This window comes from Petromyzon marinus, chromosome 47, assembly GCF_048934315.1.
Source record: "Petromyzon marinus isolate PM22_M1 ecotype Great Lakes invasive population chromosome 47, UKy_Petmar_22M1.pri1.0, whole genome shotgun sequence".
Lineage (NCBI taxonomy): Eukaryota > Metazoa > Chordata > Hyperoartia > Petromyzontiformes > Petromyzontidae > Petromyzon > Petromyzon marinus.
Genome location: NC_133713.1, coordinates 7,899,644 through 7,958,520, shown reverse-complemented (window position 1 = coordinate 7,958,520; position 58,877 = coordinate 7,899,644). Strand labels below are relative to the sequence as shown.

The window sequence follows — 58,877 nt, the reverse complement described above, 5'->3', positions numbered from 1 at the left end:
CTACCCACGGGCCCACTTCTCCACCGCCTGTCAAGTACTCCACACATTGTTACACCTCCCTATTCATTTTCCTACCTTTAACCACCTGCGTAGCCACCTGCCTCCCTCTCCACCCACCAGCTCGACCTCTCTCCCCACCTCGAACCCTCCCAGCTCTCCACCCACCTCTGTGACCACAACCTTGCCCCCTCCTCGCCGCTTCTCTGACCGCCTGGCCACTTCTCAAATTCACCCTCCTCCGTGGCCACAAAGACAAAGATCCGCCGTACAGCCTTAACATACTGTCGGGGCAAGTGCTGTTGGCGAGCATCTACGAAGGCCGGCACACCAGGAGGTGGTTGACCAACACCGCGCCCCGGCCGCCTTTGTCTCCCCAGTGGCGATGTTTACACACCGCACCGGGTACTAATCTGCGGCCGAGTCGACCTAGGGTTCAGATAATGGTCACTGGATTCGTGAGCGGGAATCGAACTCGGGTCGCCGGGGTACGTAGCGCAGCGCGGCTAACTGCTACACCACCGCTCCCTGTGGCCACACACACACAGAACAGAGCCCCGGAGAGCGTGTGGGCAGGTAGTGTAACGGGGCCGCAAGGTAGTGCCTGGTGGTGCGAAAGCCTGCTGCCCACGGGCCTGCCCGTGCGGCCCATTTCGGTTCTCATGACAGAGGCTTGGTTGTGCTGCGACGTGTCCTGGCAAGCCGTGCTACCCAGATAATCAAACGCGTGCTCTGGGGGGGGGGGGGGGGGGGGGCGGACAGCCCGTATGGCCCCTTGCAGTTCTCACGTCAATAATAGACCAACGCCATTTGGCTCCCAACTTCCCAACTTTGCGCCCGCGTCTGTAAAGAACAAACCCGTTGGTCTCAAACAACTGGCTAAGTTTGTAAAAAAAAGGTGCAGAAAAATCCGTAAACGTTTGTAACATTTTTGCGGAATATCTTTCACTCGAGGCATACGATGAGACAGGAGAGAAAATAAACATCGCCTTTCTCAACTACACGCGGCTTTGGGAATTTCTCGTGTTTTACATTTTTTTGTGACGTCGAAATCGAATGCTTTGTTAAAGGACTCGAGGCTGCTGCTTGCGATCAAAGAGTACCGGAGATCACAAAGCCAGGATCCTGCGTTTCAATCCGGTGTCTGAGCCGCCCGTGATTAAAGTGGCTTCCCAGGTGCAGCGTGTTGATAGTCTCAGCCCAGTCACCAGCAAACGAACCACACATCTTTGCTTCTGTTGCTTTAATTCGTCACATTGCAACCCTTACAATTATTTTAATTATCTGAATGGACAAGACGAACACTTTATACAGAGCATAGGCCCCAAGTGTGGATAGGAGATGCGATTTTGGTAACCCCAGATGTAGTTCTGTGACGGCTTCTTCCCAGGGCAGTTCTCTCGATAGCATGTGATGCACTACTACCTGCAGAGTTGAAAGTGCATCTCCGTCTGACGACACAACGCCGATAACTCAATTTCAATATAAATGGGCGATCCAAGGCAAATTATACTGCTGGCTTGCAATTGGCTGGAATGTGTCTCGCGTGTCATCATAAAGTATATTTTAAGCTCAAATCAATGCCCGTGGCCCTCCTTTCAAATTGACAAAATAATAAACACGTGGAGGTGTGGCCCGGTGGGCTCGGGGTCTAGGGCATTAAGCCGCCCGTGATGAAACTGTGTCATCAAGTGTGGCGACATTTGATGGTTTCAGCTGATCGTTATTGACTGCAACAATCCCATCACATCCAACTTCATTTTTTCATTGAATTAGGCAAAAAGTAAAAAAAACAGCTCTGGACAATATATATTTTATTTGGTTAGATTGCCATGCAACGCACACACGCCTCAATAGCAGAGTGCGTCGGAAAGTTGCAGTGGCCTTCGCATGGAACGAGAAGCCACTTGAAGGGGGATCTCAGAAACGGTTCGGAGACGTCTCCTTCTGTGGACCGTTCTCAACAGTAAGGTGATGCGTCGCGCTGTGTACAGAGTTTAATAAAAAAAAAAATCCCCCCCACGCCCCCTCGCCCCCTTCCACCGTGCTAAATGTAAAAAAAAGCGAGCGCGTGTTCGAGCGCGGCGTGATGTACCGATCGTCTCGGGTTTGGCACATCACGCGCGACTTGATCTACTCGAATACGCTCGGCAGTAACGGGAAGACTCCGTTGTTCACCGGGGACTCCGTGTGACCGTCGCAAGTTGTCTGCGCTTACAGAATTATGAGCGTTCCGCGAGACGGACGCCCCAGCAGCTGACTGCAGCTCGCGCTCCCCCGCACACTGACGGAGCCAGTGGAGGGGGTGGGGTGGCACGTGCCCCCCCCCCCCCCCCCCCAATGATCCGATTGAAATCCCAAATGTCGATCGGATCATTGGGGTTTATTAGTAATAAATCGGCATTTTGCGACCCCCACTGTGTAGCATGTAATAACGTGCCAGGGACTCTATGAGATGATAGGACAATAGTCTGAGTCCATAATTAGCAATAAGTAACGGCAAAGCAGTTATAAGTGACTCACAGAATAGTTCGCAGTTGCATATACAGTACACGACTTCCCTGAAGGCATCAACACCTTCAGCGAACGCGATGCCTATCACACAACGCGGTTCGCAATTCGACCCGAGATCGATGGCTGTGCCATTGCCGCACACGCGTCGAATAGAAAGCAAGGCACAAGTCCTTACTGACTACTCCTTACTTACTAACAACTCCTTACTTACTAACAACTACTTACTAACAACTCCTTACTTACTAACAAGTCCTTACTTACTAACAACTCCTTACTTACTAACAAGTCCTTACCTACTAACAACTCCTCTATCATTTTTCATTGCAAAGGCCGAAAATCGCGGTGCCACGCGGCCCAGAGACACGTCGCACTGACGAGGTTCCGAAAATGTTAAGAGATAAAAAAAACAACACACCGGCTAATCTCCTGTGCATGCGTTTTTTTTTCCTCTCTCTCTCTCTCTCTTTTCGCCGAGTTTGTGCATGGGGAAGCGGAACATCTTAAGTGGGCACCTCCACCAAGGGCGGAGTTTCCCAGATCTCCTCGCTGGCCCTGGCGTCGTGGTCGACCGCCGTTTCTTTTGAGATCGTTGCAACATCGACGGGGCGCTCCTCGGAGTCGCGGTGACCTGTCACCTCCGACCTCTCGGCCACGCCCGTCGGCTCGGCGTCGTTCGATGGGGCCGAATCGGCGCGACTTCCCGCGCTGGGCCTCCGCTCGCCGGTCGCCGCGAAGAAGCCTCTCTGGACGACGTAGCGGACGCACTGCAGGATGGCGTTCCTCTCTTTCCTCATGTCTGGTGCCAGCAGCTGCAGAGATCACGGGCGATGGGGGCAACGGGGGGGGGGGTGGGAAGGGAGCACGAGATTAAAACATCACCCAGACAAGCCGGCTCCTGGAATGAATGCCACGGAAATTTACATTTAAATTGCTCCAAAGTTGTCTCGCGAAAAAGATCCCAGCGGCCCATTTCTTTTTGGCAGCAATAAAACACCGTCGTCGTAAATTCAGGTCCGAGCAAGTGCGCGCGCAATTGTTTAACCGTGCGGGGTCTATTTCAGGGGTACAGTACCCACCCCAAGACCACAACGCAAACTCCTCGGCAGGTTCCGCCTGACGCCCGGGCTGTCAACCATGGCACCCGTGTTATTAAACACGAGCGCGCTCCACAAACAAATCCCTTTTGGGCAGAAACTGACAAAGCGATAGGCGGCGGGCGGGCGGGGGGGGGGTAGTTGAGAGGTTTCACGAGCCGTAACAGATACCTGTCGAGACAGCCGAGCCACGTGACGTGTACGACGCAAGCTAAGGTTCGCCCATCTCGCGCTCGCACAAAGAGTCGGCGATTCACAATCGCCATTCGATTTGATTCGAAAGGTGATGTGATTTCTACTTTGACGAACGTAGTAGCAGCTGCAGGACCAGCGTGACCCAGCAGCACACGAGGCACGCAAGGAATCGACACAGCCAGCGATTGTCGCGCAAATCGCAGCATGTACCGCGAGCTGAACAATCTCATTTTTTGACCGACGAATCTACGAACCGTTAAACGGACACCGCCGACGTTGCTTCCGCGCAGGACGAGCCAAACGAGTGAGACGCGACGAGCGGACACACGCGACGCTCCCGTCGGTCAAGTGATCCGCTCGCGCCCATCTCTCCCAAACGTCGAACGGCGTCAGCGCGTGGTGTCGCGCGTGGCGTGGCCGATGCGTCGAACAATCACCGGCGAAGAACAGACGAGGACACCGAGAGCCGTTGCGTTGGGAGAGTCGCGGGATGCACGAGAGACACGTCGACTTCAAAGGAGGATCATATCCCTCGGTTGTATGGCTAGAAAAAAATGCGACTTATAACTTTCTGCCAATATTGGTTAAGCCGGGAAAGGGATTCGGTGTATGAACGGCAGATTGCTTCAATGCCTCTGTTCAACTTCTAGAGTTCACATGAGTCCACTGCCAAGGGGGCCCACGTAGAGCCCATAGACTGAAATGGAGATTCACAGACTCACAATAGAGACCCACAGATTCACGCAGAGGGTCATGGACTCGCATAGAGAACCATGGACTTGCATAAAGACCCATAGACTAGCATGGAGTTAACAATAATTCACTAAGTGGGCTCAAGTAGAGAGCCATAGACTCGCACGGCAATTCATACACTTGCAGAGTTCACAGTGGTTCAATCCAAATGTGACCATGAGCAGGCAAAAACAGAACCCATTCGTGAATGTAACCACGACAACAAACCGTGACATCAACTCATGGAATCACTGGGGGGGTGTGGGGGTGGGAGACCCGTTACACGGGGGGTTGAAACATACATTCCGCCGCGTGGCTAGGCTTCTCTTACCATTGCCAGCAGCGTGGGCCGAGGCTTGGCCATTTGTCCACGTCCGTAGGCGCCCCGGCCCCTCCCTCGGCCCTTCCCGCGGTCGCCTGCTCGCCAGCGGCCGCCCTGCCAGCGGCCGCCCTGCCAGCGGCCGCCCTGCTCATGGCCGCCCTGCCAGCCGCCGCCCTGCTCATGGCCGCTCTGCCAGCGGCCACCCTGCCCGTGACCGCCCTGCCCACGGCCGCCTCGCTCGTCGCCGCCCTGCCCGTCACCACCCTGCCCGCGGCCGCCCTGCAACTGTGGAACTCTTGGCTTCTCCGCTGCTAGATCCCCGCTGTCCTGCGCTTGGGTTCCGGGCGGCTCCGCGCCGCCGCCCAGCGACTTCTCGGCGGCCTTGCTGGGCGGGAAGCGTCGCTCCGGTTCTTTAGCCTCGGGCCGTTTGGACGACAGCTCTGCAAACGGACAAACAAAAACAAGTGAGGAAGATCCGCGCGCACATAGATTACGCAAACGCTTTCAAACTTGCGTTTGTCCTCGGGACGTTTTGTGAATTGCAGCGTCGCAGCTCCCCGACGAGTAGACGTCGGGGCAAAAATGTTCACGTGATTGCAAATTGTCCTCATGTTTGCTGCTCTGGCTTGTGCCACGTTTTGGACAAAAGCTTTCAAACACTCTGGGCGGCTTTCAACAGGGTAAGTCGCTAACAGCAACGCAACCCAATAGTCCACAGGGTCGGTTCACGTTCGCGAACAAAAGTGAAAACCGAGTTGCCGGTGAACTGCCAGCCCGATTTGTTCACCGGCCATTCGCCCTCCGCCAGCGCCCGGGGGGACGGTCGACACCGCGCCGAGCGGCCGTGTCCGATGCGAGGGTCGTAGGTCACACACCCCCTTGGTGTCTCGGGTCGCACCACTCCGCTGTCGGCGTCGCCTCGATTTGACCGCGGCGCACCCTGGGACTGGTGGCGCGATCGCTATCGCGCCAACGGCCTGGGGCAGGCGATTTACGCCTCAGGCTCAGCCCGAGCTCCAAGAAAAATGAAACAAAAATAAATTCCGCAACTGCTCGACATTTCTGAATCGAATGAACCGCGTTCCGTTTCGCGCATGGAATGCTTCGAAGTCCCGCAATAATAATAATAATGATAATTTTAAAGTGGACAGCATTTGCTCACATTCAACGAGAGAGAACGGAGAGGCGCGAGGAGGAACCACAGGTGAGCGGGAATGGCAGCAGCCACGCGGCGAGCCATCGTGTTGTGAGGCATATTCTTGGTTCTTTCGGTAAAGTCACGTAGGTAGAAAACAAAAAGTAACTTAAAATAAAAAAATTAAATATAAAAAATATTAATAGATTGAATGAAAATAATCAAAGCTAAAGTTTCGATGTATTTTTTTAATGATTTTAATTTAAATTTTTTACTTCTATTATTTTTTCTTTTATAATAAAAGTATCCATCTGCACGACTTTACCGAATGACCCAAGAATATGAATTCCTGCAGTCACCAAAGTTTTAGGTCAAATGTGTTTTGAGGCAATGAACGAGTGTTCGCATGTGAGAGGAAACCAGGGCGTCTTGACAAAACCCATCCCGTACAGAAAGAACACAGATGGAGATTGGTTCACACTTTGCCGTCTTCAGGGTATGGCACACATCGACTCCCACGGGAAGGGAGTTTCACAACATTTGTGGGATCCATCAAACCCTCACTGCTGCCTCCACACAGTGCTGGATTAGAGGCGTGGATTGACTCCTCCATTGCACACGTTCAAGTGCAGGCCACAAAGCAAAACTATTAAGAGGTGTTGGGTGTGCAACTGTGCATCTGTCCATTAACTAATGCCATTTCGTATTCTCAGGATACATACATAGATTGCGCATACAAATCTATCATTTTCAAGCGTATGCAATGCATATGCCAATCACATTTTCGTGCTATATTAATATGCGAATGGAGTGAAGGAAACGGCTCAAATGAGGGATTTTTGTCGAGAAATAACACAAGCGTGATGGCACACGGCCAAAGAGAATGCCCAGAGTCTGGGTGGGTACCTAACGCTCAGCCACGAGACGGCGTAACCACACCTGCCCCTTTCGCGATCAACCGAACCGTCACAATTTCATTAGCTTGATTCCGTTACAGAATCGATTTCCTCCGCAGGAGTCGCGCAAACCCCCCCCCCCGTCGCCGCACGACGCGCGCAACAAGCCCAAGAGAGCGTCGACACACGCGCGAATCCACGCGCGCCCCCGCCTTCCCCCCCCCCGCCGTCGGGCCCCCCCAAACGAATCGACGGCGACCTAACCGATCCTTCGTCACACATCCCCCCGCCGGGGGCGGCATTTCTGGAGGGTAGCGAGTGCCTCCCGCGGGGTGGCACCGGCTCGTGAAGTACACGAGGGGCGTCTGAGGACCCGCGGCCTCCACTAAAGGATCGGATTTAGCAACGTTAATTATGGCCATCTGCCAAGCACCGGGACGAAACCACCTCCCCCACCCCCCACCACGGGGGGCGAGGTGTACAGGGGGGTTGGGCAGGGGGGGGTCATCGCCATTACGTGCCATCCGGGGTCGTCGGTGTGATGCGCTTGGCCACTGTCGATCGCGTGGACGCACGCGGGCGAGGCGTGCCGCATCTTTTGCCCCCGCCCCCACCCACCCACCCGCCCAGTTTCATTCCAACTGCGCTATCGGCATCGTGATCACGAGATGAACTCCACCACGGTAAGGGCGCGCAGAGAACGGTGGGCGGAAGCGGATACCGCAGAGCTACATCCGAGATCCCTTGCAAGTGGCCTCTCATCTACGCGCCGATTGGTGCGCTGATCCCACATTGCCCTGCTGCAGGGCACGGCTAAGCAAGCCCAGTGGGCATCATTCTCAGAGCTGGAAATCGGTCGAAATAGCTCAACAAAAATCGCATCCATTGGTGACCATTAACTCGCTGTCATTTGAGAACTCGATTTAATCACCGGCGGCTGAAACCCAGATTCGAACCCAGGTTCTCGGCAGTGGGCGCGGCTCGGTCATGTGACTTGAGCCACCCGCTTTTTAAAAGGCATCACTTTTGGCACTTACAGCTGCTGCGAGTAACTCGTGCCAGGAAGGGCTTCTCTCCCGTCACGTTATACACTGCACTACACGCACGCACGCACGCGTATCATCGCTTTTTTGACTCGTCACCTAATCCGCTCCACTTCCGAGAAACGCGACCGGTATTTCAAGCGACACGGCACGTCTGAGCAGGTGGCCGCGATCATTAGGATTTTCCCTAATTCGCTGAGCTCGTATCCACTTTCCAAGCGTGGCGAGCGAACGCACAAGAACCGCCGTTGTTGGCTGGCACGATGCCATGGCGCAACGAATGAGAGAAGGGGTGGTGGTGCACCCCCCCCCGCTCCACCCACCTACCGCTGTCAGCAGGTCACGGTGGCTAGGAGATGTTAACTACCTCGCCTGGTACACAGGAGGACGTGGGTTCGATCTCGACCCCGACGCCTCTATATTTGGAGTTTGCATGTTAGCTCTCCCCGTGGCCGCGTGGATTTTTTTTATCCGGGTCCTCCGTTCTTTTTCCCCTCCAGCGTTTGGCTGATATAAATGTCCACGTGATAAGCCGCTTCCGCTAAACTTTCCACCCCTCCTCCACCCCCACCCCCCCTCGAGTCCGGGACTCGTAGCTGCCGTTGCACCGCCTGCACTCGTCAGCTACGCTCGCTGCACCGGCGCGCTGCACTCGTGCGCAGGCTCCGCAAGGGCCGACGCAAAAGGGCCACACCGTGCGGCCCCTGGCTGCTGCAATGGGTGGTCCAAGTGCCCGCCGCCCATTTAACTGTTTCAAACTTAATGGGGGGGGGGGGGGGGTCACAAGACAACTGGACCACCTTGTATATTGCGTAGATGCAGCCATAGAGCGACACGGCTCTTCTCTTGTGGCTACAAGCGATGCACGCCGCCTGAGACGAGTGTGAAAGGAGTTTAACACGTAGGCTTTCGCGACCAATAGTGTTCATAATGAAGGTTTTTGGGTTAGTTCGCGTAAGTATAAATGTGTCGTAACCCTCCACCACCCAACACAGCCCGGATGGTTTGTTACGTAAACAACGCGCCAATTCGTTACTACTTCAGCCCTCTGGTGCGTTGGAGAGTAAATCCACAACATTTACAACTTCAATACGACGTTTCGCTGGTAATTACATCCAGCATCATCGGGCGATTTGCCAGAATAGTGAAGCACTCCACCTGCTTCCGGTCTTAAATAGAAGCAAGATGACGTCATCACTAAACCCATATGTGAAAAGACTTGTAAGTTGCTATCAACGTGCTCAATTATGGCGTCCCCGTGACGCCACTCAGACATCCCTCCCGGTTCAAATACAGACGCGGCGGCGACGTCGGCAGGACGACACAACGGGGAAGCTGGACGCGTTTCTAACTTTGTTTGTGTGGGGAACTTATTAAAAGGAGACGCTCCTTCACAGCACTCCGGTGACATCACACACACCCCTCTCTCTCTCTCCGCTCTTTAGCCGTTCATCGTCATCATCAGCCCAAATCTATCCACTGCTGAATGAAGGCCTCCATCCCCCATGCTCCAATGTCACCACCACCCATTTAAACAAAAACTCAGAAGGGACCTGGCTATAATTGATAGCTCAACGAAGTGGCTTACCACTTGGAAATTTATAGCAACCAAATACTCGAAACGCATGTTGATTCTAAATGTGGAAGGAAGAACCGCGCAACTACGGGGAGAGGCAGAGACACGCAAACTCCAAATATACAGCACACGTTAGGGTCGGGATCAAACCCACAACCTCCTGCATACCAGGCAAAGTAGTTAACATCTCGTCATCTTTCACTCCCCAACCGCTCTCATCGCTCCACATCGAAGGCGAGCCATCGTCCTGGACACAATCCAATCCACTGCTGCCATCCCGTCACCCGCGTCGCTCGCTGTCCATTGTCTCGCGATGTCCTGCTCAAGGCCTCTTCACTCTCACGTCCCCCTTCGTGCCGTCAACAAACCTGCTGTAGGGCGGCAACCCAATTAATCTGGGCGGCCTACGTGTTCGGTCTACAGGAGGTTGTGAGTTGAGCCCGACCCTGACGCCTGCTGTATATTTAGAGTTTGTCTGTTCTTCCCGTGGTCGCGTGGATTTTTCTCCGGGTCCTTCGGCTTTCCACTCCACATTTAGAATCAACGTCACGCGCTTTGAGTATTTGGCTGTGATACATTTCCACCTGATAAGCCGCTTCGTTGAGCTATCACTCGTGGCCAGGTGGCTTCTGAAAAAGGGCTGTAGAGCTCAGTGGGCCTTACCTGGAAAAATAAAAAAATTATTAAAACAGTTTGAACCCTCCCCGCCGTGACCTCGCAACCCCCCACGACCCTCACCTTGGGGCGGCTCGTCGTCGCCCGCGCTGTCCGAGTCACTTCCGTAGTTTGCCATGAGCGCGCCGAGCCCAGCCGTCACGCGGCACGGAATCACGGCGCTGGTGCTGGCGCCGACAGTCGCCGCCGCCGCCGCCGCCGCAGCCTTCTCCTCCCTGTCCGAGTCTGTGGCCACAGCGCGACGGTGACGCACGTGCGTCAACAAGGGGGACATCAGCGACCACAACGACGGTGTTGTTAGGCTTGGTTTTTGTATCGCGTCGTCGTTCGTGCAGATTGCAATCGCACGGCAGTCAAAGCGATGTTATCCTGCTTCCATCTCGTACAGCTGGAACTCTGACCAATTACACGTGACGAGCTCGCGGCCGCTTCCGAACCCCGTGTCTCTGACCGCCGGGCGGCCCGGGGGTCCGCATCGAGGTCAACGCGTCCACAGGGCGCGTGCGGAGACACGCGTCACGGATCCCTCGCCGAGTTCGTTCCGAAGGCAGGTGCCGCACACGCCGCTGTCGCGCGCCCCATCCGCCTTTGTCCCCCGACAGCGCCGCGTACGAGAGAGAGAGAGAGGCGGAGAGGGTACGCTGACATTTAAGACAATGGCTCCGTTGAGCAAAGCGGAGCCGAAACGCAGCCACGCGGCACGACGCTCCCTTTGTAGCGGCACGGCGAATTGGGGCGCTCCGCCGCTAAAACGAACGCGCGGAACGGAACGTCGCGGCGACGGCGGTCGAACGTCGCCCGCGACCTAACCGTACCCCCCCCCCTCCCCCCCCCGGAAGCTTCGTCAGATGTCAGACGCTAAAGCAGAGTTGAGCCCTGGCTGGCGGTTAGTAGACGGGGACTGCCCGGGAGTAGCAGGCGTTATAGACTCGCGAGGTGGCCAGTGGCGGCAGCGCGGCTAGGGAAGTTGAAGCCACCTTCCGTGCAGCTTGGAGCGTTTACCCCTCCCCCCTCCCACCTTACACTTCATTGATTTTTTCTGGGTCCTCCGGTCTCCTCGTCAAACCGCTGGCCAAACATACAAGTACAGCGCCCTCCTTAAAAGAGCCTCGAGACTCAACAAAGGCTTCTCTGGATGAATAACAAATGCAATTGTAATTACGATAATTTTCATGAAAAAAAAAGTATTTTTTCTCTCTCTCTCTCTCTCTTTCTTTCTCGACCGACCAAAGAAAAGCAAAACGTTGGGGACGTGCGAGCCGAGGGCCAACCCCCGTTGGCCAATCCGGCTGCCATCACTTCCATTGCAACGTCGTGGAAAACACCGCCGCCCACGTCGGCGTGGGGGGCGTAGGGTGCGTGGGGTGCGTGGGGGGCGTGGGGGGCGTGTGGGGTCACGTCACAGGCACTTCATTTGGAGCCCGCGAAACGCCCAGAGGCTACGTCTCCCACACGTGGAGTTGGGCGCCGCCTGCTCAACGGACGAATGAGCAAACATCCCCGTGAACTTATTTCGCACCGCACGTGGCCAACCGCGCGAATGGGAGGTTGCGAGGGCAGGAAAACAGACTCAAAAAGAAAAGGCAGTTATAGCGAAATGAGTTTCAATCTTGCGAGCCCCTCGGAGGGCGCGCGGTCATCCTGCCGCGGAGGGGCCAAGTCGCCGGCTCCTTCACCGACACCGATTTAAATTGGCAGCCGAGGGGATTTTGTACTCAAGTTATTTTATGCAAATGAGCCGTGTCCTTTGTTCGTTCTTACTCAACTCCGCACGATAAAAATCGCTCAAATGCTTAAACCGACGAACAGATCACGTTCCTTACACACGAAGAACGGAACGAATTTCAACAGCTGTCAAGACGTACCTCCATCGCTGTCTGCCAGAATGCTCAGCGGGTCAACCTCTTTCCCATAGGCCTTTGCGGCTTTCCCCACGCGGTCCTCGTCGCTGGCTGCCGATTGGCTCGTCTCCGACGGGCCGGACCATTCTTGACTCGGCGTGGGGGTTGTACGTCGCTCTACGCCGTTGCGGTTGCAGTCGCCCCCCGGGCCACCCGGACGCTCCCTGTGCCTCCACGTTGCATGGCCCCGCCACCGCCCGCGACCGCGCATCCTCCTGGGAGAACGGGCAGAGCACCCCCCCGCCGCCCCCAGGTGTTACAAAACGGCTGTCGGAGTTCGCTCACAAGCCCGCACCAGTCATCGAGACCACATCGGCCAGGTCCTTCCGATCCCTCCACCAGAGAGACAAGATCGTTTCTCAACAACTTAAAGATCTACAGTCGACACGTACACCTCTCTAACATCCCCACTCGTTTCCCCACTCTACTCCCCCTTCACATTCTCCGAGCTCCAGCAGCCCAAGGGCCTTCTGTCCAAAGCCTCATTCGACCTTCCGACAACGGGGATGTCATTCTCTCTGCTGCTGCTCCCAATGTCTGGAACTCCCTTCTTATGCTTGTCCACACAGCCGAGATCCTTGTCCTGCTCCATTGCAGGCTCAAGATTTTCCTCTCCTCTTCCGCCACAATAATGAATCTCTCTCTGCAGTTGTCTTTCGAAGCACTTCTGCTTCAACATTGTCTCAATTCTCTCTATAATGTGTCAAATTATGTCATTCCCTTGCTCTAGTCAAACAAACAACCACTCCTCAGGTTCTCTAGATCAGAGTGTCCCCCCCCCCCCACTCACATTGTCCTGGGATGCAGTCGCCATGCAGAAATCCACCCTGAATTATGTCGTAAAACGCTGCATTGTATCGCCACAGGATCGCCGGGTTACGTCTCCTCCACCGCGGCAGGTGTTTCCCCGAGGCAGTCTCATACTGGGTTACTACCCTCCCGTCTCAAACACACACGCGGTGTCCTCGCCCCGGCAAAGCTATCGGTGTTAGTTGCCGAGGCGATCGTGCAACCGAGTAACAGGGAGGGTAACTTTACCAAATTTGGCCGCGACGCCGGCCCAACAACAGCCTGGGTCTGTGAACAATGGCGAGAGATCTTTTACACCGTGAGACTCCCGTGCGTGAAATTGCCACGACCGTACGCACGGTATTGTTATCTGCACTCGTGGTTTAATGATTTAGAAGTTTCAGTCCTACCCACCCCAACTGCCCCCCCCCCCTCTACCCTCCCCCCACCCTCCAATATTGCCCATAAATTCGATAAAATTATCACGATTCATGGTTGCAATCCATTTCAGGAGTTGCTTTTTTTTTTACATTGTTGTGAATTTAGCGGCCTCTGGTGGCTGCAGGGGATTCACACTAACTCATTATGTATGACGCGTACACACCGAAACACACAGATTCTCGCACGTGCGATTCGACGCGGAGTTTCGTGAGCTCAACCGATTTATCAGCGCGTCTTCAAACCTCCACTATCCCGTACCAAACGTTATCTTCGAGTGGCATCCAACGTAAACTAAATGTGCGTGTGAACATCACTCGAAAAATAAACCCGCTGTATAATCACACGCAGCCATCGGTACATGTACTGCCAAAAAGATGCTCATTGAAAAGCTTTTATTTAACCCCTGACTCGAACACGTGTGTGGGCTCACGAGTCTGGGTAGAGTATGCCAATTTCTGTTTAAGCTGCCATGCTGGGCCACTCCTGCCGAGGTTACATCGCAAAAAAGGGTGCCGCGGTGGCGAGATGTTAACTCCCTCGCCTGGTATGCAGGAGGTCGTGGGTTCGAACCCAACCCTGACACCTGTATATTTGAAGTTTGCGTGTTCTCCCCGTGGCGGAGTGGATTTTTCGCCAGACCCTCCGGTTTTTCCATCCACATTTAGAAACATACGTTTAGAGCAGTGGTTCTTAACCTGGGTTCGATCGAACCCCAGGGGTTCGGTGAGTCGATCTCAGGGGTTCGGCAGAGCCCCCGCCACGGAGGTCCGGACACACTTGAATTATTGTGTAAATTTGTGATGACACACACGGCCCGCTTGGCCATCACTGGCTGCAGATGATCATGCTACACTGCTTGGCCAATCAGCGCTGCGGGGAATTTAGTGCGTACTCAGTAGTCAACGTGTGACTGTTGTTGTCGTACGTCGTGTGATTTCTTTAATATTTTATCCATACTATGTCGGGCAAAAGAAGAAAGTGGTCGGACGAATATGTACAACATGGATTCTCATGTATCACGGAACGTGATGGGAGTGAGCGTCCTATCTGCATGATTTGCAACGCCAAGTTAAGCAACTCTAGTCTTGCACCGGCAAAACTAAAGGAACACTTCTTGAAGCTGCATGGAGACGGGGAATACAAGAACACAACACTTGCTGAATTCAGGGTGAAGAGAGCCAGATTCGATGAAAGGGCCACTCTGCCTGCTCTTGGATTTGTACCTGTTAACAAACCGATCCTGACAGCATCGTACGAAGTTGCTTACCTGATCGCAAAGCAGGGCAAGCCACACACCATTGGTGAAACACTTGTGAAACCAGCTGCATTAAAGATGGCGAATCTGATACTCGGAACAGCGGCCGAAGGTAAATTATCCCAAATTCCCCTTTCAAATGACACCGTCAGTGACAGAATAGAAGACATGAGTAAAGACATCTTGGCTCAAGTAGTCGCGGATCTGATTTCAAGCCCGGCAAAATTCAGCCTTCAACTCGACGAAACCACAGACGTTTCTGATCTAAGCCAGCTTGCTGTTTTTGTACGCTATGTGAAAGACGACATGATAAAAGAAGAGTTTTTATTTTGTAAGCCTCTTACAACAACAACGAAGGCAGCCGATGTGAAGAAGCTTGTGGATGACTTCTTCAGAGACAACAATCTTTCATGGGATATAGTTTCTGCAGTTTGTACGGACGGAGCTCCAGTCATGCTGGGAAGAAAGTCTGGTTTTGGTGCGCTAGTAAAGGCCGATGCACCACACATCATTGTGACGCATTGTATTCTGCACAGGCATGCGTTGGCAACAAAAACCTTACCTCCAAAAATGGCAGAAGTATTAAAAACTGTGGTGGAATGTGTGAACTATGTGTGAAAAAGTGCTCTGAGGCACCGCATCTTCAGTGAGCTGTGTAAAGAAATGGGCTCTGAATTTGAGGTACTTCTGCTCCATTCTAATATTCGGTGGTTATCCCGGGGACAGGTGCTGAATCGTGTTTTTGCCATGCGTGTGGAATTAGCCCTGTTTTTGCAAGAGCACCAACACTGCCATGCAGATTGCTTCAAAAATCCTGAGTTCATTCTCATTTTAGCGTACATGGCTGATATATTCGCAGCTCTCAATCAGCAGATGCAGGGTGGTGGAGTCAATATCATGGAAGCGGAAGAACACCTGAAGGCTTTTCAAAAAAAGCTACCGTTATGGAAACGACGAACAGAGAACAATAACTTCGCAAACTTCCCGCTTCTGGACGACTGTGCAAGTAAGATCGAAGATGTGTCTGGAATCGGAGATATTTCTGTATCCACGGAACTGAAGCAAACAATTGCCACGCACTTAGATGAGCTTGCAAAGTCTCTCGACGGATATTTCCCTACAAGAGAGTCATATGCAGCATGGGTGAGACAGCCGTTCACGTTTGCTGTTGAAACAGCAGATGTCAATGATGAATTCCTCGACGAAATCATTGAAATTCAGCAGAGCCAGGTTCAACAGCAACTCTTCAGAACAACAACGCTCTCAACGTTTTGGTGTCGACAAATGAACAAGTATCCAGTTATTGCTAAGAAAGCCCTGGATTTTTTTATACCATTTGTTACAACATATCTTTGTGAGCAATCCTTTTCGAGGATGCTGGACATAAAAACGAAGAAAAGGAACAGACTTTGCTGTGAAAATGACATGAGAGTGGCACTTGCCAAGGTGAAGCCACGCATATCTGAACTGATCTCTCAAAGGCAACAGCAGAAGTCACATTGATTTCCAGGTATGTAATTTGTTGTGAGTTTATGCATTGTGTTGGTTTTATTCTTTGAACAAGGTAATGTTCATGCACGGCTCATTTTGTGTACCAGTAAAAAACATATCTATGTCTTGAATTTGAAAAAAATCACATTTTATTTTTCACTAAAGAGGGGTTCGGTGAATGCAAAAAAATCACATTTTATTTTTCACTAAAGAGGGGTTCGGTGAATGCGCATATGAAACTGGTGGGGTTCGGTACCTCCAACAAGGTTAAGAACCACTGGTTTAGAGTATTAGGCTGCGATAAATTTCAACATGATAAGCCGCTTCGTTGAGCGATCATTTGTGACCAAGTTGCTTCTGAAAAAAGAGCTACATATCTCAATGCGCCTAACGCCTGGTAAAATAAAAAAAAAGTTTAGTTTTTTAGTTTAAATCAGAAGCCAGCTCGGCTCTCGCGGGGTTAATGGTTACGCGCGTTGCAACGAGAACACCCGTCAAACATGGGAGACCAGTTTTCAGCGGCGCTGCTCCTTTGTCTAGGGTGCCCGGGTGGCCCGTTTGACGGACACGTGGTAATTGTGGCGGGATTTGGACGTTGCCTTGACGACACACCTCCCAAAAAAACAGTGACTCACTCTCGCGGTCGCAAGCTCTGGGAACGCATCCATCCGCACGACTGGCAGTTCGATAATTATTAAAGATGAGAGAGAGAAGAAAAAAAATCAGGTCACAGTGCCCCCCCCCAGGGCAGAGCATAAAACATTTAATGAAATTTAAACTCCACTCACCCAAACTGCGCTGTTGTCAAAACGTCTCCTCTGACCTCCCTCTCTTCGTTCAGCACCCTCTTGCGAGCCACATTCACGGTGGTCGGAAAGTTCCTGGGAAAATCAATTAAATAAGCAAATACATAAAAGATAAAGGGGGTGGAGGGGGGGGGGGAAACATCGTCACGTCACAAAAATACGAGATGATCGCCGTGACTCTCAACCGATTGAGCGAAGGCTCACCTTTACAATCGCGCGTCATGCTACAACGGCGATGGCGTTCACGCGAGCGCGTGGTCGGTTTTGTTCAAGACAGTCACAAGGTGGACCAAAACGAGGCATATCTCTGGGCAGACCCGCGGATGCCTCCCCAGTGAGAGCCAGGGGTGCCTGCTGCTGCTGCTGCAATATCCAATGCCCGCAATGGGGGGGGGGGGGGGTTATTATTCGGAGTTGTTCTCGGCTGTAAACGCCACTCGGAATGCGCAAAAAACGGAGATGGGAAATTTCAGATATCGAGGGACACTCAGTCGGTGGCGAGAGTCAGAAAGGGGCGGCATTGATTTTACGCTGGGGAAAGACCCCCTCATGTGTTAATCCAGCAGCGCTCTTCCAGATAAGGCTTGTCCCCTCCCCCCCCCCGTTCAGTGACCGGAGTCTCTGATAAGGCAGAGAAAGTGCACTTTGGAGGCGATCTTGACAGCACGGTGGGGGTGGCAGTGAAAACAGCAACTGCCGTGGTGGCCCCGTGTTGTACAACGCAACAAGACGGTTTACTGACTTCCGTCGCTCCTCTCTCCACTTCGCGATGTCCTCCGCCGTCTCCAGCTTGAACCTTTTGGCACCCGGTGCGTGCCTCTGCAACACGCACGGGGGGGAAGGGGCAGGGCGGGGAGAGTCAGCGAGAGCAGCGGAGGTGATCAAGGTGGCACGCCTGGCCGCACCGAATTGAGTCATCGTCCCGCGTGGCCTCATAAAAACCACGTACACTTTTAGGAACATTTTAAAGAATGGAAACAGAAGACAAAAAGCAATGGTAAGTAGAGCGGTCAGCTTGGGTTTCATGAAAAGGCTCAAATCATTGTGTACTTTGCAGAAGAGCGTTTAAAAAAAAACACACGTGTTCCATTATGCTCTGCAAAAGATGCCTCATCACCTGTCGAGGGAAAGCTTCAATAAGCTTCGCAGAACATTTTCAGGAGGGTCTCGCGTTGGGATGTTTGGCTTAAATTTATGAAGGAGCGTTTGACATGGAGGGAAAAAGGAGAGCCCGGGGAAAACCCACACATACGACGAAAAAGCAGTCAACATTGCCAACTCTTACGCCATCTCGCATCGCACGCCTTAAACACCTGGTATTCACAGGTACTCAACACCTGATATTCCAAGGTACTCAACACCTGGTATCTCCAGGTACTCAACACCTGATATTCCAAGGTACTCAACACCTGGTATCCCCAGGTACTCAACACCTGGTATCCCCAGGTACTCAACACCTGGTATCCCCAGGTACTCAACACCTGGTATCCCCAGGTATTCAACACCTGGTATCCCCAGGTATTCAACACCTGCTATTCTCAGGTATTTAACACCTGGTATTCCCAGGTATTCAACACCTGATATTCTCAGGTATTCAACACCTGATATTCTCAGGTATTCAACACCTGCTATTCTCAGGTATTCAACACCTGGTATTCTCAGGTATTCAACACCTGCTATTCAACACCTGATTTTCCCAGGTATTCAACACCTGATATTCTCAGGTATTCAACACCTGATATTCTCAGGTATTCAACACCTGGTATTCTCAGGTATTCAACACCTGATATTCTCAGGTATTCAACACCTGGTATTCTCAGGTATTCAACACCTGATATTCTCAGGTATTCAACACCTGATATTCTCAGGTATTCAACACCTGATATTCTCAGGTATTCAACACCTGGTATTCTCAGGTATTCAACACCTGATATTCTCAGGTATTCAACACCTGATATTCTCAGGTATTCAACACCTGGTATTCTCAGGTATTCAACACCTGGTATTCTCAGGTATTCAACACCTGCTATTCTCAGGTATTCAACACCTGGTATTCTCAGGTATTCAACACCTGCTATTCAACACCTGATTTTCTCAGGTATTCAACACCTGATATTCTCAGGTATTCAACACCTGATATTCTCAGGTATTCAACACCTGGTATTCTCAGGTATTCAACACCTGATATTCAACACCTGATTTTCTCAGGTATTCAACACCTGATATTCTCAGGTATTCAACACCTGGTATTCTCAGGTATTCAACACCTGGTATTCTCAGGTATTCAACACCTGATATTCTCAGGTATTCAACACCTGATATTCTCAGGTATTCAACACCTGGTATTCTCAGGTATTCAACACCTGGTATTCTCAGGTATTCAACACCTGCTATTCAACACCTGATTTTCTCAGGTATTCAACACCTGATATGCTCAGGTATTCAACACCTGCTATTCTCAGGTATTCACCACCTGATTATTCCAGGTACTCAACACCTGGTATCCCCAGGTACTCAACACCTGGTATTCCAAGGTACTCAACACCTGGTATCCCCAGGTACTCAACACCTGGTATCCCCAGGTATTCAACACCTGCTATTCTCAGGTATTCAACACCTGCTATTCTCAGGTATTCAACACCTGGCATTCCTAGATACTCAACCCCTGATATTCCCAGGTATTCAACACCTGATATTCTCAGGTATTCAACACCTGGTATTCCTAGGTATTCAACACCTGGTATTCTCAGGTATTCAACACCTGATATTCTCAGCTATTCAACACCTGATATTCTCAGGTATTCAACACCTGATATTCTCAGGTATTCAACACCTGGTATTCTCAGGTATTCAACACCTGATATTCTCAGGTATTCAACACCTGATATTCTCAGGTATTCAACACCTGGTATTCTCAGGTATTCAACACCTGCTATTCAACACCTGATTTTCTCAGGTATTCAACACCTGATATTCTCAGGTATTCAACACCTGATATTCTCAGGTATTCAACACCTGGTATTCTCAGGTATTCAACACCTGCTATTCAACACCTGATTTTCTCAGGTATTCAACACCTGATATTCTCAGGTATTCACTACCTGCTATTCTCAGGTATTCACCACCTGATTATTCCAGGTACTCAACACCTGGTATCCCCAGGTACTCAACACCTGGTATTCCAAGGTACTCAACACCTGGTATCCCCAGGTACTCAACACCTGGTATCCCCAGGTATTCAACACCTGCTATTCTCAGGTATTCAACACCTGCTATTCTCAGGTATTCAACACCTGGCATTCCTAGATACTCAACCCCTGATATTCCCAGGTATTCAACACCTGATATTCTCAGGTATTCAACACCTGGTATTCCTAGGTATTCAACACCTGGTATTCTCAGGTATTCAACACCTGATATTCTCAGGTATTCAACACCTGATATTCTCAGGTATTCAACACCTGCTATTCCTAGGTACTCAAGACTTGGTATTCCCAAGTGCTCTCCAAGTCGAGTAGAAACCAAATTCAAACCCTGCTTAGCTTCTGTTCTGGTTGAGATCAGACATAATCCCGGAGTTAATTGGTCACAGTGATTTGTACATTTCCAATAATTAACCTGTTCTACATTAATAGCATTTACATTATGAGACCTCCTTTGCCAGTAACAAGATATAGTAATAGGTTTTTACCCTTTTAGCTGGCAAAAAACTGACACCTTTATACAAGGGATCATGTTTGCAATAACCACAACACAAGCAGTCAAAAATGCAAACAAAAAGAAACAACTCTGATAATGATATGCACTGTCCTTGAATTTGATTGGTCCACACCCGAGACGGATTTTCTTAGAGCCTAGTCTCCACTGGTGTTGGACCAGATGACGCCATAAGGCGTACAACTCAAAAACAGCGCACTATCAGAGTATTGAGAGCTCGGGGTAAGCCTTTACATTATGAGACCTCTTTTGCCAATAACAAGATATAGTAATAGGTTTTTACCCTTTTAGCTGGCACAAAAAACTGACACCTTTATACAAGGGATCATGTTTGGAGGTCTCATAATGTAAAGGCTTACCCCGAGCTCTCAATACTCTGATAGTGCGCTGTTTTTGAGTTGTACGCCTTATGGCGTCTTCTGGTCCAACACCAGTGGAGACTAGGCTCTAAGAAAAGCCGTCTCGGGTGAGGACCAATCAAATTCAAGAACAGTGCATACATTATCAGAGTTGTTTATTTTGTTTGCATTTTTGACTGCTTGTGTTGTGGTTATTGCAAACATGATGCCTTGTATAAAGGTGTCAGTTTTTTTGTGCCAGCTAAAAGGGTAAAAACCTATTACTATTAATAGTATTGTTTTAAAATACGTACATTCATCCAATGAATCTGCACCAGCTTCTCGTGAGCTTCAAAGGTACAGCCTTCCACCTTGCACTGCAAAACACACCCGCACCAGACACCGAAGCCAAACTGTTACAACATTTACAGCCATCGTTCGGCAGTGGTCTTGATCATGGCTGATCATAATGATGATGATGCCGACGATGAACCTTGGGACAATTTACTGCAGAGTTTCAATATCTGCGCGCATACCTTGGTGTGCTGCGACATGTGCTCGTCATACTTCTCCTTGTTCTTGAACCCACGGTCGCAGGTGTCGCAAAAGTGGGTGTACACTGGCTCCTTCTTCTTTTTCTGCACAGAGTGTGGGAATGTGAGAGGGAGGGTATTTAAGATGACTTATCTCATGTAGATGTATATAGCGCATCATTCCAAGGCACTTAACAACGATGATAAAACTGTGCTTAAGATGATAGTGGCTGAAATAAAGAGTGGGGGTGTTATAGAAAGCGGTGGTGTTGTTATGGTGACATGAGGAACTGGTGGTCAAGGAGGGTTGGGGTTGGCCTGGTCGCAGCTGGGGAGCGGGGGCAGAGAGAACGGGCAGTGAGTAGTAGCAGGGGTAGTTATAGGGGTTGGGGTAGGGATAGTGGTAGGGGTAGTGCAAGAGGTTAGGGAAGTGGTAGGGGTAGTTATAGGGGTAGTGATCGGGCTCGTGATCGGAGTTGGGGTAGACCTGGTTGTAGCTGGGGGGTGGGGGCAGGGAGTAGCAGCAGGATGGGCGAGGGGAGAAGAGATGGGATTTAAGGGAGGAATGGAAGCAGGTTATGGTGAAGACAATGAAGACTACTGTTTTACGTGCTGCAGTGGGAGTTTGTTCCATTGAAGCAAGCAGGGAAAAGGAACGAGAGCGAGACCGGGCGCTGGGTGAGGGAGACACAGTGAGGGGCAATAGAGACTGGGAGCGTAGAGGATGGGATGGCACATAGTGAGATTAAAGAGAAGCAAGATAAAGTGGGACTTCAGTTTGACTGCCGGCCACAGCTAGCATTGTGGCAGCGAGTGACATCTGAACAAGTTCTGGACCCCAAACTCTCCTTTGCCAAACAAAACACAATGTAGGGAGCACCTTCATCCAGCAGTGGACTGACAAGAAGCCCCACACATTATTAGTATCACATTTGCACGTGTTTAAATTCCAAAGTTCCCGTATCCATCCTTTACCGAGGATTTTTTTCTCAACATTTGTGCATACAAAACCGGTCTCATGTAAAGAAATAAAAAGTTAATTTTGGCAACTTCAAAGCTGTTATGACACTGGCGGTGTGAAGTCGAATCTTCTCTTCTTCTGCCGAGCGGTCGTCACACCAAGTGGGGCTCGCTTTCCGAGTCCTCTCTCTCCACAGCCTTCGGCCCCATCGCCATCTCCAAAGTAGCACCGCCACATGCTCTTACGTCCTTCGATGACAACTTCTCACTGCATTCCCTTCAGTCTCGGCCTCTTTCTCTCACACTCGGCTTCCACGGTCTTAAATTGCTTTCCAATACGGTCTTCTGACCTTCAGGGCACGTGTCAGAACCGTCTCGGCCTATTCCCGGTCAACTTCTCCTCTCTCGACGCGACCTTCGCCCGTCCTCTCAATTCTTCATTTCTCACGCCATCGTTTCTGACGACTTCCACGAATCCCTCTCGGCATCGCCACCTCCGCAACGCTCGTCACGGGCGCCAAAAGCTTCAAGAGGGCTCAGCGCTCCGATCCATACGCAAGTGCAATCTTCGCCAAACGGTCACTCTGGTTCTCGCTCTCAAGGGACATTTAACTGAGGCCTTGGACTAGGGCAGGGGTCAGCAACCAAAATAACGAGAAGATACTTTTTTTTCGAACTCGGTATATATGTTTAACAAAAACCCTCAATATTTCAAGAGCTGCAACGCTTGTGAATAACGTCACGATAGGCCGAGGCTATGTATTCGATATTTATTCAATTTTATATACTTCAGCCCCTTGGTGTTAGACTTTTAACCCTTATTATAGTAAGACTTGTTTAAAACTTATTTAAGATTTTAGATTCCTATATGTTGAATGTATGCACCATCCTGCCAAAGTAAATTCCGTGTCGGTGTGAACTTTCATGGCGAATAAAACCCTTTCTGATTTATGTTTTATGTACACGTACAAGTACGGTATTGATGCATTGTTAATGTTTTTGAAACATTAACGAAATTGCGCGTCTCAAAACCGATGAATTACGACTTCAAAAAAAGAACACGCCAATAATACGCGAATTTATCTTAACGTAAAACAAAATAACAGCACGCCGCATGAGGCCATGACAGCGATTCAAAGGGTAATGTATCCTTGAATCAAATCGTTCCCCTCTAATCGTGACAAGTTATACAATCGCCAAGGGAAGGGGTTTCAGTTTTCAGTTTCATTTATTTGGTATAGCCCTGTGAGCCATTCGGCTCTTGAATCGGGTGCAACCGCAACAAACACAAAAACATGAACAAGAAAAACATCTTAAAGTGACTATGTGACTTTGTGCAAACAGAAAATCCAGGAAAAAACAGCAAAATATTCCGGGTTGGGGTCGATACACGCCTATTTCTGAAAGCGTTCACGATGACCGGGCTTCATTTATTTGTGTTAAATCTGTACTTGACCACCAATGCCGCACAACCCGGTCTGAACGTCTCCATACCATTATAGGGCTCTCCACGTGTTGCATTGAGCATCTCCTCTGCGTGCGGCGGCGAGCGCCACCACGCGGACAAACTCTGCCAGTGCAGGCAGCAACCGCGTCCTGTTTGCCCGTGATGCTTTTAACGGAAGATGACAGAGAATAAGAGAGAGGAAATAATAGAGAGAGAGAGAGAATAATAGAGAGAGGGGAAAAATAGAGAAAAAAGGCTCTGGTGTGCTTCGGTCATTCGGAGAGACAACCTGAGAAATTACGTGGGTCAGAAGGTGGCAAGTGATGCAAGTGGAAGGAAAGAGATCAAGAGGAATGCAGAAGAAAAGGTGGTGGTGGCGATGTGGTGCGATCGGACCGTGGTGGCTGGAGGAGCGGAAAGAGAGATGGCGCAGGACAGGGCAGCGTGCAGAAGGTTGGCAAGGAGAGCGGACACCCCCACATTAGTGGGACAAACGCGCAGAAGAAGGAGCTTTACCAGCCAGCCCGCGAGGCGGCAGTGCAGAGAACCGCGGCTACCTTGCGTTTAGGGGGGCCCTGGTGGTTGTCGTCATCCCGGTCTGGCGCGGGATGTTGCGGCTGGCCATGTGGAGACGCGAAACGCTGTGGGTGGTTGCCACCACGACCCCTACGACCTCCACGAACCCCATGACCGCTGCCGCCTTTTGCCGGTCCCCCTGAAGGGAGATACCAAGAGTAAGACGTGACACAAATAATGGGGTGTTCAGAAGTAAGAGCACTCACTGCCATCGTAAACTGTCGTACGACAGGTGACCGATAGTTTCATCTCATTAGTGTGCGTGCTCAGAGCTTTGTTTCTGCAGTTGACGGAGGCTGCTTGAAATAAACTTCAGCCCTCGATTCCGCTGTATCGAGGGCTGCTGTTCCCGCTATACTATACACAGCGATGCAAATTATTATGCAACACGGCCGAAGTTAGTCATTCAACTTATAGGACGAGCAACCATACCCTATGAAGTAAACACCTACCAAATGGCAATTGTTAAACGTGACTTTACCGAAAGAGCCAAGAATATTAATTCCTGCAGTCACGAAAGCTTTAAATCAAAATGTAATGTGCCTCAGGCAGTTAAACTGTATTATAAATTCCACATTACCGTGTCTGGGAGGGGGAGATCCCCACTGGTTCCCCCAACCAAATCCGGGTGGAGGTCCGGGTGGAGGTCCGGATGGGAGGCCGCTGTGAGGCCCGGGTTGGGCACCACTGATCCAGGGGGGTCCGCTAGGAAAGTGCGGTCTCCACGCAGGCCAAGGCCCTGACCAGGGCGGCCCGCTGAAATGGGGAGGCGGTGGAGGCGGCGGACCGCGCCAGACCGTGGAGGCGTTCGGCGGGCGAATCATCATCCCGTACGAGTCCATAGCGTCTGGTCAGGGGCGCGTCACACACCGAGCTACCCACAAGAAGCGGCACACACACACGCGCGCGCGCACCGCTCCCACATGGCACGCACGTGCGCGTCCACTTCCGGCGCCGCGCGTCACTTCCGCGGTAGCGCGGCGGGAGTTTCGCGGGGCGGGGCGTGGGGCGGGGCGAACGGGTTGCCATGGCAACGCGAGGCCTCACTGACAACGCATCGAGGCGTTTGCCGCCTTGCCCCACGTGGACCGGTGCAGTGAAATTGTCGCTTTGTAACAAAAACGTCGTAGTCGGCTTTCGCGACAAATATCATCCGTAATATACAGCACAGCGGATGTGTTGGGAGAGCAAATACACATTTACAATCTGATTGTAAAACACCGGTGTGCTGTACTTGTAACGAATTGGCACGTTCTGTTTACGTGACAACAACCTTACTAATTGGCTGTGTCGGGTGGTTGGCGGGTTTAACGACACATTTATATAACCCCCCCCCCTCCGCCCTCTCTGTTATGGTTGGCACGTTGTGTTCGGGTGGCAGGGTTTTTATTCGTTCCGACATCGAGGGTGGGCAGCATCACGGTGTGTCTCGTGGCAATGCGCGGTTTGTTGTTGTTGTTGTTGTGAGACCTGGTGCCGACTGAAAAGCACGTCCCAATTTGGTGGTGGTGGTGGTGGCGGCACGGGGCTCCACAGTCGTCTGTGTTCATAGTTCATAGTTAGTTCATTTATTTTGGTATAGCCCTGTGAGCCATTCGGCTCTTGAATCGGATGCAACCGCAACAGACAAAAACACGAACAAGAAAACATCTTTGTGACTGTGCAAACAGAAAATCCAGGAAAAAAAACATCAAAATATTCCTGAAATAGCACCGTACACCAACGCTGTGTGCAAAAATCCCAGTGGGATGCAAGTCAAACAACAACAACCACAAGACAACTAAGATTTAGGCCATCAGTCTAACTCCGTACTACAATAAACAAAAACATGGGCCAAAACCCAAAAAACACGTTTTCGAAATCACCAAAATAAAAGCCGTGAATGCAATGTAACAGTGATCACAGGGACTGTGACCGAATTTTTAACAACAAACTACATAAATAAATTATAACACCAAAATCTAGAGCCTCAACAGCAAGCGCGTTGGTGTCAGCGCCTGCCGCAAAAAACCCCCACGCTGAGTCGCGTGCACCGATGCCCCACACGGCACTCTGCGATTGAAATGGTTCTCTCGGTAAAGTCACCAAAGGAGTACCGATTCATGCAGCCACGAAAGCTTCAAATAAGAATTGCAATGGTGGCAAATCGGGCTTCGACACGGCACCGAGAGATCGTTAATTATTCACGGAGCTCAATTTACACAATTCGGATCCTGCTAAAAGACCTTTACACACTCTCCCCCCCCCCCCTCTTACTGCCTTTGGGACCGTCCATAAATGACGTCACGGGATTTTGGACGATTTTTGATCCCCCGGCGTCACAAAAAGTCAGATCCCCCCCCCCTCAAATATGACGTCACAAAGCTCTGCCACCCCCCCCTCCCCCCAAAATATAAAATAGGTTTCAAATCGCTTTAAACTATTGTCATTGTAGTACGTATGTTACGTGGCGCCGCACTCTGATGTTGTAGGAGAAAACATTGATTAAAAAGTCTATTTAATTAAGTAGAACGCGTTGTCTATATTTATTTAAAGTTGCGCATTTTTATGTGACGTCACATTCCTCAAACCCACCCCCCTCGTCACACATCGTCACAAATGTCTGACCCTGCCCCCCCGCCCTCCCCCCAGGTGCGTGACGTCATTTATGCACGGCCACCTTTGACCGCCTGTCTCTTCCCACCAGAGACAGCCGGTGTCCACTGCTAGCGAGGCGACTGCGGGCAGCTGCGGTTCGTGGTCACAGCCCCCAAGAGGAATCCGGCACCAGGGCCAGATCCAACTTGGTGCTTGTTTTAAGGACCGCTGCCTCGTTACGGTTATTTATTAAGGAAGACCATCACCGTCTCGTGTCCCACCCCCTAGCATAAGCATTCTGTTTGGTGTTATAACATCTTGACACAACTGCTGTATTACTCTGTGGTCCTTTCGGTAAAGTTACGTAGGTAGAAACATTATAGATCACGACGTTTCGATCGCAACACAAGCGATCATCATCAGGTGGGACAACCACAGCAAGACAAAACTGCTGAAGTGGGGTTTGTTGTGAAGAAGGGTTTAGTGTGAAGAAGGGTTTAGTGTGAAGTAGGGTTTAGTGTGAAGAAGGGTTTGGTGTGAAGAAGGGTTTAGTGTGAAGGGTTTAGTGTGAAGAAGGGTTTAGTGTGAAGAAGGGTTTAGTGTGAAGAATGGTTTGGTGTGAAGAAGGGTTTAGTGTGAAGGGTTTAGTGTGAAGAAGGGTTTAGTGTGAAGAAGGGTTTAGTGTGAAGAATGGTTTGGTGTGAAGAAGGGTTTAGTGTGAAGGGTTTAGTGTGAAGAAGGGTTTAGTGTGAAGGGTTTGGTGTGAAGAAGGGTTTAGTGTGAAGAAGGGTTTAGTGTGAAGAAGGGTTTAGTGTGAAGAAGGGTTTAGTGTGAAGAAGGGTTTAGTGTGAAGGGTTTGGTGTGAAGGGTTTAGTGTGAAGAAGAGTTTGGTGTGAAGAAGGGTTTAGTGTGAAGAAGGGTTTAGTGTGAAGAAGGGTTTGGTGTGAAGAAGGGTTTGGTGTGAAGAAGGGTTTAGTGTGAAGAAGGGTTTGGTGTGAAGAAGGGTTTAGTGTGATGAAGGGTTTAGTGTGAAGAAGGGTGTATTGTGAAGAAGGGTTTATTGTGAAGAAGTGTTTAGTGTGAAGAAGGGTTTAGTATGAAGAAGGGTTTAGTGTGAAGAAGGGTTTGGTGTGAAGAAGGGTTTAGTGTGAAGAAGGGTTTAGTGTGAAGAAGGGTTTGGTGTGAAGAAGGGTTTAGTGTGAAGAAGGGTTTAGTGTGAAGAAGGGTTTAGTGTGAAGAAGGGTTTAGTGTGAAGTAGGGTTTAGTGTGAAGAAGAGTTTAGTGTGAAGAAGGGTTTAGTGTGAAGAAGGGTTTGGTGTGAAGAAGGGTTTGGTGTGAAGAAGGGTTTAGTGTGAAGAAGGGTTTAATGTGAAGAAGGGTTTAGTGTGAAGAAGGGTTTAGAGTGAAGTAGGGTTTAGTATGAAGGGTTTGGTGGGCAGTAGGTTGTTTCTTGTTGTGGTTGTTCCACCTCATGACGATTGCTTGTGTTGCGATCGAAACGTCGAGATTTATTATATTTTTCTACCTACGTGACTTTACCGAAAGAACCAAAGAGTATGGATTCCTGCAGTCACGAAAGCTTCAAATCAAAACCTGCTTTATTGCCAGAAAGGGTAAAACCGAATGTGATAAAAATATATCCTATTGTAGTTTCCGTTGCCAAGCCCCTGGGCCAGATCATTAACGAGAGTCCGTGGAATGCAATGTAGTCGTATTTTCATGGCTTTTAAAAATGTATACTTCACATCACTTTTGGGAGTGATATTAGTAGTATTTAAAAACACGCTTTAATGAAATGTACCGTACTAGTAATGTAAGAACTCCACGACTCCAGGAGGTGGCCCCGAAGCTTGCCACAACGTAAGGCGACCGTGGTGATTTACAGCCAACGTCAGTTGACCGTGGACAATTAGACCCAAGCCGAAACATAACATATATAAAAAGAATGTTTAAAAATATTCATTTTTAATGATAGAATCTAGTATTGTCATCAGTATGACATAAGCATACCAAGTTTACAGTCGATACCACATTGGGAAGTGGGTTAAACTTGAGTTACAAGATTTGAGGATACAACAACAACGACAACAACAACAGACAGAGTAAGTTAAATAAAAGCGTGGAATAATAAAAATGATGACTTTGGTACATGGTTGTCCGTTAAAAAAAATGTGAAACTAAATACTATTTTTTGTTTTACCAAGTAAGGCCCAACTAAGCTGTACATCTCTTCTTCAGAAGCGGCCTGGCCACAAATGATAGCTCAACGAAGTGGCTTATCACCACGTGGAAATATATAGCAGCCAAATACTCTTAAACGTGCGTTTCTAAATGTGGAGAGAAAAAACTGCAGGGCCCGGATAAACAAAAAAAAATTCACACGACCCAGGAGTAGAGACAGACATGCAAACTCTAAAAATCCAGACGTCAGGGTCGTGATCGAACCCACCGCCTCTGTATCACACGACGAATTTAACGTCTCCCCATCGTGGCGCCCAGACAGCTCTGGAATCACTGCTCTAGAACGTTTACCCGCTGCGTTTATTAACATCTGCATGACGCACACGCGCGCGCGCGCCACAGTCTTGAGATGCGTTTCTACGCTGACGCTACACGACGTCCAAATTGTATTCTACCGATTGTGGAAAATGCCTACAGGTGGAGTTCTGGTGCCGAGACTTTCCCGATGGACTGGCCGTGACCACGGCTTCCAATTTGCACATCAGGGCCTCACAGCTCCCACTTGTGGGAAACCAGAATGCAAAATGGGAACGTAAAGTTCAAGCAAACCAAACACATGCGCATGCCAACGCCTGTCATCAATTCACAAACATTTAATTATTTGCATTGCAAAATAAAAAAAATGAAATGTTGGGAATCCACGGGACTGGAAGAATACATCATTACCATACTACTTTGCACCTCCTATGTACGGTGCGAAAGAAGTTCAACATACAGTACATACATTCAACATAATGCATACATTGGTAAAATACAAATATATCGGATTCCCAGACATTGCTTTATAGTACTCATGTCAGGTAAGCCTTTTGTAAGATTAACTGATGATGAGATACATAAAATCCGTGATCTGGTTCCGTCTGTAAAAGATGTGATTCCGGACATACAGTACCTTGGCCTCTACAAACTAAGTTGCCTCTGTGGTAGTAGTTACATTGGAAAAACCAAACGACATGTCTCGGACCGCATTTATGAACACAAAGCAGACCTAAAACACGGTAGGACCAACACCTCGGCCGTGGCAGATCATTGTTATAATTCAGTAGGCTCACATGACATTGACTTCTCCGAGACAGAGGTTCTTTGCAAGCCATCTGGCTACCATGAGAGATTCGTTCATGAGGCTATCCACATGTACAAACACAGAGACAATTTCAACCGAGAAGATGGATTCTGGCTTAGCAATCATTGGAAGGATTTGATAAATAATTTCGGGTCTTAATTGATTGTTCACGCTTACGGTGGCTTTCAGACCGCATACATTATTTTCGTCTCCCCCCTCCTCTTTTCCGAACATAGATGGACTCGTCCACCTGAATAAACTGCCAAATCGCTTTCCGTGGTGCTAACGTTAAAAAAAAACCGCCACTTTTTTCAAATTTTCTTGCTGGGGTTTTCACACCTGATGATGATTGCTTGTGTTGCAGTCGAAACGTCGTGAGAATTTTATTGTTTTATATTTGTATTATTTTATTGTTTCCCTTCTACGTGACTTTACCGAAAGAACCAAGAATATGGATTCATATCCTTTAAATATAACCCATCTTGAGATGCTGTTCAGAGGGGATATTGATTTTCTCAAAGTGTGAGGGGCAGTCATAAGCATAGGAAAAAGAAAGGTCTTGAGCCCAGAGTCGAACAGAGGGTAGGGAGTTGACAGCACGGACAGCTGTGGAAAGAGAGCTCGAGACAAATGGGACATCAGAGGATGAATGAGCGACCTCCGACTGAGCGAACCTTGACTAAGGGCTTCAACATTATTTATTATTTACGATTTAATTTTGGGCTAGGACACTGAAATATTTGGCCAAATGTGCGTCGCAAGACAAATATTGTCTCAAGCCTAACCAAACATTGCTGTATAAAAAATTAACACATTTCGTCATTAAGATATGACACATTTAAATACTGATATGGTCATTATGGAACATGTTTATAGGGCACTTGAGTTACCCACAGTTGATTCTGAAAATTAATCAGCTATAAATCTTATAACTAATTACATGAAAAAGCAAATTATGTACCCTTTCGTGTCGTTACATCGTAAAATATGTATCTCTCAATTGCATTTGGTATACTTGGATGCAGGATGAAACTACAACCTTTCTGCATCAATTAAACTTAATAAAAATCACGCAAATGTGTTTTTTTAGAATGCTTCGTGACATGTAAATGAAGGCTTCAGCGAAACGTCGTGATTTGTTCTATTTTATTTTATTTCTACCTACGTGACTTTACCGAAAGAACCAAAGAGTATGGATTCAGCAAATGTCATTACCTCTCAAAGACTTGCCTCGGATCTAAATGGACGTGTGCACCATTTAGTCTCAGATGTCCGGAGTTAAATACACACTCGCTAAATTAATATTAGTTTAGTTTGTGGCAGCTTTCAAGAAGGCACAGAAAGGAGATTAGGCTTTGTTTGCTCCTGAGAAACAAATCAGATTTGCTAAGACACTGGTATGTGCTTTCACAATGGGGGAAACGGTGCCAGGCATTAAGCAGGTGCTCTGGAAAAAAAAGATATATACCGGACGACTCATGATTCTTGAACTATTTTATTTTAACAGGTAAGGTCCCACTGAGCTATATAGTTCTTTTTTCAGAAGCGACCTGGCCACAAAAATGATAGCTCAACGAAGTGGCTTATCGTGCAGACATTTATAGCAGCCAATTACTCTAATCGCACGTTTCTAAATGTGGAGGGAAAAACCAGAAGGTCTGGAGAAAAATCCACGCCATCACGGGGAGAACATGCAAACTGCAAATATACAGGCGTCAGGGTCGGGTTTGAACCCACGAACCTTCTGCGGACCAGGCGAGGTAGTTAACATCTCGCCACCGTGGCGCCCTGTGTTTTGAACTATTGTGCATTACATTATCCCACACATCACCCGATTGTTAGTCACTCACTGCACACTCTTCCCAGCTACAGAGAAGTTTTAACCCGGGCTGCCCCATGGCCTCTCTGGCACCGTGGTTTTTAAAACTGGGGGTAAGTGTAGCAAAAAGAGAGCGTCTTATTGCTTTTCCAGCGAAGGGAAATTCCACATACTATGACAGGGGCGAGAATTTCCAACGGACAACCCACTCTTGAATTTCCCATAGAATTGTACTCATGTTATCGACCCCCAGAGGGATGACGGGCTGAGTCAACCCCCGGCCAGAATTTGAACTCGCAATCTGTAAGAGGAGGCGCTCCTGTCATTACGAATACAGTACCGTGTTCTCTGGAGAGTAAGTTGCATCTCAAACGTGTGCATCATGAGGGCAGTGCGGCACAATCCATCGTTGTACTGTGCTATGCCGTACACGTCTATGCTGACTGCCGTTAAACATCTCGCACTGACCAGCGTGGTGAAGCATGGTCAAATATAACCCCCACGACCAGCATGACGTGGGCAGGCCTTAATCCAGCAGCGTACTGACGAAAGGTCTGTACATGCACATCGAGGAATATCGTGGAGCGCTCGGACGGTATGGATTTTTGGCAGGAACTGGAATCCAGCCGGGTGGCTCAGCAGTCGAGTGAGCTGCTCACAGTCGGAGGGGTTGCGAGTTCATAACCCTGCTGCTCCCCGGCTCGAAAAATGAAACCAAACTTGTCCCACTCCGCGGGATTAGTCGACAGAGGCTGTCTAGCTGATGAACTCGCTCCCGCCGTGATGGCAATGTTGGAATTCCCACCGCTGGCTCGGTGCTGCGAAGTGGAGATGCTGACCAGTCGCTATTGACTTTGATGTTGCATCGTAATGGGGCTTGGCTCCTGGCCGGCGAGGGCCGGCACCAGAACGTGGGGTGGCTTCCGAATAAACACCCAGGGGAGGTCGGCAGACGCCGTGGAAGGTGGCCCCTGCCAGAAGCAGTCAGCCTGGAATGTAAACTCAGTGGCGGCGGCCCGGATAGCCAGGGGTCACGTGCCGCACGTATGTATGTGTTGGTACGTTGAACTTCTTTCGCGCCGCACGTAGCCAACCGTGCTAATGGGAGGTGCGGGGGAAGGACAACAAACTATGGGGGTGGGGGGGGGGTCTCTGTGTGAGTCTTTGTATGTATGTTAGACTTATTTCGCACCGTACGTAGCCAACCGTTGATAATTGGCGTGGTGGCAGACGTCTGCATCTGGGGCCTTTTGAAAGTGAGGGTTGGTGGTTCACGCAGACCTTTGGTCACCCCGCAGCCCAGCAGATGACGGCAGTGCAGCAAGTAGGTTGCGAATGTCACCCCCTGTATGTGTTGTTACGCCAGTTTTACCCCACATACAAAAAAAATCGTTCGAGGAATTGGCCAAACATTACAATCCAGGACGTTGCTGAAGAACATTGAAAATTGAGATTCGGCGAAGCATCCCTGGGCAAATAAACAGCATTATTACTCGTGTTATTGTTTTTAGAGAATATTCAAACTTACCACTGGTGTGTGTCGGAATTGGAATTTACCTCAATTTGCGTATTTTATCCAGTTTCCTCCGGTAACGACACTGTTACCAATCGTTATGGTTCATTGTGAGCCCCAAATCGCGTACTGGTAAATATTTATTATTCATACAATTTTGGGCCAAATTTCTTGCAACGTTTTCTCTACGGTGTTGACGTTGGGGTGAATCTGCAAACGGAGCTGCGTTTAGTTTCGACAAAATGTAATCCCGCGCCTGTTCGCGTCAAACAGTTAATTTTTTTCAACCATCTTAACTCAATGGAAACTTAATGGAAACGTGAAAATAGTTGTACAATTTCTAAAGAATGCACACGATGCCTCTTTCACTCTTTAATATATGTATTTTGAACCAAGATTTAAAAAAATATAGAACAATCATTCAACGACACGCGATTGATCATCACAGCTCCCCGTGTGAACTAGGGACTAAGGCATTGGTGGTGGCACTGATGGCCCGTAGGCCAGACGCGGCCCACAAGTTCAAATCAAGCGGCCCGCGGCCAAGTGGAGCCCAGCAAATAAAATCGTCCCACAATCCGTCTGAGCCGCGCTCGTTCCGGTGAACCGTGCAATGAAAGCTGCACCACTCCGTCTGCAGCACTCATGCCTATGGTGCCGTAAGAGGTATAAGTGAGGGCGAAAGGCCTTTTTGCGTCCGGGTGCTGACAGAAATTATGTCATCAGCCACGATCAGCTCGAGGTGCAGAATCGCGCACTTCTCTCGAGGCACCTGCTTGCATGTATGCACGTACGTACGTATGCTGGACTTCTAATTGGGGATGTGGGGGGGAAAGACAACAAACTAAAACACAAAAAGCATCTCGAAACAAATTAGTTTTCCAGCCAGACTGCATAGCCCCAGTGGTTTCCTTATATTGGAAGGAAGGGCATTCCAGAAGGCTCTAGAAGTGTATCTAAAACTGGCTGGGTATTCCAGCCCAACAGACAAACAAACGTAGGAGAGGACCAGGACAAATAGGCATTTTACACCACGTAGGCCGCTTAAGGACCATTCGATTATTCAGTACATTACTCGTGTGAACAGCTCTGCACGATAGTGCAGGTCGCAGCATGTTACACACAAACAAGGTATTTTTCATTTACTATAAACTATTTTTTTCAATTTTACCAGGTAAGGCCCCACCGAGCTATACAGTTCTCTTTTCAAAAGCGACTGGCCACAAACGATAGCTCAACAAAGTGGCTTATGACGTGGAAATTGACAGCAAGCAAATATTCTAAACACGTGTTTATTCTAAATGTGGAGGGAAAAACCGAAGGACCCGGAGAAAAATCCACGCGACCACAGTGTGAGAGAGAGAGAGATGCGTGCAAACTCTAAATATACAGGCAGGCGTCAGGGTCAGGATCTAACCCACGACCCCCTGCAAAACAGGCGAGGGAGTTAACATCTCCTAGCCACCATGATGATGATGCTGAGAGAGAAATTCCAAATATACAGCAGGTATCAGGGTCGTGATCGAACCCACGACCTCCTGCAAACCAGGCGAGGGAGTTAACATCTCGTCACCATTGTGTGTTTGAAACGCCATCTTGACATCAACGTGTTCGAGGAAGAAAAACAAAATCATTGCACTTGCCCCCAACAGTCGGTTAAGACTTTACGGTTGATCGTAGCCTTTGTGTGGCTCAAAGTGCACTGACCATGGCACAAGCGCTGCGGTGAAGTCACGAACAACGGCGGTCGTTGCATGGCTCATCATTTGGACGTCCTACTTGGCCGTTAGGGTCCATGGGCCACAGCTTCTGCTATTGGCATCACGTAAAGTAGAAACATTAAACATACCGGCGGTGTTTTGGGGTTAGATCGCGTAAATATATAAATGTGTCGTTAATACCCCCCACCACCCGACACAGCCAACAAGTAAGGGTTGTCACGTAAACAGAACGTGGCCAATTCGTCACTAGTACAGCACTAGTGTATAATGTAGTGTATAGTAGTGTATAGTAGTGTGTAGTGTATAGTGTAGTGTATAGTAGTGTATAGTAGTGTAGTGTATAGTGTAGTGTATAGTGTAGTATACTAGTACGGCACTAACCGGTGTGTTGGAGAGCCAAGCCACAACATTTACAATCTAAGTACGACGTTTCGCCAGTAATTACAACCAGCTTCATCAGGCGACAGCCAGATTTGTTGAGAAGTCCTCCTGTTTCGTTCCTTACGTAGAGGCGTAGATGTGGTGGCCACGCTTGTGCGCTCTTCTTACGTGAAGTAGGGGGCGGGGGGGAGGGTTAATGAATGCACATGTATATGGTACATTATGCATGCGCATTATGAGAGCCCATTGATCTTGTACTTCCCGTCGATTGTGTGGACTAAAATAGCCGTACCAACGGTAATAGCCGTACCAACGGTCAAAATAATCTGTCTTATGGATGATATTGGTCGCGAAGGCCTACGTGTCAAACTAGCAGCATTGAAATATCCATAAGAGTGTTTTTTTGGGGGGGGTAAGGTCGCGTAAATATAAATGTCTCGTTAAACCCCCTACCACCTGACACAGCCGTTTAGTAAGGTTTGGCACGTAAACAAAACGTGCCAATTCGTTACTAGTTCAGCATACCAGCGTGTTGGAGAGTAAACCCACAACATTTACCATTCAGGTACCGTGACGTTTCGCCGGCAATTACAGCCAGCCTCATCAGGCGACTGCCAGAGCTGTGGAGAAATCCTCCTGCTTCGGTCTTAGAAATGTCTGCGATTAAATCACCCAACAAAAAAAAAACCTCTGTTATGGATAATATTGGTCGCGAAATCCCACGTGTTAAGCATTCAACTGGTACGTATTTATCTGTGTGCTGAATAAGAGTACTTAATAACCCAACGGATCTCAAAATCGGCGACCACAAAATTCACCGCCATCGGCCGCATAAAGTAATTGGAGCCGACGAACGTCACGTGAACTCAGGTGGTGCCGGGACAAGTTAAATACAAATTGGCCTACTTGTCAGGCGGTATCTGATTGTCCGCGATCGCGAGCAATCGTTTGTAGAGTACACATAAATATAGCGACGCATCGATTGAATAAAAGCCGATTGCTACATTTAGGATGCACGCACCGAATTGTGCATACAAGATGTAGCACAGTGATATGTGTAGGCACTAGGCACTAGGCACAGTGATATGTGTAGGCACTAGGCACTAGGCACAGTGATATGTGTAGGCACTAGGCACTAGGCACAGTGATATGTGTAGGCACTAGGCACAGTGATATGTGTAGGCACTAGGCACAGTGATGTGTGTAGGCACTGGGCACTAGGCACAGTGATGTGTGTAGGCACTGGGCACTAGGCACAGTGATGTGTGTAGGCACTAGGCACAGTGATATGTGTAGGCACTAGGCACAGTGATATGTGTAGGCACTAGGCACAGTGATATGTGTAGGCACTAGGCACAGTGATATGTGTAGGCACTAGACACTAGGCACAGTGATATGTGTAGGCACTAGGCACTAGGCACAGTGATATGTGTAGGCACTAGGCACAGTGATATGTGTAGGCACTAGGCACTAGGCACAGTGATATGTGTAGGCACTAGGCACTAGGCACAGTGATATGTGTAGGCACTAGGCACAGTGATATGTGTAGGCACTAGGCACAGTGATATGTGTAGGCACTAGGCACTAGGCACAGTGATATGTGTAGGCACTAGGCACAGTGATATGTGTAGGCACTAGGCACTAGGCACAGTGATATGTGTAGGCACTAGACACTAGGCACAGTGATATGTGTAGGCACTAGGCACAGTGATATGTGTAGGCACTAGGCACTAGGCACAGTGATATGTGTAGGCACTAGGCACTAGGCACAGTGATATGTGTAGGCACTAGGCACTAGGCACAGTGATATGTGTAGGCACTAGGCACTAGGCACAGTGATATGTGTAGGCACTAGGCACTAGGCACAGTGATATGTGTAGGCACAAGATGTAGGCACAGTGATATGTGTAGGCACAAGATGTAGGCACAGTGATATGTGTAGGCACAAGATGTAGGCACAGTGATATGTGAATATAACATTTATGTTGAGAGTAAACAAAACTGTTCAGGAGGTGATTTTTTTATTTAAAAATATATAAATATAAACAATACAAACTTGACGAAAAAAAAGAATGGATTCTTAAATTGAATCGCGATCGTAAGTCATGATATTTCATCAAACCGTTGGTGGGTGTGTAGTATACAACACTTTATTTGGCATGCATGAGGAATGTATGTTGATACAGTATGGATTAATTAAAAGATTCCCACACTCACAATACGTGCATCACATTGCACGTGTCAAAAACAACAACAACAACAACATTATTTACAACGTATACAAACATTTGCGAATGTGCCTCTCGGCTCATAGAATGACCGAGAGACGATGGAACGTGTGAGACGCTGGAAAATCATCTGTGAAGTTTTAATTAATTGGTGATGATTTGCAAATATTGCCATCCGAAACGTATTGTAACAGAAGGGTACCGCATCTCAACTGGACCCAAAGAGTGACCAACGTGGAAGAAAAGAAAAAGGTTGCACCTAGAAGACCACCTTATGATGATGCAGACAGTGGTGAGAAGGAAACTAACACTATTTAGACACACGTATGATGGACAACAGGACAATTAAAAGTGTTGCTGTTCGGAAAAAGTGGAAGGAACCGGAAAGAGAGGAAGACCGAACTGAGGATGGCTATGACGACTACGAGATAAAGAAATTGGTGCCAGAAAGATGTGACCACTACCTTGAGTATTTTGGCACAAGATAGAGAGGAGAGTGGAAACAAATGACCAAATGTGCAGTGGACAACTACGGGCTATCTGCCCACGGATCGTGATGATGTTTCAAATGCACTGTCGTTTAACCCTTTTAACATCAGATCGAGAGTTCGCTATCGTGTGTGGGAGCGTGTGACAGGGTGCCCCAATAGAAAACAAGCCCGGTGCCTTCTGTCAGTGTATTCGCCCAGGTAACGCGATCCGATCGCATTCCGGGCACGTTTCAGTAAATGCGAGGGAGAGGGGAGGGGGGGAAATATTGACATGGCACAGATGCAACCGTGGAGAAGAAGGTGTCTAAAGGAAACGGTGATCTTCAAGCGAAAACCCAACGCGCAAATGTGAAACAAATAAAAAAACACCTGTTCTGTCACGAGCACTACCAATTCCATTAAAACATATTACATTTGACGGGCGTTTAGGGCAATGTCCCTTATGTAGAACAGAGAAAAGCACTGTGCTTATACGTAACTGCAAACGCAATTCTACCAAAGAAAATGTTTACTAAAGTATTCAGTTACAATTTTGTTTAAACTGCGTCATTTCAATTTCGCGATTGCAAACAGCACTCCGATTAAATCTTGACATAAAACTTTCGTGACTGCAGGAATTCATATTCTTGGGTCTTTCGGTAAAGCCACGTAGATGGTTCAAAGAAAATAACAAAAAACTACGACGTTTCTATCACAACACAAGCGATCGTCATCCTCCTTGAATAGCAATTCGATTGCCGTAAACACACATTAAAAAAACAGCGCACACCAATTCACAAACAACGACCGAAATTGATACCGGGCCTCGCTGGGTTGGAATTAATAATGAGCCAACATCGGCGCATTCCGCCGCCGCGGATTCATTGGTGAACACAGCCACATCTCGAAAATCGGTTAAATTTAATTTCCCCTCGGGGTGGACGTTCTTCGGGAAATGATAAAAAAACAAATCCTTGCAGCACGAGCGCCATCCCCTCCCTCCGTCCCTCCCTCCCTCCACGAGTCTCACGGAGGCCTCCACGTCCCTGCCGGCCGGGGTGGCTCCGCTCTCAGCGAATGTTCTCCATCTCGACCACGCGGGAGCGCAGCGAGCTCGAGCGAGTGAACGAGCTGGCGAGCGGCGGCGGCACGTAGGCGCTGAGCCGCAGTAGCCGGCCGAAGCCCTGCCGAAAACCCTTGCCCACGAAGCTGTAGAGCAGTGGGTTGAGGCAGCTGTTGGTGTAGGCTACGACCACCGCGATCGGCATGGCTCCGTCGACGGCCACCGTGATGCCGCATCCCCGCAGCACGCGCAGGCGGACGAGCGTGTCCAGCAGCGTGAGCACGTGGTAGGGCAGCCAGCATAGCAGGAAGGCCAACACCACGGCCAGCACGGCGGGCAGCACCTTGTCCCGCCTGACGACGTCGCCGCCGCGGCGCAGCAGCGTCCTGCCGATGAGGCAGTAGCAGGTGACGATGACGAGGAAGGGCACAAGGAAGCCGGCCACGTTGCGGGTGACGTTCATCGCCAGGAACCAGGTGCGCGCGCTCGGGTAGCGCAGGGCGCACACCGTTCTGCCGCGGTGGACGAAGGTCACCCTGAAGACGGCCACGGGCACGCTGAGGAGCGCTGCCGTGACCCACACGGCGACGCAGGCCGCGCGGGCGCGCCTGCGCGTGCGTCCGCCGCGCGACTGCAGCGGCCGCACGATGGCCAGGTAGCGGTCGACGCTCATGCAGGCGAGCAGCAGGATGCTGGCGTACATGTTGACGCTGACGACGGTGGCCGACACCCTGCAGAGGAAGCCGCCGAAGGGCCAGTCGTAGCCGCGCGCCACGGAGGCGGCCCAGAGAGGCAGGGTGGTCACGAACACGAGGTCGGCCGTCGCCAGGTTCACGATGTACACGTTGGCGACGTTCCTGAGCTTCAGATACTTGAGCACGACCGCCACCACCATTGCGTTGCCCACGAGGCCCGCCACGAATATGAGGCCGTACATGACGGGGACGACGGTGAGAGTCGCGGGGTTCGTATCCACACCGGGACACCGCCCGCCGGCGAGGTTCTTGGACGCGGTGCCGTTGTGCAGAGCGGCGAGGCTCTCGTTCGCGACATCGACTCCGCTCATCGCGCCGGACTGCAACAGCGGAGGCTTCGGCGTTGGGTCCGTCCTTAAGTTTCACACCCGACGGTCACTTTCTTCCGTTTCAACTGCCCGTCCTCCAGAAGGGAAATAATAATGATGATGACGGCGATGACGGCGACGATGGGCAAAGTACTGCAAACAAACGCCTTGATGGAATCATCGCAGTAAAACAGACGCGGAAAATTCGGGATAACCGTTTTGACGCAGCCACGAAATTGCTGCTCCGTTACTCAGTTAGCGCCGCTCTCGAGATGAAGCGCAAGATAAACGAGCGCTGCGCTATCTCGCGGCCGACCGTATCCCGTTACAATTGCATTGCGCTAAATGATATCGGTGTTGTCCATGTAGGGCTCGCAACGGAGGCGCTCGGAAGGTAGCTACTGTGTCGTAAATTCTCAGAACTGGAGAAAACAAAACTAAATAAAAACCCAACTGGAATTCATTTCAAGAAAAAAACAAAACCCACAATCGGTGATTTGTTTAACAAAAAGAATATATATTTAGTCCCTTTTGATTAAAATTCTGTTTACAATTACCGGTTTTTTTTTCCTATACAAAAAATATCAAACGGTTGCTGCTGCCAAGCACCGTGAGATTGAGTTCACGCAACTGCTGTGGTTTACTCGGCAGCGTTTGGGAGCGACGCAGCTCTCGCTGTCTCATTGTGCGCGCGTACGAACTGAAATATTCGTGTCAGGAATGGGACGGGCCCTGTAAATTCACTCGACGGTGAAATGTATTTAAGGTCATGGGTTCAACCCCGGGTGGCGGCTGCCGCGATGAAGAACGCGTCACGTATTTTGAGAAATGTAAAAATCGCCAACAATAATTTGTGAAATCGCCAACAATTAATTTGGCAAACCGACCGTTGTGGTACTCACTGCTGTTTTTGCCGAGACGTAGGTTTGTTGATGAGTACAAATCCGAGTTGGTGGTGCGAATATTTATATATATATAAAAAACATGTTGCGGAATTTGTGCAGAACCCTTGCTTTAAACCGGATCAACACAGACCACGGCAGAGGCAGATGCCTGTTGTACAAATGGAAAATAACTGCCCCTCTCTCTCTCTCGTGTGCGATCGTGGATACGAACACCAAAGCGTGGAACTTGGCACAGCCCCAATTGTGTACAGGTGAAGGCGGTGGGGTGGACGAGTGGGTGGGCGAGTGTATCTGCAATTCACCAACTCTCATAAAAAGCAATTAAATGGATGGCTAAATCGCTTCAAAATTCAAGTCTCTAACGGTTGCTCTTCGCTGACCGTTAAAAGCTGTTTTATATATAAATATACATACAAATTGAGTGTTTTATTTGGTGAGAGGAGGCGGATGGGTGTTGGGGGGGGGTCTACGTATATTTACAGCGATGCAGCCCCCTACGCTTTATTCCTATTTAACTTCGTTTCAGGGGCAATCTGGACTAAATGCCGGAGTGCGTCACAGCTGACCACATTTACCGCAATGCCCTGACGTCCCACGTGGAACTCTCAGTGACCTTCGATAGCGCTGGTGCAGGGCCCGTGTACATTGCGCCTGACGCGATACGTTATGCGTAATGGAACAGCTCCTTTCTATCCACGGCTGGATAAAGGTTTGATTTTCCCCATCACCTTGTCAGTCGTGGAGGTTACTTGATGACATTTTTTTGACAATGTTAATAATAATTGACAGTGTTTCGTTACCTGCCCAGGATAGAGTCCCAAGTCTATTGTTTCCAGGAGGGCCCTGCGTTGAGACATTTGGACAGTTCAATTAATTTAGAGTTTGACTCGTCAGCGCAAAACGCAAACGCAACCCAGAGAAAACCCACCACGGTACCGCTCCGAGGTCCGCACAGATAGATTTAAGGATCCATTGCCACGGTGGCATTTCCCGGACACATCGCAGTACGAGCCGACAACGCACGCGGTCCCCCATTCTAGCGGTATCCATGCAGGCTGAAACCAGCTTAGCTTCCGGAGATATAACGAGAGGCGGGATGCGTGCAGTGAGTTCCGGCCTTTATACTCAATTGAAATCCATTGAGGGCATTGTACAAAGTTCAGTCATCTCTCCTACTTCATGACGAAGAACCCAGCGAGGCATTTTGTATCAGCAGCCAGCAAACGCTCAACTTTGGATTACACCTCGGTCTCGTTAGCAACAAGGTGACACACACACACGATCGCGAAGTACGGGGCTGTACAACGTGGCCTGGATGTCTTGTGACCCCCCCCCCCCCAATTAATTAACCCCTAACATTTGTTGCCCTTTACATATTCATTTATGTTTTTTTTAATATTTAGGAAAAAAAACATTACTACAAAAAACTATTTCAGTTTTAGAGAATGAAATGGGGGTGGGGGTCACAAGACATCTGGACCACCATGTTAGATCTTATTGCGCGTGACTGAGTCTAGGACGCGCGGTAAATTTAAATCATAACCGTGAGAAAAACACAAACCAAGGTGGCGGCGAGTGGGGGGCACTGGGTTACCTCTTCAATGGAATTCCTTGAGTTGGTCCTCCCTCGCTCGCTCGCTGCAGCCACACTCCGCCGACTTAGCCCGCAATCACAGCCTCACCTCCTCTTCCTCGTCCTCCTCCTCCTCCTGCACGTGGTGGCTGCGTACGTCCCGAGGGGGCGAATCTGCACGGGGACCTTGCGACCAAACCGACGCAGCGCCACGTGCAGGGGCTGGAGCGACGACTTGCGGACAGTTGTGTTTGTTTTTACCTCTTCAAAGCGAGAACCAGCCAAGCCCTCGGCCACCTTCCTTCGACGTTGAGTCACACGACGCGTGTGAGCAAGCAAGCGCGCGTGCGTGCGCGTGTGTGTTGTGGGGAGCGGTGGCGCAGTGGTTAACGCGTTGCGCGACCAACCCGGGCAAGCCGAGTTCGATTCCCGCTCACGGCTAACACCGGTGACGATTATCCGAACCGGTTCCTGGGCCTCCCCTGGGTCGACTCAGCCTCAATTGAGTAGCTTGGTGCGGTGTCTAAAACATCGCCACTGGGGAGACAAAGGCGGCCGGGCGTGGTACTGGCCACCCACTCCCCTCGTGTGCCGTGCCGGCCTTCATAGGTGCTCGCTAACAGCACTTGCCCCAACAGTCTGAAGGCTACACGGGGGATCTTTGCCTTTGTGTGTGTGTGTGTGTGCGCGCGCACGTGTGTTGACACTGCAGCAGAGGTGTCGCGCGCACTTTGTACCAAGGCGGCAATCATCGCGGAGTGGTGCTAACGGGGGGGGGGGGGGGGGGGGCACGTAGGTGGGAGAATCCGTGAGCTATTGTTTCGTGAGCCGAGCGAGCCGAACAATTGGAAATTCCGACAGCTGACCGACGGCTGGAGGTGGCGGCGCTGCCAATCCAGGGCCTGGTGTATTTACGACTCCTCCATTGTCCACGCGCTGCACACCAGCGGAGCCGCCACCGAAGTCGTTGTTTGAAACCATAAATTAAACAAAAATTGTTTACGCGCGCGTGAACCAAGCGGAAAGGAGGCTCGATATGCTTTACAAATGAACAATCGAATCAACCCCATCAGTCAATGTTCATATTTGCAAACTGTTGATACGAAGTTATTTTTTTTTATGGGGGCTCTGACGCTAATTATTTGTCTTAACTACCTGACTGAATAACAACAAGTCTTATCTTTTACCGGGCAAACGCCATATCTGGAATTACGCAAGTAGCTGCGTACTCAGGACCCTGGGTCAGAAAATCAATCAACATCGTCGGTCACGCTCTATCCACTGCTGGATGAAGGCTTCCCCACAATGTCGCCTCCGCTCCCCCACGATGATGAACTGCTAAAACTATCAGCTATTTTATTTCTATTTTACCGGGTAACGCCCACTGAGCTGCATAGTTATTTTTGAAAGAGCGACCTGGCGACGAATGATAGCCCAACGAAGTGGAAATGTACAGCGGTTAAACACTCTAAACGCGTGGCGATGTTGTTTCTAACTGCGGAGGGGAAAATTCGGAGGACCAGGGGAAAAAAATCCACGCGACCACGGAGAGAGAGAGACTTTTTTTCACCTTTAAACAACTTTTATTGCCGCCAGCAGCAACAGCACTGGAGGCGATTCCGATACGAAACACACAAAGTCACCAGCAACACAAACAAACACTACATCCATGCGCTGTGGCGCTAAATGCACTGCGCACAACACGAAATAAAAGCGAGCGCTTCAGAAGATGAACACGTGGAGGGTGCCGTCCACGCTGGTACAAAGGGCTTGTCCGGCTCCCCAGCGTTCGAAGAAGACGTGCACATCACCGACACGTGTGTGGTATGCGTGCTTCAGTCGGAGCCGCGCCTTGAACACTGGAAGCAGCACAGAGCAGCCGTCAGTGTCACCTTCCAGCATCTTTTTCCTCGTTCTGTACACCGTCATCTTCGTCTGAGCACAGGCGAATTTGGCGAGGTCATGGCGCTTGTTAGCCAGGTAAGAGAGACGCAAAACCCCAAATATACAGCAGGCGTCACGGTCGGTGTCGAACGCACGACCTCCTGTATTCCAGGCGAGGAAGCTAACATCTCGCCACACGGAAAACGAGCCGACCTCATCTGCGCCGGGGTCATTACCTCCGCCGTGTCACCTTCTTTGGCTGCCGCTCCATCATTCGTCTCGACCATTTTTCCACGTGTCCTGCCCAGTCCAGTTCGTCAGTCTAAACAGCCAATGCGGCGTTTGCCTTCATTTGCATTCGTCCTCTGCTCTGTGTTTCTCCTCTTCCATCTGTCTCTCGGTGTAATTGTGAACGTGCGCGCATTTGTGTAGTTTTCATTGTTCTTTCCGTGTTCTATGTCAAGAGTCTGTGTCCCGTAAAGTAATATACACTCACTGCAAGCATTCTCCTTGCAGCATGGTCGTGAACGGTTTTTTTCTATGATCGACTTCAGTTTTTCAATATCACACATCTTACTACTTCCCTATTTAATACATCACTCTGATGAAAGTCCCCATCTATAAGTGTGTGTGTGTGTATTCTGTTGTGTTTATCAGTTATGTTCAGCCAACAAAACTGTTATTTACTTAGAAAAATCATTGCACTTATATTTTGTTTCTCTCACATTGCCCTCGGTCACAATATCACAGCCTTCTTTGTGAAAACAAAAACGATGCTCAATAATTTCCTCTCGATCACATCCACCCACTTGTTTGGAACGTCTCAAGCAACAACCATCATGACCACAGGTCGGCAAACCTGCGGCTCTTTAAGGAACTGCTGCTTCGTGACGGTTATCGAACCACCACCCTCTCATATTCACCCACAGTGCATTGCGGCTCTTGAAATATTACGTTTATTTTTTTTGTTTTAGATGCCGACCGCCGTCTCATGGGGCAGCCTCTCGGCCAGCTGCATTGATGAATGCGCTTCCTACGCATTCAAAGAGGTGTTGTTATGGGGTAGGCCAAACATGAATGTGCGTCCGTTTGACCTCGATGACGGCGTTCGTTGGGTCGAAGGAAACACCGAAAGCCGCCGTGACAGGTGAGGGCCTCTACAAGAGAGCTACCGTCTCCCCACCCACTGGAAATTGAAAGCCAAGGCCACGGCGGTGCGATTGTGGCCATGCAACCCAAATTATGGACCGTATATAGCAAACCCACTGCGTTAAATCTGCGCTTCTTCAACAGAGGAAGAATATTAAAAACGGCACGAAATCTCTCCTCTCTCTCTCTGCTGATGGCCCCTCGTCGTGGCGAGCGGCAGCAGACCTCAGTGTTTGCATTCAGCTCCTGAACGTATTTCCATCCGCAAGAATATAACGTGTTAGTATGTTTATCATCCGTGATGTTGCAGACGGGGGAGATGCGGCTTTAACAATGGAAAAGCTGGCTGAAAGCGACAAGGACAAAGATCCCCCCATATAGCCTTCACAGACTTTTGGGGCAAGTGCTGTTAGCGAGCACCTATGATTGGCGATGTTAGCACAGCACCAGGTACTCATTTAAGGCTGAGTCAACCTAGGGGAGGCCGGTTCAGATAATCGTCACTGGTATTGGTGGCCGTGAGCGGGAATCGATCTCGGTTCGCCGGATTCGTAGCGCAGCGTAGCGCTAACCACTACAACCACCGCTCCCCACGTTATTGCACGATGGTTGAAAGCGAACACACACACACGTCCATAATAAAAGGTTTTTGGGTTAGATCGCGTTATTTATAAATGTGTCATAACCCTCCACCACCCGACACTGCCAATCAGCAAAAAAGTGTCACGTTGACAAAAGACAATTAGTTCACTACTTTAGCCCACCGTTGTGTTGAAGAGTGAATCCACAACATTTACAGTTTGAATAATGACGTTTCGCTGGTAATTACATCCAGCATCATTGGGCAATTCGCCATAATGGTAAAGCCCTCACTTGCTCCCGGTCTTAAATAGAGCAGCAGGGTGACGGCATCATTTAACTCATTCAGGTGCAGTAATTATATAATCGATTGGTAATCAGTCAAGCCGCACTTAGCCTATAGCTATCAGAGCGATAGCTATAGGCTTAGTGCAGCTTGGAAGCATATTATTAAATAATACATATTACAATTTCTTATAGGAGAAACACATATTAATTAACGGATTACTAATGTAGCATATATTCACAATAACACACATTACAACTCATTACTAATCATAACCATTGACTGATTACCAATCGATTATATAATTACTGCACTTGAATGAGTTAAATGATGACGTCACCCTGCTGCTCTATTTAAGACCGGGAGCAAGTGAGGGCTTTACCATTATGGCGAATTGCCCAATGATGCTGGATGTAATTACCAGCGAAACGTCATTATTCAAACTGTAAATGTTGTGGATTCACTCTTCAACACACCGGTGGGATAAAGTAGTGAATTTATTGTCTTTTGTCAACGTGACACTTTTTCTGCAGATTGGCCATGTCGGGTGGTGGAGGGTTACGACACATTTATAAATAACGCGATCTAACCCAAAAACCTTTATTATGAATAATATTGGTCGCGAAAGCCTCCGTGTTAAAACACACACACGTATGAAAAAAATAAGAAATGGTTTTACCCTTTCTGGCAATAAAACATGTGTTAAGATGTTCAAACACCAAATATAAACATTTTTCGAGGAATAATATTTTGTCAATAAGATATTTCTGGCAATAAAATGCATGTTTTATTGCCGTAAAGGGTTAAACCTATTTTCTTCATACTTTGATACTGGCAAAGAGGTCCCCCCACACACACGTGCATACTCGTGTCTGTGGGTGTTAGAGCTAGGAGGCTTGATGAGCCTACACAGCCGATTGCTCTCGCCCTGCTGCAGCACACGCTTCCCCATTGCGCCCTGGTGATCAGAGAGCTCGCATGTGCAAGTAACAAAGCCAATAATAATGAATAAACGATGGCAAAAATAATAAATGATGGTGGTTAATAACTAATGAAATATGAAACGACATCGGCAGGGCCTACATTGAACACCGCCACCAGCAGTGGCAGCGAGCAAAGCTGTCCGCTCGCGGGAGAAAGTGAGCTGCTCGGTGCAGTCGCTGAAGAGGCCTCCAGCGTGTACCGCGAAACGTCGGACATCGTGCCGAACAACACGCACCTCCGCATGGCACGGTTAGCTACGTACGGCGCGATGGGAGTTCGACAAACACACGTACGTACGTGCAGAGCGCGCGTGAAAGTACCACCCTCCTACACCAGTGCTCTGCATTGCAAGGTCCTCGTGGGCCACTGACGGCCTCTGGTGGCCTTTAGTGCGGCCCCTGACATGCGGCCCACCGACAAAACACACAGAGTGAACACCCCCCCCCCCCCCATCACCATCGTCGTGCTGCTGCTGTCACAAACCCCCAAATGGTTTCAAATAGTGTTGCGGCGCCCTCGCACTGATAATGTCTTATCGGTGAAAGTGGCACCCTCCTCCCCTCTGACAATGAGTGAAGGCCACCGCTTTCCACTCAGCCCGACGTGGGGACCGTATCGGCGAAAGTGGGCCCACCCCGCTCTGAGAATGAGTGAAGGCCACCGCTCTCCACTCAGGCCGACGTGGGGGCCGTATCAGCGAAAGTGGGCCCACCCCGCTCTGACAATGAGTGAAGTCCACCGCTCTCCACTCAGCCCGACGTGGGAACCGTATCAGCGAAAGTGGGCCCACCTCGCTCTGACAATGAGTGAAGTCCACCGCTCTCCACTCAGCCCGACGTGGGAACCGTATCAGCGAAAGTGGGCCCACCTCGCTCTGACAATGAGTGAAGTCCACCGCTCTCCACTCAGCCCGACGTGGGAACCGTATCGGCGAAAGTGGGCCCACCCCGCTCTGACAATGAGTGAAGTCCACCGCTCTCCACTCAGCCCGACGTGGGAACCGTATCAGCGAAAGTGGGCCCACCTCGCTCTGACAATGAGTGAAGTCCACCGCTCTCCACTCAGCCCGACGTGGGAACCGTATCAGCGAAAGTGGGCCCACCTCGCTCTGACAATGAGTGAAGTCCACCGCTCTCCACTCAGCCCGACGTGGGAACCGTATCGGCGAAAGTGGGCCCACCCCGCTCTGACAATGAGTGAAGTCCACCGCTCTCCACTCAGCCCGACGTGGGAACCGTATCAGCGAAAGTGGGCCCACCTCGCTCTGACAATGAGTGAAGTCCACCGCTCTCCACTCAGCCCGACGTGGGAACCGTATCGGCGAAAGTGGGCCCACCCCGCTCTGAGAATGAGTGAAGGCCACCGCTCTCCACTCAAGCCGATGTGGGAGCCGTATCGGCGAAAGTGGGCCCACCCCGCTCTGAGAATGAGTGAAGGCCACCGTTCTCCACTCAGCCCGACGTGGGAACTGTATCGGCGAAAGTGGGCCCACCCTGCTCTGACAATGAGTGAAGGCCACCGTTCTCCATTCAGGCCGACGTGGGGACCGTATCGGCGAAAGTGGGCCCACCCCGCTCTGAGATTGAGTGAAGGCCACCGCTCTCCACTCAGCCCGACGTGGGGACCGTATCCACTCCCACGTGCCGTGCTCTCCAATACGGAGCATTGCGCTGTCCTGCGAGCGATCCGCTTGGATTCTTCGTCTCGCGTGGCGTGGCACTGATAGCCACGCCAAAAGCCGGGATGACATCGCGGGATCGGGCGCGGTTGGCTCCGTACGGCGTGAAAGAAGTTCAACAAACGTATATGTACACACGCTTGTTTGTGTACAATGCTCGGCGGTGGAATTTTCATGACAGGGCTTGATGCTCGTGGTGGGGTTTATGGTTAAAGAGCAATCAGAGGATTGTATTTTGCACTGTTGTTCGTAAAATGAGTGTTGTTTCTCAACAGTCGTGTCAATCATTAATCATGGCTCCCCATGCACTGTGAGTCATGGGAGTTGTTTGACTATACTTCACCAGGCTGGTCACTGCGGATTGATGAAGTGGGGGGAGGGGACGCGTAGGGGTGGTGGTTGGTGGCGGTGTGTGCACGATCCGTTCCTACACCCGATTCGTCACACAGTGCGCTAACCACTGCGCCACCGCTCCCCCGTGCAATGACGTAACCTTAACGCGTCACATTTTCATCGAGCCTGGCGAGCACTTGGAGAAGGGACGCGTGTGCGAGTGGCAGGTGGCGCAGAGCGATTTCACTGGCAAGTGGCCACGAGATTTCGCGACGGATTCTTAAATCTATATGTGCGGAGCTTAGACCGTCACCCTCGCGCGAGTTATCCATGCCTCCTCCACGTTGCCTTTCCCCACTCCGGTTTCCTGCCACATGGCTTAAAACATGAACGCGATTTGACCAGACACCCCGATGCATGACACTCGTGAGCAGGATAATTTGAAGCTGAGTGAGAGACTTTGATGGGGGGGAAAATCCATTACGGTTTATTATCATTTTGTTTGTTCGTTGTTATCACTTTTTATTTATTTCATTCGGGAGGGGGGGGGGGGTGGTGGAGCATTGGGTCGGCCGATGTCAGAGCTGAGCTAATCAGTGTTAAATAACGGCAGCACCAGCAGTAGCAGGAAACGTTTTGTAATCAAGAGAGGGCAAAGTAACCCAGTAGTTTAATGGAGTAAATTAAAGTTCTGCACGGATAGATTTAAAAGCAAAATAATAACAACAATAATGCCAACTGCCAAACTTCCGTCCCCTGGCCACCTCACAACCCACGCGTTACAACGCCTGCGCTGTTCTGTTGTATATATGCCTTTTCCAAAAATGTATATTAAGAATGATTCAGCCTATTGTTTTTTTTTCAATAAGTTTGATGTGGATGGAGCGCTGGGGTACGGGAAGGGTGAGTCCCCCCCCCCCCCCCCGCTGCCTCCTGCCTCGCCACACAAAAGGCTGCTTGGGAGGTCATGAATGTAATAAAAAAAAGCCGGTGCCATAAAAATCATCACATACACCGACACTCAGCAGGATCTCCCCGGACAACGACAGCCAGCCAGGGGCGGTTGGACATTGCGAACTGGATGGGGTTTTAAAATCCAACAGTACAGTTCAAAGTAGCTATATCTTCAACCTCAGGATATCAAAATATAACTTGAGAATAAGAAGCACGGATCCCTGGTGATACAGATAGGGAACAAAGTTCAATCAAACCCTCGGAATACCTTTGGTAACAACTATCGTACACCACCAATCTTGGTGAAGCATAAACCAAATAATAATAATGAAAGTATTAGACCTAGGGTCATTCAGAAGAGATACAATGCGAAATAGGCCAATCACACACGACCAAGATAATATGTATTCCATAGGATCAGAGCCTCACCAACCGCCTTTGTCTTCCAGCAGCTAACACAGCACATGGTAGCAGTAAATCATGTATGCAGGGGGGCACCTCCCCTTAATATATCAAATACCACGCAAGGATTACAAACCGCGACGTGAGGGCTGTGAACGCTGCCCCAAACATACTTTGAGTTAACTTTGATTTTAAGATTTCGCGACTGCCAAAAATTAGTCTTTGGTTCTTTCGGTAAAGTAACGTAGAAAGAAAATAAATTAAATAACAGAGTACGACGTTTCGATTGCAACACAAGCAGTCGTCATCAGGTAGAACTACATTTTAGAGAGAGAGACAAAACACAAACACGGAGACGCACAGACAGACACACAAGCAGAGAGAGAGAGAGAGAGACAACACAGAGACACACAGAGAGAGGGGGGCAGAGAGAGATGTGGGTCTGCTGGAGCAGATAAATTTGCATGTCAATGAGAGAGTTGTGTGCAAATCCACCCCGCGGCGGCAGGGGGAGAGGAAGACCCAGCAAGTCTGGTAAAAAAAATTAGAGAGAAAAATTTACCAGGTGCTCTTAGGTCCATTCACTCTTTCTCTCCCCCGGCCACTTCGGGGTGGATTTCCACACAACTCTCTCTAACAACACAGAGGCATTGGGTCTCTGTGTGTCTATGTTGTGTGTCTCTCTCTCTCTCTGTGTCTGCGTTGTCTCTCTCTGCTTGTGTGTCTGTCTGTGTGTCTATGTTGTGTGTCTCTGTGTGGCCTCTTTCTGCTTGTGTGTCTGTCTGTGTGTCTATGTTGTGGGTCTCTCTCTGTGTCTCTGTGTGGTCTCTCTCTGCTTGTGTGTCTGTCTGTGTGTCTCCGTGTCTGTGTTTTGTCTCTCTCTCAAATGTAGTTCTACCTGATGACGACTGCTTGTGTTGCAATCTAAGCGTTGTATTCTATTATTTAATCCATTTTCTTTCTACGTGAATTTAGCATAGTTTCGTGAAATTACACATTTAGCATTTGTTCTTGTTTGTTTTCAAGACACACTATATACAACAGTTCCCCACACAGTCTCCCATCCACGTTCCAACCAGGCTCGAGGCCCTTGCTCAGACTCCCGAAATCGCCACTGACGATGACATCAGTGGCGAGAAACGCTGCGAATGAACGGAGTCAAATGGACGAAATTGAATGAATTTATTAAATGAACGGATGGAATTAATTTTTGAATGGATGGAATTTATTGAATGGACGAATCGAATTAATTAATTCGTTGAACCAATTGACTGAACGAGAGAAAGAGAGAGAGAGAGGACGACCCAGACAGGGAGAGAGGATGATTCAGGAGGAGAAACCATAGACGAGTGGAAGGCAGCTGCAACCACCTGGTGAGGGTTTCCAGTCAATGAATGGTTTGAGTATTAAAGAGTAGGTTTGACCCTTTCTGGAAATAAAATGTGTCAAGATGTTCAAAACCAAATAGATGCCTTTCGCAAGGAGTCAAATCTGCATGAATCACACGGTACTTGTGGCAGAGCATGCAAACAAACACGCTCTGGTAGTAATATGCTTGCATTGTCTTGGAAACTGATTGGCCTACACCAGACACAGCCTTCTTTATGAACTCGTCCCACCACCAGTGTTCGACCACAGAACGCCAAACGGCGAACAGTAACAAAGACAATGCACGTATCAGAGCACGTATAGCTTGGGCTGGGCAGATATATCTATGGGATAACTTTATTTGCCAGTATCAAAGTATGAAAAATAAGAAGAGTTTTTTTTTTATCTTGCCAGAAAGGATTCCTTGCAAAAGGGAATCTATTTGGCGTTTGAACATCTGAACACCAATTCTTATTTGGCAGAAAGGGTAAAAAACCTCATCTTTATTTTTTCATACTTTGATACTGAGAAATGAAATGCCGTATAGATACAAGGAATGGTTGTTTACATGCGGGGAGGAAAGCACAGCACTCGGAGAACACCTACGCGTGCGAGTGGGAAACACTCTATCGCATACACGAGTCGGAGTCCACATGTCTTTTTTTCTGTCCCATCATCTGTTGGCGAGCCAGGGGTATGGCATCTCCACGACGCCCAGCGTGTTCCGTGTGAGTGGGATCGCACCAAAACACTCACAGCTACCTCCTCCGCACAGCGGTTGAATTCCAGGCGGCAACGTGCTTTACGTTTCCACGTGGAGCACGTAATTGACATGTTTTGTTTACGTGACAAACCTTACCAATTGGCTGTGTCGGGTGGTGGCGGGTTTAACGACACATTTATATATTTACGCGATCTAACCCCCCCCCCCCCCCCAAAAAAAAACCTCTTTTGCGAACAACTAAACAATTATTTTCATCTTACCGTGTAAAGCCCACTGAGCCATTCACTTATTTTTTTTTCCAGAAGCGACTTGGCCACAGACGATAGCTCAACGAAGTGGTGAATTAATCACGTGGAAACCTCAAGCACGTGGCCGCATGGAATACAGCCACTGTACAGCTGCGAGGGTCTTGGTGCGATACCACTCACACGTAACACGTTGGGCGTCGCCGAGATGCCATACCCCCTGGCTCGCCAGCAGATGATGGGACAGAAAAAAAACACGTGGACTCCTGCGTGTGCATGCGATCGAGTGTTTCCCCCTCGCACGCGTGGGTATTTTTCGAGTGCTCTGCTTCCCTCCCCACGTTTAAACAACCAACAAACCATACTCGTTGGTTCTTTCGGTAAAGCAGGAAAACTGCTGTAATTGTCTCACCTGATGACGATTGCTTGTGTTGCGATCGAAACGTCACGCGATCTATTATTTTTCTACCCACGTGACTTTACCGAAAGAACCAAAGAGTGTGGATTCCTGCAGTCACGAAAGCTTCAAGATTGAACCAAACAACCATTCATTGTACAGTATCTGTGGGGCATTTTCTTTTTGCCAGTATCAAAGTGTATGGACAAAATAAAGAATAGATTTTTACCCTTTCTGGCAATACAAATTTGGTGTGAAGATGTTCGAACACCAAATAGTTTACCTTCTGCAAGGAATCCTGCCTGGCAAAATAAAATCTATTCTTATTTTTCATACTTTGATACTGATTCAATCATGCACTTCAACTCTGGCTGTAGTTGAGAATTAAGTGCGGAGTACCGTATACTCCGTTCTCTAGGTAATTGCTCGAGCGAGCAAAGTGATTAATTCTAGATTTGAAGCTTTCGTGACTGCAAGGATTCATGCTCTTTGGTTTTATTCGGTGAAGTCACGTAGATAAAATAAAACAAAATAAAAGAAAACATTTAAATCATGACGTTTCGGAGGCACAAGCTTCCGTCTTCAGGTGGAATAGTCACAGAAGAATACAGAAGCTTCAGGTGGAATAGTCACAGATATTCTTCTGTGACCATTCCACCTGATGACGGAAGCTTGTGTTGCCTCCGAAACGTCGTGATTTAATTGTTTTCATTTAATTTTGTTTTATTTTATCTACGTTACTTTACCGAATAAAACCAAAGGAGTACGAGCAAGGTGAGTTTAGGAACAGAAAATCCATCGAGGCAATTGCCTTTTAGAATAATAATAATAATGCTGTAACGACAATGCATACCTAATAAATGAAACTTGAAAAACTTGAAGCTTGTAACACGCACAGGCTACGTGTGTGCCTGTACGTTGAACCTCTTTCGCGTCGTACGTGGCCATCAGTGCTCATCAATCAATCAAACTTTATTTCTATAGCACTATTCGTGCAAAAAAAATGCAACACAAAGTGCTTTACAGGCATGAACAATAAAAGTGAAATTGTACGCAAAATAAAAATCACGTTGTAACAAATTTCTAGCAAAGACATAATAAATAAAATAACACGTTAATACATTTTTATTAAAAGCCAGTTTTTTAAAGTAAGTTTTTACATTTATTTTAAAAGTGCTTCATGATTCTGAAGCCCTTAGATCCCCTAGCAGACTGTGCCACAGTCGAGGCCTGTCACACTGAAAGCTTCTCCCTAGGTTTAGGTCCTTGCATTTGGGACGACTAAAAGACCGGTACGAGAGGATCTGAGGGATCTCGTTGGTTCATATCTTAAAAGCATGGAAGACAATGTGTAGTGTCGTCTGTGCGTGCGGGTGGCGTATGTCGCACACACACACAGTGAGCACTATGTTGTCTCGGCGGCTCTGAGAGTGGACACGGAGCCAAGGTAGGTGTCACTCAAAGCCCAGGAGAAAGAGGCAGCTGACCCTCTAAGTGTATCCTGCAAGTCGGAGTATCGAATGCTGAGAAATCTACGCCTCCTGCATGGGCGTGAGCGAACGCAGCAAGACGACGATCGTGTTGCCTGCACAAAAGCAGTGGGATAATTTTCAGATTCTGACTGTGCGGGCATAACTGTCATTAAATATATATAAATAGAACGAACGAGGATTAAAAACAACATTTGACATTGATATACTTTGCCCCAAAGGGCTTTTTTGTTGAACAGCTGTTTTGTTTAAACCATGCAGCATCACATTCTTATTTGCTGATAGCAGCAAGGACAATACATGTTGTTGGGAGACTTCGTGGCCGTGTGTGTCTCTCTCTGAACCAATCGTTAAAACGTGTCGAATGTTAATAAATGTATAGGATTTTCGTGAAGTTGCGTGCCCCTGCTAAATTTGTCTTTTCGATGATTTACCTTAAAAACAAAAACCTGTCCATGTCCCGCACGCCCAAGAAGGGCATCTCACACCCTCCAGAGAGGGCATCTCACACCCCCAGAAAGGGCATCTCACACCCCCAGGAAAGGGCATCTCACACCCCCAGGAAAGGGCATCTTACACCCCCAGGAAAGGGCATCTTACACCCCCAGAAAGGGCAACTCACACCCCCCAGAGAGGGCATCTCACACCCCCCAGAGAGGGCATCTCACACCCCCAGAAAGGGCATCTCACACCCCCAGAGAGGACATCTCACACCCCCAGAAAGGGCATCTCACACCCCCAGAAAGGGCATCTCACACCCCCAGAAAGGGCATCTCACACCCCCAGAAAGGGCATCTCACACCCCCAGAAAGGGCATCTCACACCCCCAGAAAGGGCATCTCACACCCCCAGAAAGGGCATCTCACACTCCCAGAAAGGACATCTCACACCCCCAGAGAGGACATCTCACACTCCCAGAAAGGACATCTCACACCCCCAGAAAGGACATCTCGCACCCTCAGAAAGGGCATCTCGCACCCCCAGAAAGGGCATCTCACACCCCCAGAAAGGACATTGTCCACCCCCAGAAAGGGCATCTCACACCCCCAGAAATGTCATCTCGCACCCCCACATTCAGTAGAAGAACCACTCCTCTACGCACAAGCATGAAGAACAAGCACTGATAGCGGTATTAACTTACTAAAATATGCAGCATGACATGCTCAACGCAGAGTTTACATATATTAAATCATTCTCAGAAATAATAATAATTATAATAATGTACTTAATTATGCACTAAGTCGTCGATAAACGCCCCAGAATAAACACACCACACAGATATATCAGTATACGCCTGTGGATGTGGGCTGGCATCGGGGGGATGGAATACATAATTATAATAAAAAGATTACGATGTAGTCATTTTGAACAAAACTGAAGTCGACCATGAAAAGCATTCACGACCATGCTGCCAGAAGAATGCTTGCAGTGAGTGCATTATTACCTTCCGGGACACAGATGAGACGCACGGACACTTGACATAGAACACGGAACGAAGGCTGAAAACTGCACAGAGTGCTTGCTGCTGCTGCTGCTGCATTGGATTTTATTCTCAAGATGTTTTCAGCCAAAATGAACGATGAGTTGCGTTTATATAATTTGCCAAAATGTGCGTGTTGGAAATTAACAGGGGTGCGTGCGTGTTGGACTTTAACAGTGGGTGCGTGCGTGTTGGACTTTAACAGTGGGTGCATGCGTGTTGGACTTTAACAGGAGTGCGTGCGTGTTGGATATTAACAGGGGTGCATGCGTGTTGTACATTAACAGGGTGCATGCGTGTTGGATATTAACAGGGGTGCGTGCGTGTTGCACATTGACAGGGGTGCGTGCGTGTTGCACATTAACAGGGGTGCATGCGTGTTGTACATTGACAGGGTGCATGCGTGTTGGATATTAACAGGGAGTGCGTGCGTGTTGCACATTAACAGGGGTGCGTGGGTGTTGCACATTAACAGGGGTGCATGCGTGTTGTACATTAACAGGGTGCATGCGTGTTGGATAATTAACAGGGGTGCATGCGTGTTGTACATTAACAGGGTGCGTGCGTGTTGGATATTAACAGGGGTACGTGCGTGTTGGACATTAACAGGGGTGCATGCGTGTTGGATATTAACAGGGGTGCGTGCGTGTTGCACATTAACAGGGGTGCGTGCGTGTTGCACATTAACAGGGGTGCATGCGTGTTGGATATTAACAGGGGTGCGTGCGTGTTGCACATTAACAGGGTGCATGCGTGTTGCGCATTAACAGGGTGCATGCGTGTTGGGTATTAACAGGGGTGCATGCGTGTTGCACATTAACAGGGTGCATGCGTGTTGCACATTAACAGGGTGCATGCGTGTTGGGTATTAACAGGGGGTGCGTGCGTGTTGGACATTCGCAGGGTTGCGTGTCGCCTCTTCGTGCTCCTTGCGAATGCTGCTGGGGTATGGGGAGAGAGACACAAAATATAAAAGTAGAGAGGGCGCCGTAACCCAGCCACACTTTCATCCTCCTCATTAATGTTTCAGCGGTGTCTGGGGAAAAAAAAAAGCCAGACGGTGCATTACAGACCCGGTGCCACCATCATCTTCATTCAGATCTGAAACAACAACAGCAGCAGCAGCAACAACAACAGCACGCCATCGCTGCGCCCGTTAGCACGGCGGGCAACGTACGGTGCGAAAGAAGTTCACCGTAGACACACACACACAAAGACTCGCAGAGAGACCCATAGTTTGCTGTCTTTTCCCCGCACCACCGACTAGCACGGTTGGCTACGTACGGTGCTGAAGAAGTTCAACACACACACGACAAATGTTACACGCATTGCAATCGGTGATCGTTTGGTTGTTTGAATACCTGAATAAGCCAATTATTTATTCATCACTGCATGAAATGTATCCGAGTACTGTATGTGTATAGCAGTTAAGAATAATTAATCAAATAGGCTCGTGGAAAGATGCTGAAGGTTTAGTGCGATAGTTCCAACCTCAGACTGAGACGTTACATTTCGCCGAGTGCTGTGTGATGGAGATTAATTTCCATTTTTATGGACTGTATATTTGTTTTTTTTATGTTATCCGGTACATATATATATTACTGTATACATTTCCTGAATATAATCTCTATGAGCCCCAGGTCTACACGTTTGTCCGTGCTGCCCTTCAGGAGGTGATAGAACGATTACATTTGAGAAGAAAGCGTATTGTAAATGTGAATTAAAAACAAACACAATCCTGAAGCTGAATCATCCCAGAATAAGGTGATGTTTAATTTACCCCCGAGTTTGCGTCGGGGATGCGTTCCTGAAAGGTGGTGTCAGCGGATAGCGATGTTAATGATAACAGTGACGACGTATATCGAAACGACGTC

General features: G+C 49.1%; 2 protein-coding genes across 2 annotated transcripts; both read right to left on the bottom strand.

Annotated features, from left to right (window-relative positions):
* Nucleotides 1-1,794: 1,794 nt before the first annotated feature.
* NUFIP1 (nuclear FMR1 interacting protein 1) lies at nt 1,795-25,408 on the bottom strand. The gene is made up of 10 exons (XM_032971934.2): nt 25,014-25,408; nt 24,415-24,572; nt 21,454-21,555; nt 21,232-21,294; nt 17,605-17,681; nt 16,845-16,937; nt 12,045-12,295; nt 10,243-10,404; nt 4,864-5,294; nt 1,795-3,320 (listed from the first exon to the last, which is right to left on the bottom strand). The coding sequence occupies exons 1-10, from the start codon at nt 25,273-25,275 to the stop codon at nt 3,012-3,014; spliced, it is 1,908 nt and encodes a 635-aa protein (XP_032827825.2). The 5' UTR covers nt 25,276-25,408; the 3' UTR covers nt 1,795-3,011.
* A 12,348-nt stretch (nt 25,409-37,756) lies between these two features.
* On the bottom strand, nt 37,757-42,361 carry LOC116952498 (type-1 angiotensin II receptor A-like). The gene has a single exon (XM_076074365.1). It carries the CDS (start codon nt 40,573-40,575, stop codon nt 39,517-39,519), a length of 1,059 nt encoding a protein of 352 aa, XP_075930480.1. The 5' UTR covers nt 40,576-42,361; the 3' UTR covers nt 37,757-39,516.
* Between the last annotated feature and the right edge of the window lie 16,516 nt (nt 42,362-58,877).

What these genes read in the sequence shown, in the direction of transcription:
- NUFIP1 (XM_032971934.2), bottom strand. Translation starts at nt 25,275, where the DNA reads ATGGACTCGTACGGGATGATGATTCGCCCGCCGAACGCCTCCACGGTC. An exon ending in ATCTCCCCCTCCCAGACACG is followed by an intron (nt 24,573 to 25,013) that starts GTAATGTGGAAT and finishes ATCTCCCTTCAG; the next exon opens with GGGGACCGGCAAAAGGCGGC. An exon ending in GGCCCACGCTGCTGGCAATG is followed by an intron (nt 3,321 to 4,863) that starts GTAAGAGAAGCC and finishes TGATCTCTGCAG; the next exon opens with CTGCTGGCACCAGACATGAG.
- LOC116952498 (XM_076074365.1), bottom strand. Translation starts at nt 40,575, where the DNA reads ATGAGCGGAGTCGATGTCGCGAACGAGAGCCTCGCCGCTCTGCACAAC.